This window comes from Saccostrea cucullata, unplaced genomic scaffold, assembly GCF_032062105.1.
Source record: "Saccostrea cucullata isolate Sc308-1 unplaced genomic scaffold, CSIRO_AGI_Scuc_v1 ctg1398, whole genome shotgun sequence".
Lineage (NCBI taxonomy): Eukaryota > Metazoa > Mollusca > Bivalvia > Ostreida > Ostreidae > Saccostrea > Saccostrea cuccullata.
This window is the reverse complement of record NW_026929212.1, coordinates 46260-107207: the sequence shown is the minus strand read 5'-3', so window position 1 is coordinate 107207 and position 60948 is coordinate 46260. Positions and strand designations below refer to the sequence as shown.

The window sequence follows — 60948 nt, the reverse complement described above, 5'->3', positions numbered from 1 at the left end:
TCTACCGTTGTCTTTTGGTGTTTTTTTTTTTTTTTTTTTTTTTTTTTAAATATTTTGTTGAATGAGAAATGTACAAATGTGATTTATAAATGTATTAAAAAAACAATAAAGTTCCCACTTCAATTTACAAATGGAATGAAGAGCTGTCTCTACATGGACTTAATTGTTTACTGTATAGTAATACAAGATGTGTTTAAAGTTTGTTTTAAATTTACTTTTTGATTCCTCACTACAATGACCTTCATTGAATTCTCCCTGAATGTTACTACTTAAAAAAATTAAAATCAAAACTGATAACTGTTGTAGATTTTGTTGTACTGAAAATAGAAATTATACCTCTGTGGAGGAAATTTAGCTTGCAAAAATGTACACAACAACCTCGAATATAGAGCTCGTTTTAATGTTGTATAGGCGAGATGCCATGAAATGGGGACAACAAAGAAATATCATATTATGTTGCAAACAGGATATTTTTTCACGCTAGTTACAAAGTAGAATTCCAAATTTGTGTAGACTTCAATATCATTTAAGAATGAAATATAGCATTGACAGATGTGTAGCAGTACACAATTCAAAACTGTCAAATTTTGAAACCAGTGGTCGCTTGTGAAAGGTATTTTTGAACAAAACTAGCGTTTTGTTTTCAATACTTTATTTCTTCCTTTATAACAAGAGCAGCGATCGATCGACTTTGTATTTTTACCTTCCATACACCTGTTTAATTAAAAGCTGATTACTTTATTGATGTGAGTGTGTGTACATATATGAATGGGTGGTGAAAGGAAAAACAAAACAAAAATTCGTTGTAATTAACATGTATATGCCTTAAAATTGTCTTGAAAATACAATGAAGAAATGTGAATTTAAAAAAAATCCTAGGATGCCCATGCGAACCATCAACCTTTCAACACATACATCACTTACAACCTTTGCCAATTACATCAACAACTATTATGAAAATAGATGATTTCAAAGACAACTGGAAATGCAGTTAGACATTTTAAAATTTACTTGTAGAGTTTATATTTCACTTTTTGGGTAGTGTAGAATTAAATTTGTTCAAATCATAATCCCCAAGGGTAGGGTGGGGCCACAATGGTGGATCAAAGTTTTACATAAAAAAAGGGAAAAATCCTTGTAGAGTTTATATTTCACTCCAAACGAAGGTGTATGAACAAGTCAATAAAATTTCCAAAACCAAACAAACTACTGCAATATGCGTTGCGTAAAAAAAATGTATGGAAGGAGTTACTTGTCCTTAGTTGCAACTAGATATTTAAAGAGTTAAAAGTTTTTAATGTTTATTAAAGAAACATGAAACTAGAAACGTTAACAAACAAGAATGTTAAACGTATGCTATTCTTACCTCTATAAGAGTATGAATTCATATGACACAGTTTCCTGACATATATTTTTAATGAAATACCCATACACACTTTAATTTATGCATAAGTAAAACAGATAATTACCGAGAGCGATTTATAATATCCAACGAAACACTACCTCACTATGTCTGTGATAGTTAAATCTCAGGGAACCCTCTCATGGGAGGGTATTTGAAATAAATGGAAGCCAAGAATATAAATCATGTGTTTGTAAGCAATATTATTTTGATTCAATCTCTAGTCGCTCTCACCCGCCTTCTATAACATTAACATACCCATCTATTGAACCTGTTCAACTCTTACGTATCTTTTGGTTAAAAAGAATTAAGACCTAACGTAAAACCAAATACATCTCCCGATTGATCGTACTGATGGGCTGAAAAAATGCAGCTAGCTTTCAAAAGTATTAAGCTATTTGACAAAAAAATACGATCGAGAAACATATTACATATAATACCTGAAAATCATTATGCAATGTGTGTGTGTGTGTGTGTGAGAGAGAGAGAGAGAGAGAGAGAGAGAGAGAGAGAGAGAGAGAGAGAGAGAATTATTAGCGCATGGAAGTGTAGAGTGCCTTTTAACCTCTTGATGCCCCCTACATAGGAGTATTCAAACGTTTGAGTGCCCATAGTTCAAGGTTAAAAGGTCAAAGTAACTCTTTCAGGATATACACTTTCATAAAAAGCTAAGGAAACTCAACAGCATTTCTTATTTCTAAATGACCTAAACCTTTGACCCTTTTCAGCGTGTTGAAAGGACAAAGAAGCCATCTATGAAATTATGCCTCCAAAAATTTGCCTTCCACTATACCCTCATTCAATTTTGCTTTACATACTCAAGCTTAGAACATATTCGGAAATTATTGAATCAACCCATACATTTTCCTTTCTAAGTGACGGATTTTAGTATAAGAATTTTCATAAAATATTAAACAAACTTTAACAAATAATTAGACAAAGTAATACTTAAGAAATATTAAATTTAATAGTTTGTTTACAGCGGTATATACACAAGTTGATGGCCGGGTCACCCGGCGCAGGCATTAACTTAGATGCTAGGAAATTCAAACTTCAAATTACAGAGTTGCAAGACCTAAAGAAATCACATAATACATACTCATTTTGATGTATATTGTGACAAATTTTTGTTTAAGTTTTACTCGTGTTCAAGTTGAAATACAGAGATATAATAAGAATAATTTCTTAGCCAGCGAATATGTATACAAATGGTGAGAATTTCTAAAGATATATTCAGGCCAAACAACTGCTTAAACAAACACTATACGATGGAAAGGGGCCAATAGCTTAGGTTAGTCTGGTTTTATTTAATTGATTGTTTAACTAAAAACAACGAAAGACTTCTAAGTATTATTTGATGCCAACAGCTGTAAAATATTTACAGAATGGCTGCAAGAGGCGTTGAACAGTAACTTGACTTTCGGGTGGCAATATAATGCAAAATTTATTCACAAAAATCATAAATAGAGAGTATATGTAAATGTTGGCTCCTACAATGATGACCAAAAAAAATGCAAATTAGAGAATGATTCATGTTTTCCGTTCATTTGTAAAGTGTTTATCTATTTTATCAAAGGATTGACAATACGTCTCAATTATTTCCGTACAACCCTCGTATATTGACTATGTATCCATTCAGTGTCTCTGTAAACTTACAAAAAATGGTGAAAAACACTTCTATTTTGAACACGAATTTTTGAATGAAAATGAGATACGTATGTACTTCTTACATTTTCCTTTGAGAAAAAACAAATAAAATCATATATAACTTAAAGCTGCTTGGTCCGATTTTATATCAAATTTTATGCACGCTTTTAACCCGATGGTAATGCTACGCATATGTATAATAATAGAAATTGCAGTAGTTTTCCCAGTCAATTAAGCCAAATTTCAATGAAGAAAAATACATAAAAAATTTGCTGTAGTCATGTTGTATATTTTATTTGATAAAATGAAATATATCAGAAAGGACATTACGACTTTGACATCGCTTTAAACAAAGGTCGAAATGATCAGACAAATTACAAATAAACAAGTGTACGTTTTGTTCGCTAATATTTCTGAAGTTTGCTTTCTTTTGATAAATTACATGCCTGCACAAAACTACTTGCTTAACCAATAGCATGATACTTTGAAAGAATTAAAAACATGGAATGAACAAAATAAGTATATAATCAGCATTACATTATTTACATTTTGTACCATAATTTGTATATACACTACTTCTAAACACAGCACCTTCAAATTATATCCTGAAGATCTGATGTTACCCAAGGATTTAAAGGATTTTCCTCTGTAACATAGCAAGTTTGATGAACGCCTCTATGATAGATTCTCTATCCTGGGTTTTCAAATAGTCATATGGTTTTGAAATCTTCAACGTTGGCCGATCTCCACTTCTGTGCTTCACATTACCTTCTACAATGTCATTGTATTGTTCCACACTCATTTCCAGCACAGTAAACGTCACCTACAAAGTGACCAAATATAAAAATCAGCATCATAAAGAACAATGCATGCTAAATTTGCTTTGATAAATCTCAACATATTTAAGAGTAAATTAAAATCAACCAGAAGTCTCTGTCGAGACTGTAGCTCTACTGGTTTATACTTAAAACAAAGGAAGAGAAAAGTAGCAGTTGGGACTTGAGACTTTAAATCAGCAATAAATAGAAAAATGATCCTTGCCACTCATCAAAATAAAAACCAATGCACAGAATTATGTATCTTAGTATAGTCTACTTGTGTGCCAGGTTATACTGAAATCAGACCAAAACTGCAGGAGGAGTAGCATTTTGAAAGAATTTCACAGAAATTTCTATTTTTAGTAACCATGGGCAACATTGTTCATTGAAATCAAAAACCGATGCACAGAATTATGTGTCTTAGTGTAGTCTACTTGTTTGCCAAGTTATATCAAAATCAGACCAAAACTGTAGGAGGAGTAGCATTTTGAAAGAATTTCACAGAAATTTCTATTTTTAGTAACCACGGCATTTATCGAAATCAAAATCCGATAACTTGTGTGCCAAGTAATATTGAAATTGGACCAAAACTGTAGGAGGAGTAGCATTTTGAAAGAATTTCAAAGAAATTTCTATCTTTAGTAACCACGGCAACACCGTTCATCGAAATCAAAACCCGATGCACAGAATTATGTATCTTAGTGTAGTCTACTTTTGTGCCAAGTTATATTGAAATCAGACCAAAACTGTAGGAGGAGTAGCATTTTGAAAGAATTTCACAGGAATTTCTATTTTTAGTAACCACGACAACACCGTTCATCGAAATCAAAAACCGATGCACAAAATTATGTATCTTAGTGTAGTCTACTTGTGTGCCAAGTTATATTGAAATCAGACCAAAACTGTAGGAGGAGTAGCATTTTGAAAAATTGTTTACAGACAGACAGACAGCTAGGCGGACAGACAGACAGACGGACGGACGACGGACGCATTACTATCGCATAAGCTCTTCTGGTCTCTGACCAGTAGAGCTAATAATGATCATCTCAGTAAGATATTTCTTGAGAAAAACATAGGTAATCACAGATTACAAAGCACACCGAGACAAGGCATCACCTTTATGAGGCATCACCTTTATCAAACCACCTTTATCATATTATATGAAAATCACACTTTGTGATCTTGGATATTCATGGATACTGTTTTGACACAATATCGTATATCATCTGTTAAAACATTGTATGATATTCATGTGTTCATTTGATACAGTATTATAAGATACAATTTTTATCAATACAATGATATAAAATATGATACTGCATCATATGATAAAGTAAAATACTAATTAATAATATAAATACAATATTGCATCCTATCATATCAACAATATGTATCATATAAATTAATACAATAAAATACCGCAATAAATAATAATGCAATATGATATTGTAACATGATATGACATTGTATCATGTTATACATTATTGTATTTGATCACATAATACAATATCATAATATATTATAAATGATACGATGTAGTATTATACAATATCATATCACATAAAAGATCACAATATTGTAACATACAGGGGTGTCTCTAAAAATTGAAGTAAAAGGAGGAGATGAAAAAGTAGAAGGGGGGTCTGGGGGTCTTGCTTATTGCTACATTATGTTTAAAATGCAAAAATAGCCGGGTAATTAAGGCATCATAGGCGGGGGAATTCCCTACCTCCCGGGTCTTAGAGACAACCCTGAACATTTGATATGATATTGTATAATATAGTATGATATTCTTTTGTATGATACTGTATCATGTAATATAGTAAAATATTATACAAATATTGACTGGGGTTGAGGCCAATATTGATTATATTAGCCCCAGAGGGACGAAATATTGCCTGATGCAAAGCGGAGGGCAATATATTTGTCCCAAGGGGGACACACCATCCATTCAAGTTTGGTGAAGTTAGGAACCAGTAATAACTAAGATATATTTTTTAGCATCCTTGATATTGGAGATTCTCCAAGCTCTGCATCTTAAACTACCTCTGCCATTCATTCATATTATAGTTTAAGGTGGAATAACACACCTGGACAAAGTCACACAAATAAACAGTAAATTATTTGATTATAAAAGATATAATGATAAATAAACTGTAAATATGTTAAATGATCGAAAAATTTGCAGTTTGGGGATAAAAAATGAATATCTAAACCAGAAGTCTCTGTTGAGACTGTAGCTCTACTGGTTTATACTTAAAACAAAGGAAGAGAAAAGTAGCAGTTGTGACTTGAGACTTCAAAACAGCAATCAATAGAAAAATGATCCTTGACACCCATCAAAATAAAAATGGATGCACAGAATTATGTATCTTAGTGTAGTCTACTTATGTGCCAAGTTATATTGAAATCAGACCAAAACTGTAGGAGGAGTAGCATTTTGAAAGAATTTCACAGAAATTTCTATCTTTAGTAACCATGGCAACACCGTTCATCGAAATCAAAAACAAATGCACAGAATTATGTATCTTATTGTAGTCTACTTGTCAGCCAAGTTATACTGTAATCGGACCAAAACTGTAGGAGGAGTAGCATTTTGAAAGAATTTCACAGAACTTTCTATTTTTAGTAACCATGGGCAACACCGTTCATCAAAATCAAATACCGATGCACAGAATTATGTATCTTAGTGTTGTCTACTTGTCAGCCAAGTTATACTGAAATTGGACCAAAGCTGTAGGAGGAGTAGCATTTTGAAAAAAAATCACAGAAATTTCTATTTTTAGTAACCATGACAACACTGTTCACAGAATTATGTATCTTAGTACAGACTACTTGTGTGCCAAGTTATATTGAAATCGGACCAAAACTGTAGGAGGAGTAGCATTTTGAAAAATTGTTTACAGACAGACAGACAGACAGACAGACGGACAGCTAGACAGACGGACGGACGACGGACGCATTACTATCGCATAAGCTCTTCTGGTCTCTGACCAGTAGAGCTAAAAATTCAATTCAGTAAGTAAAAACAAAAGCCCTGCGGGATTCGAACTCAGAATGTAAGGATCACAAGCCCAACACGTTATCCACTCAGCTATGGAGAAAGTTACATATTTTCGTCGTATCTTTTTATTTATTTCAAGCAGTATTACACAATTCCTAACCCTTACAGAAACCAGAAGTCTCTGTCGAGACTGTAGCTCTACTGGTTTGTACTAATCAAAAACCAATGCACAGAATTATGTATCTTAGTGTAGTCTACTTGTTTGATAAGTTATATTGAAATCAGACCAAAACTGTAGAAGGAGTAGCATTTTAAAGGAATTCCACAGAAAATTCTACTTTTAGTAACCATGGCATCACCATTCATTGAAATCAAAAACCGATGCATTATTATATGTAAATTAGTGTAGTTTACTTGTGTGCCAAGTGATAATGAAATCAGACCAAAACTGTAGAAGGAGTAGCGTTTTAAAGGAATTTCTCAGAGAATTCTATTTTTAGTAACCATTGCAACACCGCTCATCGAAATCAAAAACTGATGCACTATTTTATGTATCTTAGTGTAGTCTACTTGTGTGCCAAGTGATACTGAAATGAGACTAAAACTGTAGAAGGAGTAGCGTTCTAAAGGAATTTCACAGAACTTTCTATTTTTAGTAACCATGGCAACATCCTTCATCGAAATCAAAAACCGATGCACTGTTTTATGTATCTTACTGTAGTCTACTTGTGTGCCAAGTAATATTGAAATCAGACCAAAACTTTAGAAGGAGTAGCGTTTTAAAGAAATTTCTCAGAAAATTCTATTTTTAGTAACCATTGCAACACAGCTCATTGAAATCAAAAACCGATGCACTATTTTAGGCATCTTTGTGTAGTCTACTTGTGTGCCAAGTGATATTGAAATGAGACTAAAACTGTAGAAGGAGTAGCGTTTTAAAGGAATTTCTCAAAATTCTATTTTTAGTAACCATGGCAACATCCTTCATCGAAATCAAAAACCGATGCACTATTTCATGTATCTTAGTGTAGTCTACTTGTGTGCCAAGTGATATTTAAATGAGACTAAAACTGTAGAAGGAGTAGCGTTTTAAAGGAATTTCACAGAAATTTCTATTTTTAGTAACCATGGCAACACCGCTCATCGAAATCAAAAACCGATGCACTATTTTATGTATCTTAGTGTAGTCTACTTGTGTGCCAAGTAATATTGAAATCAGACCAAAACTGTAGAAGGAGTAGCGTTTTAAAGGAATTTCTCAGAAAATTCTATTTTTAGTAACCATGGCAACATCCTTCATCGAAATCAAAAACCGATGCACTATTTTATGTATCTTAGTGTTGTCTACTTGTGTGCCAAGTTATATTGAAATCAGACTAAAATTGTAGGAGGAGTAGCGTTTTGAAAAATTGTTTACAGACAGACGGACAGACAGACAGACAGACGGACAGACGACGGATGCATTACTATGGCATAAGCTCTTCTGGTCTCTGACCAGTAGAGCTAAAAACTAATAGAAACTTATAAGTGTTTTATAATCCACTTATTAGCAACTTATAAGTCACTTATAAATTTTGAAATTTACTAATAAGTGTACTATAAGTCAGAGTAAGTATAAGTGAGGAACAAATTTCATTAATACTTCACTTATAAGTAAAGATGAGCTACATATCAGTGAATATTTCACTTATACCTCGCTTATAAGTGAAGATCAGTATGGTATGAGCAAAGTATAAGTGTGGACTTAGAATTTTTACCCTATACTAGACTTCTCTCAAGGAGCATTATGGGTATTCAAGTTAGCCAATCAGAAAGTTTGTCTCTGCAGAGATCAGCAACAAGAATTTGAAACCAAGTTTGTGTCTGTGAAAGGATGTTGGAGATTTTAGATTTATTTTGAGTATGCCTTCACATCAGGTACAACAAGTAGGTTCTATTTACATAATCTCTCTATTTTAACTTCCTTTGCCTGAAATTTTGAATCAATTGACTCAGTTGCTTTCAGATTTCATAAATTTGAAAAGCCTCAAGGTCATTAAATCTTGTTGCCTTTTTGTTCAACATTTTTGTTTGTAAACTGAATTAATATGTTAAGTTTGCATCATCAAAGAAATGTCATATGAAAGTGATTTTTTTCCATAAAATTTTTACTTGATTATTTCGTCTTAAGTGCAGATACATGTGTATATGTAAAAAATAGCTTTGAACATATCATGCGACCCCTGCATGGTTGGAAGTTCTGTTCTAAATTAAGATATTACAGGTAGTGTTGTACTTCACTTATAAGTGACTTATAGATGACTAATACTTGATAAAGTATGAAGGGTTAATGCTTGACTTATAAGTCACTTATAGTCACTTATAAGTGACTATACTTGCATAAAGCATAAGTGACTAATACTGAATATTGAGTCAATTATAAGTCATATAAGTCAATTATAGGTCAAGCAGTTCATTTGCATATAAAATCCTAATGAGTAACATATTAGTCACTTATAAGTTAAATGTATCAGTGAAGTGTAAGTCCAGAATAAACAACTTATAAGTAAAAGAATAAATCACTTACAAGTCACTTATCAGAAATTTCTGTAAGGGAATGTTTAACACATTCATTTTAGGTTTTAAAGTTGAATTTTCACTTTAACATTTAAAGTGTTAACAAATGCTTTGTTTACATAGCAAAGAATTTCAAGCTTTGTATCTTGCTTATAATTCAACGAATTACACTCAACTTTCGGTTGCTTATTAAGAATGCCTACCTAAAGCATTGTAAATATTAAAATTGGAAAAATAATTTTTGACCAAAATCATGACCATGCCCCTTGAAACATGTGATCTGTTCCAAAAACATAACCTTATCCAGCATCCAAAACCTTTGGATCAGATTCAGCATTCAAGCCTGTCAGGTGAATCAGTATCATATAAGACTCACCATCCATGCAAGTTTGGTGAAGTTAGGACAAGTAATAATTAAGATATCATCATCAGAGGGCACCTATTTCAAAAACTTTAACCAGCTCTTAAAACCTTAACTTCATCCAGCGTCCCAAACCTTTGGCTCAGATTCAGCATTCAAGCCTGTATGGTGTATCAGTATCATAAGACGCACCATCTGTGCAAGTTTGATAAAGTTAGGACCAATAGTAACTAAGATATAGTCATCAAAGGGCACTTGCTCCAAAAACTTTAATCAGCTCTAAAACCTTTACCTCCTCCCACATCTAAAATTTAGGACCCAGATTCAGTATCCAAGCCTGACTGGTGCATCAGTATCATAAGACGCACCATCCATGCAAGTTTGGTGAAGTTAGGACCAGCAGTAACTTAAATATTGCTATCAAAGGGCACCTGCAACAAAAACTTTAACTTGCAACAAAAACTTTAACTTGCTCCAAAAACCTTAACCTCCTCCAGCATCTGAAATTTAGGACTCAGATGCAGCATCCCAGTCTTTCAAGTCCATAAGTAGGTCCAGATACATCATCCATGCAAGTTTGGTGAAGATAGGACAAGTAATAACTTAGATAACTGGACCTGCAACAAAAACTTTAACCAGGTCCGGACGCCAACGCAGAGGCCGAGGGTATAGCATAAGCTCCCCCTGACTTCGTCTCGGTGAGTTAAAAAATTCTCATAAGGAAATATATCAAATTATAAAATAAATTAGCGGCTTTCTTTGATTTTTTTTTGACCTTGTATTCATTTGATTTAATTCAAAGGTGCACAGTCACAACTTTAACTGTACATTTCCAAATCTTATTGTTTTCATTTTCAATGCTTATTATGCAAGTTTCTTTGGTAATATCACTGGTCAGCCAGAATGTTAGTTGTCAAGCTGTAAGGAAGTGTCACATTCAAATTTGTTTAAAATAGTACCCTCTAGTCAGCTAGATTCAATGTGTAAAAACCGGGGTAGGTAATCAGATTACAAATCTCACCGAGACGAGGCATCACCTTTATGAGACCACCTTTATCATTTTATATGAAAATCATAGTTAATGATCTTCAATATTCATGGATACTGTTTTGACAAAATATTGTATATCATATTATTATTTATCTTCCATTTAAAGAGGGCTTTGCCCTTCATTAAAGCCATTTAAAATTTAAGAATCCTTTGTACCAAGTCTGGTTTAATTTGGCCTAGTAGTTCTAGAGAAGAAACAAATAATGTGAGAAGTTTACAGCAAACTGACTGACGACGGACAACAGGTGATAAGAAAAGCTCACTTGAACCTTTGGCTAAGATGACCTAATGATGCCTGGAAACCAAAAGATCTATAAGTATCAGCACCAATTATGATGGAAAATGTAAATTGAATTATTTTGTATAAAAAACAACTGCAATGTAGTGCTGATATCGAGAAAAGTACCAGCTCTACATTTGCAGGCAAACGAGTGTCTTATGCTCCATGCTTTCAAATGACGCCGGTGAAACACTGATATTCAAATCACCAGCACCAAATCATACGTGATCATATAGAAATACAACACCAAGAAACTTATTTTTTAACAAGAGGCCCAGGGGCTACAACACTCACCTGAGCAACAATAGCATTAACTCTGATTAAATTAACGTTATGGTTTCAAATACAAAATTTATGGACAATTTAGAAGATTTAGTAGATCTTATTCAAACATGTTAAAAAGGATTTTAAATTTTTGTTCACCCCACATTCTAAAGTTATACATTAAGCCTCTCTCGTGATTCAGTTTTTGAAAAAAAAAAGCCAGTGGTTCTGGAGAAGAAGTCGAAAATGTAATAAGTTTTAAGATAGACAGAATGATGAACCATAAACAGAAAGTGATCAGAAAAGCTCATGTGCTCATGAGCTAATTAAAATATAAATTAATATGAATGATGAAGTCTAGTGACCTAAAATTAAAGGAAATTAATCAGACCTGTGTTTCTTGCACAACTAATCCAAATATTTTTCCTTTCTTTATTGTGTCTGAAAAATGGAAAAGAAGGTCTCCTCCATGCTGACCAATGATTTTATCATCAAGATGCAGAACAGTTTTGCGGTGTGCAGCCTCTGTATTAGTTGTTGACGAAATTTGCTCTGCTGAGTCTTCAAAATTGATTTTTATTTTTGTACGGGTTCTGCTGCTCAGTGGTGAATAACTTTGGTTTAGTTTTGGACTGTCTCTTTTGACCTAAAAAAAAAAATAGTAATTAGAAATGGCACATTGCTAACTTTATTCAGGCAGAAAGATGATAACTGGTTACAAAATCACTAATTATTAGCTAGTTGAAAAAACAATCAAAATACTGATTGTATTGTGGTTTAATGTAAATCTGAAAGTAAAATCCGGAAAGGGATAAACTGAAAGTAATCTTTTGAACGTCATAACAGAAAGTTGTCAAACATCATTTTTTTAAGGTAATATAATGCAAAAAATATAATCATTCATTATATATATATACTCATGTGGGATAGTGAAATTACACCTTGGGGCCAAGATTCACGGTCTAGGACTCGGCAAAGCCTCGTCCTAGACCGTGAATCTTGTCCCCTCGGTGGAATTTCACTATCCCACATGAGTATATACATGTAATGAATGATTCTATTGGTCTCCACACAAAAGGGAAAAAGTCAGACGAGCACTATACAATGTAAGTAAAAACAATCAGTCAATTAGGTAAGCAGCAAAGGAGAATGGGCTCTCTTATTCATTTCTATATCTACGATGGAAAGGTGAATAGACCCATATAAAAAAAGAATAACCTTCCGTATTCACTGAATCAGAAGAAACAGCCATGGCAAAGTGGCTTTGTGAAATGTCACAAAGGGGTATGGGTTTGAGTTTTTAAACTTTGTACAGTCAATTGTTAACAAAGAAAAGCGCCAGGTGCCGTTTAAAGATGGAAGACCAGGTAAATATGGTTTTATGCATTTATGAATAGAAATTCCCACATTATCAACCAAAGAGTAGATACAGCACTAGAGCCAAAGAGATCTCAGGTCACAAAAGAAAAAAATGGATGCATGGTATGACAGATTTAGAGATTTTTTGCTAAGCAATGGTCTGATTGACAAACCAAGCAAAATATGGAATGCTGATGAAACAGGTTTCAATATGGACAGGAAGAAAAGCAAAGTCATAGGGCCAACTAGACGAGACCTAGATTGCCTCAAATTTGTTTGGGAAGCAGCATCTCACTGTGATGTTTTGTGACAGTGCCTTTGGGGTAATGATGCCTTCATTTCTCATTTACCCAGGACTAAAACCAAGGGGTTTTAATCCTCTCAATGGGTCTATAGATGGAACTGATCTTGCATATACAAAGAAAGGGTGGATGAACAGAGCAACGTTTTCCAGGTTCATAGACCATTTTGATCAACATGCTGGGGTAGAGCATCCAGTTTTGCTTCTTTTTTGACAGTGTAAGTAGCCATGTTGATCATAATGTATTTATGAAAGCCAAATCAAAAGTAATTGAATTATACTGAATTCTTCCTAATGCCACTCACTTGATGCAACCTCTGGATAAAGGTGTTTTTGCACCACTTAAGTCTTAGTGGCACCTTACATCAAATCAAAGTACTGAAAGTACTGTTAGACGGTGGCGTCGTTTGAAAGTGGCAAATTACATGTAACAATGAGTGATGTATGATAATTATTGTTGTCGAAAACCGCGGCCAGTATCACATACATGTACTAATACTTAACGCTTACTCGCACAACTGGTCGTGAGTTTCCTATATGGATATTTCTGTGGAAATCGTAGCTGTGATCTCAATCCACACTTTACAAATGCTGTGTCTCTTGGCCGTCATCTTTTGGGGATTTATCACAGTAGCCTTTGTAGAGTAGAAGTTTGTATCTATATTTTGTATCTATATCTTTGTATCTATGTCAGTTGACAATAAAAACCCGTTTTCGGTTATACTATGTATTTTGATTGCCCTAGAATGACTCATTAAATATGTGGGTTGCCACCACATATTGAATGAATAAATCAAATACAAAGCGATTTAATCACAGTACGCCCAAATATTTGATTGTTTGAAGAAGGGGAATTTTGGTTTTTATACGCCCGTCTTAAGAGGGGACGTATTATGTTATAGGCTTCGTGTCCGTCCGTCTGTCCATTAGCTTTTTCGTTTCCGGCTCATAACTTTAATACTACTAGGCCTAGGATTATCAAACTTTGTCATCTGATGCATCTTGGGTAGAAGGTGTGTTGCGCACAAAAAGTAGGTCCTCTGACCTTTATTTAAGAAGTTATAGCCAAATATGGAAAAATCCTTTCCGGCCCATAACTAGAAAACCATAAGACCTACAATCATCAAACTTGGCCAGTTTATGCATCTTAGGTAGAAGGTGTGTCGCGACCTATTTCAAGGTCACTGTGACCTTTAATTTAAGTGAATTTTTTTTAAAATATGTGTCTTTTTATTATTCATTTACACATTCCAAATAATGTAAAAGTATTGCACTGTTCTTATTAAAAAAGTGTTAAATCAAGAAAATACTTATTTTTTTTTAAGCATATACTTGACAGCAATCTATAACAAATATAATGTATGTCAGAGAAATCCTGCCTCTCCCATGAGTGTAATTATCAAGCACTGGTCAAGAAGAATTTTGATAACAGAAAATTGCATGTCAAATTAGAGAGAAATTAATGGGTTTTGAGTGCGAGTAGCTAGCATTGGTGTTATCTATATCCCTTGAGTATTGGGCAAATGGGTAAGCCTGTTTGGTTAAAAATAGCTCTTGTTGACTAGCTTAAGTTTTAAAATGAATTTGATGAAAAGTAATTAAACTTAATAGACTAATCTGATATTATGTAATATTATTAATTTAAAAACTAATTTTTTGGGGTGGGTGGAATCAGCATGTCCATATGAATTACATATTAAAACCTGTCGGACATTAAAATTTCAACCCAAAAAAAAAAGTCTTTGAGTATTTTATTAAATTTATAGTAGATAGTGCAGACCCATTCATCTCTTGGTAGTAATGAGTAGACAAGCATCCAGTTAAAGATTAATTAATGAGTTCAATGTAGGAAGGCTAGCTGTCTCAGTCGCTCTGATTAAGCAGTGACCTTATCTGTACCCTTTGGGGATTAGACAGAAGAACTGCTGGTCAGTTTATAACATATGTCATTTGATGGCCAGCCTTTTCTTTTCAAAATTGATTTGGTATAGATTAAGTTGTTAAGACTAATTTGATGATGGGCATTTGATCTAACACAACCAGCACAGAAATCTATCAGTGATGTAATATTTATTAATAATTGATGCCTACATCACAGGGGATGGATAAATATTTTAAGGAATGGAAAAATCATCGAAATCTTAGAATCAAGGTTGATGTGATTTTCTTGCACCTAAACTGTTCAAGAAAATTGTAATTTTTTGACGGGCGTATCATGCTGTGGCGCGGCACTTTATTTCCCTTTTGACCTTTGGGTTGACCCAGCAAAGGGGAACAACTTTTGAAAAGTGTAGATTGGACTATTATGCTTTAAATATAGTGTAGATTTCTCAAGTAACGAGAACAAATAAAGCTTTGGTATGATAAAATACTTTTTTTACTAACTATTTGGGCATACATTTAGTATGTTAATTGTCCCTCTCGACAGCATTTTCCCTCAATTTCTTCACGGGGGAAAAGTTGCAGTCTTGTGGACCATCACACTTGCTTTTGTCCTCATAGTCAGTTAATACATTTAGGTGTAAAGAAAACGGAATGGGTTTACAAGAACCTGTTTGATAATTAAAACTGGTATTGATTTTGGAATGCACGTCATCATGAAACAGAAGAGTCAATCAATATTTTATCTTCCACTTTAGTGGATTATTTCCATTTGCTCACAACGAAAGTGAATGAAAATTTGAATAAAAATATCATACAATATTCAGTCGCGGCAGTTTCATTAATCAACATTTGAAACATTTGTTCTATTGTATTTTGCTAGCTATAGATTTATTCAAATCATTTGAATGAATTCGGGAAAGTCACATGTATATTTTATCGCTTCTCAGTACACTTTAACACGCATAAATTACTTGATACATTTAACTTTCTAGTAAACTTACAACAAATATTGAATAATTATACAAAATAAGTTTTTAAAAACACCAAAACAAACAAAATTCAAGTTGAACGCACGTTTTTCTGACCGTACAGCTGTGTATATAAAGAAGATGGGGGAATAAGATGGCGCAACTGTCCATTTGGTTTAGTCGTAAAATACAATTTCAAATTTAGCATTTTTTCAATTAAATATATTTGATATGTAGCAATACAAGTTTACAAAATGGTAATTTCTAACTAAATTCAGTTTGAAATATTTCAAAAGTACGATAAGAAAAGAATAATAAATCTTTAAGTTTTGGTGGTATCGAACCCAACCTAAAAACCCAAGTTCTATAAAGTTTCCTAATGTCTTGTGCTCTAACCACTAAACCATTTCATTCACAACAAAATGAGTTGTTTAAGTGCTATATGAGACATTAGCCACGAATTTACGTTCAATTGTTGAGCTACAAAATGACATTTTTGAACTATAGTGGGTCATCTCTCGACATTTTTGTTGAGTAAAATCGGTTTAAATGCCATTCAACCACATTTAGACTGTGACAAAAAATATGGAGCTCAGACCCACTCTATGAAAGAAAAGGCATTGAAGTTATAAAATTACACTATTTGGAGGTTTTGACATTTAAAGGTTACAACCAGATGTTACGTTAAATATACATTGTTTTTATTATTTTTTATAAAAGTATCAGATTTAATGATATTTTAATTTTGCTGTATCTAATCATTCCTCATATGGGCATTTTACACGCCTTATTTACCCACCTTCTTTGATTTTATTCTTTGCATGTACTAGACAATAGATCTAGGGTTTGCAAATCCCGGCAATATTTTCGGAAAGCTATAGGTCTGTAACTCAGCAGAATTCTACAGTCGTCTATGAAGCACATTTTTTTGCCTTCATGTTTCAATATTTATCGCAAATATAGCATGGGTGTATACGCTACGGTCGATGTAGCATTGTGTTAAGTGATGACACTTTCTAACCGGTGTGTATTTCAATTGCGAGTCGCAATAAACTGGCTTATTTATATAGGCCCACCCATTTGTAAATGCATGTTGACAACATGATGCTAACACTTGGAAACAAATGTCGAAGAAAGTTCATAATAGAGTTGTACTCACGAGTTTAAAATTATTTGAGAACAAACGGGGTGATGTTTACGTACATATGTAAATAATGTTATCTGTTAGTGAAAAAATGCCTCCAAAACCAAAGAAAAGATTCTCTAATACATTTAGCAGGGACGGTCGCATATGAATTAAAGTCACTATTTGTACTTCGCTCATCGATCGAATTGGGTTATTCAGTTCATTGTGAAAAAATTTGACAGAAACTGTTTAGGTAACAAAATTATTATATCTTAAATTACCTTTCACAATGTACCATAAATGTATATGGAATATCGCATGAGTTGAACCGATTCTTTTTTCTCACAAAAAAAGCTAGCGTTTGCTGCAAATTAGAGATACACGAGCTGACATGCCATGAAATCCATAAGACGTTTTACAGCATATGTAAAAAAAATCTGAACTGAAAATCTTTGAAACATCATAAAATGTAGTTTATATACATGTAAAATGGCGACTCGATCGCGATTTGCACTTGAATTTTGCAATCCGACGTCGATTAGCGTGTTTAAGAGAAAGTCAGCAGCAAGTAAAGCGTCAACATCAGTAGTAAATATTGTCTGATGAATATTGAGGTGCCTATAATAAAATTAATGTTTCTACAGACTGAGTGAGGTACAAAATAAGGTACATTGTAAATCACAGGTCAGTCCAAAATTAAACACATTTGTTTCGTAAATTTAAAGTTTTTTGTGTGTTTGAAAACACATGCACACTTGTAAAAGAAAGTATGCCATTGATCGGTGGAAGTTCAATAAAATGTAATTCATGTAATATTCATTGTCAGTATCTGTTGTGAATTCTTTGGAATAAGCTACAACAAAATAATATACTGCCTCAACCAAAACTTATGCGTTGAAAATGACTGAATTTATCGATGAAGCATAATTGCTGAAATATGAAATGGCAAACCAGTTTAAATAGTGTGTTTCTGACAATTTTTACATCATACATTGCATACATTATTTAAATGTATGTACAAAATAATTAGCAGCTATAATGCTTAAAATATCTGATAAGATGAAAATTAATTCTCATACTGAAATCAACACATAGATAAAACATTGCCTGTAACACTGCATACGTGTACCTAACAGAGTTATCGTTCCTTATCCGCTAGGGTCCCCGTGAGAAATACTCTTCCGGTCAGGACCGTAGCAATAGACCGTGGCTATTTATAGCCACCGTCTAAAAAGTACACCAGAGAAAATCCAGGTAAAGCGATTGGGAAAGAGATTTTCGCAGTAAAATTGTCAGAGACCCTCTTACATTTTTACAAACCATTGACTGTAATCAATGCTTTTAAATCAGCAGGTAAATATCCTGTTGACAGTACAGTCATCACTCATGAAATGCTGAAACCCTCACTGACTTATACAGATGGAGCAGCAAATGAATGTGTAGAGGTTGAGAATGAGACAATTGCAAGTACTAGTAGTCAAGAGGAATCTGAGGAACAAAAGAAAGCCAAAGGTGCACTTAAGGTTTTTCAGAGCACTCTTTTCACACCTGTCCGACAGTGCTATGCCAATCAATTAGAGGAAGGTCTTGATCTTGAAGGACAGTCTACTTGTTTTGATGTATATAAAAAGTTGCATGACAAAGCATATCCACCTGACAGAGATTTGAAAAGAAGGGGCAAACATATAAATAGTACATAAGGACTTGACTTGCTTGCTGATACAGCTCTGTTACAGTCAGACACCAAACAGCCTGAACAGTCTACTCCTCATGATCATGAGGACAGTAACAGAATCAGAGAACATTCAGATACTGGTGATGTGCTGATGTCTCCTGTGTTAAAAGAAAGTTGGTCTAAGGCCACTAACAGTTTAACAAGAGCACGACAGTCTGTTTTAGATGCATGCCCTGATCACCTGACCTCCCCAGAAAGTATTAGACAGTTTTCCTTAAAGCAACTAGAGACAGTCAAGTCTTTTGCTGAAAAAGAAAGAAAAGCTAAACTTCGGTACCTGAGAAAATCAGCAAAACATTTAGAGAAGAAAACTGTACAAAAGAAAAGAAAGAGTAAAGTATGTCACAAAATTAAGTCAAAGACTTTGAGAAAAATAACATGTGACAGTGACAGTGATGAAACTCTAGGCCTAGAACAGGATGACACAAAACCACATTGCCAAGCATGTCAGGGAACAGAGCAAGAGGATGAGGAGTTGGGGTTGGAGAGACTTTGAGTTGAATGCGATTCCTGTGACAACTGGGTGCACACAGAGTGCTTATCTTATGATGTTGATGTGAATGCAAGCTTTGTGTGTCCGAAATGCTCCAAAAATTTACTGGGTGCTTACAATTGAGTTGTTGTGTATTTTCATAATTTTACTCATACTTGTAATTAGAATCTTGGGAATTTCTGTACGTTACACTGCTTTCAACAAAAAAAAGCACTGTAATGGATAAAAATCCAATGGATTATATTAGTATTTAAAACATGTGATGTATATATCTATAAATTTCAAACAATTGAAACTCTGCTATAACATCTGAAATGTTAAAAAAAATTTTTTACAATAACACATTTTACAGTACTCTATATTACTACTTTTTCTAGATTTTTAAAATATTTTTTTTTTCGTTTTCAGTCTACAATGGATGCTGAAATCAAGAATTCAAGCAGTTCAACTTTAAGTAAAATAATTATCGACAAATGTGTTGTGAAAGGCTATAATGCCTTCAAGATCCATCCCCCATTCACATCTCCTCCAACCCGTTTACTAGTGGATAGAGAATACTCAAACATCAAAGATGTAAATGCATGCTTGGTCTGGCTCCCGCCATTGAACAAATCCCCCCTCTCCATATGCATAATAATATTACAGATGAAAAGCGCCAACTAAAATTAAGTGACATTGCTGGGCTACCCATCGGACATGTACCGAGGTGTCTTTCTTCACATGTTCAGGACAATTTGGATAATGGCGGGGAAATATATGCTGAAGTGACTGGACACCCTGTTGTCAATTTTTATTCTGAGTCAGAAGATGTTTAAACATTATATATTTTGGCCACACCCTGCATTAGGAACCCCTACCCTATACACTATATGAGTGTTTTGGTCTCGTTCTAGATTCAAACACCTACATTGGGAGACGTAAATATTTAAATTTTGATAGAAGGCTTAATTTTCTTTCTTTATATGCAATCAGTTTTTATTCAGCAAGACGATTTCTTTTAAAAACATTAAATGCATTTACACTATATGATTATTTTGGCCCTGCCCTAGAGTCAAAACCCCTGCCTCGGGGGACATGAAATTTATAATTTTGTTAGCCTAAGAGAGCTTCCTGGTCTACAAAATTATGATTTCAATTATTCTTACAGGTGTGTGGGAGTAGAGAAGATATTATTTAAACATTTTATATATGCATTAACAGACTATACATCCATTTTGGCCCTGCCCTAGAGTCAAAACCGATACTCCAGGGAACATGACATTTACAACTGTAGTAGAGGAATTCCTGGTAAACATAATCATGTTACAGATGTGTGAGAGTAGAGAAGATTTTTAAACATTATATGCATTAACATTATCATGCATAATATTACCCCCCTACAGCCTGAACCCCTGACCCAGGGGCCATGAATTTCACAATTTAGGGAAAGGAATTCGTAGACATTATAACCATGCATTCAGTATTTTCCCACATGTGTGGGAGAACAGATGATTTTCTAAAATTTCACTATAATGCTATATTGTCTCCGCCCTAGGGCCAGAGCCCCTGACCTAGGGGTCAGGAATTTACAATTTAGGTAAAGAACTTCATGGACATCATAGCCATGCAAATAGTTTTTCTCTAATATATATGGGAGTATGAAAGAAAATTTTCTAAGAGTTAATACATTTTTACTACATGGCCATATTGGCCCTACCCTAGATCCTGAACCCCTGATCCAGGGGCCATAAATTTGACAATTTTGGTAGAGGGCTTCATGGACATCATAACCATGTATTCAGATTTTTCCTCACATGTGTTTGAGTAGAGAAAAAGATTTTGAAAATCTGCTTTTTTTTCATATTTGGCCCTGCCTGTGGTGCCCCAGGGGTGGTAGAGCCAATTATATTCCTCTAACCATAGAGATACTTCACACCAAAAATGGTAACAATTAGCCTTGAAGTTTTTAAGAAGAAGTTAAAAATGTATAATGTTAACGCATGTTGCACAGCACACCAACGGACAATATGGTGACCTACCAAGAGGCCCAATGGGCCACATCGCTCACCTGAGCAACTCTGGTTTTATACGGGCATTCAAAGGATATTGTGCCATATGGCCCCTCGGTAGATTAACCAAAAATGAATTTCCGAATTTTACACTTATTTTTGCATACACTAAATCTTTGATATATTTACCTTTATGGAATACCATTTTTACCGAAAATAAGATCATATGCAATATAAATAACTAAATTTTCAGTTGGTGTTCACGGTTAAAATTATCATTAAACAACGGTCATGGGGTATTAGTCTAAACTTTTGACCCATTTACTACCGTTATTTCCGATGCATAATGTAAGGTATGTTGTTGCATCACCCGTATATATAACCCAAGATGAATTAATTTGTTTCAAGTTATTACTCACTACAGGGTTAATTCACACAGTGAAAATATTTTTAGATTAGTTTACTATCATTCTTTTGCCATTGACATTAATTTACACGGTCGTGTACTCCGAAGACAGAGCAACTTCAACTTCTCTTTCTGAGGAAATTCTGGCATAGTTACCGATCACAAACACATCTATTAGTTTAATATTCTTTGATTGATCTGGGAATTTTCTCTCTGAAAAGGGGGAATTTTTGCACCTATTCACAAAATTAAAGACATTGCACACTCCCTTCTTCAAAGGAGGATAAAAATAAAAAGCATAAAAATAAACCCCTCCCCATTGTGCCCCCACCCTACCCCCAGGGATCATGATTTGAACAGACTTGAATCTTACCTACCTGGGAATACTTCACAATAGTTACAGCTTTTCTGGCCAAATGTGTTCAGAACAAGAGGCCCATGGACCACATCGCTTACCTGAGGAACAATAGGTGTGATAAAATCAGCTTAATGGAGTCATAATACAAACTATCTGGACAATGTACAATGATACATATAGATCCTATATAAATAAAGTCCATTATTCCCCCTGGATATTCTTATGTTTATAATCATTAGTCCCTTTTCTACATGTAACAGGATGATTTTATAGTCATATCACATGCTGAGTAATGCAGTTCTCAAAAAGATCCTTAACAATTGTTTATATATGGGATATAAATCTACATCAAACTCTGAACCTTCTTGTGAGGCCGAAGAATTGTCCTGGGGCCAAAGTCTTAACAATTATAAAGAATCATGACTGATGGCTGATTAGTTTCTGAGAAGAAGATTTTTAAAGATTTACTCTACATATTCCTATGTAAAACTTTGACCCCTCCCATTGTGGCCCCACCCTACTCCCGGGGGGTGTCATTATTTTTACAACTTTGAATCTACACTACCTGAAGATACTTCCACACAAATTTCAGCTTTCCTGGCTGATTAGTGTTTGAGAAGAAGATTTTTAAAGATTTACTCAATATAGTCCTATGTAAAACTTTGATTCCCCATTGTGGCCCCACCCTACCCCCGGGGGATCACGATTTTCACAACTTTGAATCAACACTACCTGAGGATGCTCCCACACAAGTTTCAGCTTTCCTGGCTGATTAGTTTCTGAGAAGATTTTGAAAGATTTACTCTATATATTACCATGTTAAACTTCGACCCCCCCACCCAATTGTGGCCCAAACCTACCCCAAGGGGTCATGATTTTCACAACTTTGAATCTACACTACCTGAGGATGCTTCTTAACAAATTTCAGCTTTCTTGGCTGTTTAGTTTCTAAAAAGATGATTTTTAAAGATTTACTCTTTATATTCCTATGTAAAACTTTGATTCCCCACCCCCCGTTGTGGCCCTAACCTACCCCCGGGGGACAGGATTTTCACAACTTTGAATCAACACTACCTAAGGATGCTCCCACACAAGTTTCAGCTTTCCTGGCTGATTAGTTTCTGAGAAGAAGATTTTTAAAGATTTACTCTACATATTCCCATGTTAAACTTTGACCCCCCCCCCCAATTGTGGCCCCAACCTACCCCAAGGGTCATGATTTTCACAACTTTGAATCAACACTACCTGAGGATGCTTCCACACAAATTTCAGCTTTTCTTCCTCCTGAGTTTCTGATAAGAAGGTTTTTAAAGATTTACTCTATATATTCCTATCGACCCTCCATTGTGGCCCCACCCTATCTGCTGGGGATCATGATTTTCACAACTTCAATTGTACACTACCTGATGATGCTTCCACACAAGTTTCAGCTTTCCTGGCTGATTAGTTTTGGAGAAGAAGATTTTTAAAGATTTACTCTATGTATTCCCTATGCTAAGCTTCGACACCCCCAATTGTGACCTTACCCTACCCCCATGGTTCATGATTTTCCCAACTTTGAATCTACACTACCTGAGGATGCTTCCACACAAGTTTCAGCTTTTCTGGCTCATGAGTTTCTGAGAAGATTTTTAATATTTACTCTATATATTCTTATGTAAAATGTCGACCCCCCACTGTGGCCCCATCCTCCCCCTTGGGGTCATGATTTTCACAACTTTGAATCTACACTACCTGAGGATGTTTCCACACAAGTTTCAGCTTTCCTGGTGTAATGGTTATTTTTTTTTTAAATTTCTCAAAATTTTCCATTAATTTCTAATCATCTCCCCTTGAAAAAGGGCATGGCTCTAAATTTTCAAAACTTTGACAAGTTTGGTTGAAATTGGCCCAGTAGTTCTTGAGAAGATGTTGAAAATGTGAAAAGTTTACAGTCAGACGACGACAGACAAAATGTGATCAGAAAAGCTCACTTGAGCTTTCAGCTCAGATGAGCTTAAAATTCTCTATATATTCTGATGTAAAAATTTAACCCCCCCCCCCATTCAGGGCTCTACATTAACTTTTTTTCCTACTTGTCCATTCGGACAAGTGACCAAGACATTTACTTGTCCGAACTTCAACTTCACTTGTCAGAAAAATGTTCAATATTAAAGATAAAATATTGTAAACTTGAAAACTACAGTTCTGTATTACTAAAATAAAGTCATTTATTGATTATTCTTGCTATAATTAATATCCTGACTTTTTAAATGGAAATTTAAAGTGTCTTTCCTAAATGTATTTGTTCCATATAACATTAAACATGATTTGTCAAGCTGTAGCTTTGTCATGGCAAATTACAAGACATTTTAAATTTAGCATCAGGTTTAAAAATACATGTAACTGTTATATTGATTTCTCAGCAGTTTTTTAAACTTAACATGGAAAGTCATCATTGTCTATCAATGATGAATGAAACCTAATATAAATTACATTTCTTTCCATAATCCTTTATCTTTGCTACCTTCTCTTCCTTTCTTTTTCTTAACATGTGTGTTTGGTACTTTGTAAGAACTAGGATCCACACCTTTACAGTTCAATATTGAATGTTGTTTGAAATTAGTGAACTTCAATCCTGATCAAGACTCAAGAGTAACTCAATTGCAATTAGATGTCGGGATCGAAATTCAAAATAACTAATCGATAAACTTATAACTAATCAATTACGGATAAACTTATCACAAAACTTTCTTTTCTTTTTTAAATGTTGGAGACTTCTTTACATAAAAATACACATGTCCAGTCGGACAAGTGGCCAGCAATATTTACTTGTCTGTATATTTTTTCAGCTGGTACCGGACAAGCGGACAAGCGTTAATGTCCAGCCCTGCCATTGTGGCTGAATTACCATCTGGGATCATGATTTGAACAAATTTTAATCTACACTACCTGAGGATGCCTTCACACAAGTTTCAGCTTTTCTGGCCAAATGCTTTTTGAGAAGAAGATTTTTTTAAAATTAACTCTATAGATTCCTTTGTAAAACTTCAACCCCCCAAACCCCCCATTGTAGCCCACCTTATCCTCAAGACCGTGAGACCATGATTTGAACAAACTTGATTCTACACTGTCTGAGGATGCTTCCACACAAATTTCAGCTTTTCTGGCCAAATGGTTTTTGAGCATAAGATTTTTTAAAATTAACTTTATATATTTCTATGTAAAACTTCAACCCCCATTGTGGCCCCACCTTACTCCCAGGGACCATGATTAGGACAAACTTAGATTCTACACTATCTGAGGATGCTTTCACTCAAGTTTTAGCTTTTCTTGCCAAATGGTTCTGGAAAAGAAGATTTCTTTTTTTAAATGTAAACAAATTTTCAATAAATCCTAATTATCTCCCTTTGAAAGAGGGTGTGACCCTTCATTTTAACAATCTCGAATTCCCTTTACCCAATAATGCTTTGTGCCAAATTTGGTTGAAATGGCTTGGTGATTCTGGAGAAGAAATTGAAAATGTAAAAAGTTTAGATACAGAGAGATGGACAGACAAACGGACGGACGGACGCCGGACAAAATGTGATCAGAAAATGTTCACTTGAGCTTTCAGCTCAGGTGAGCTAAAAAATGGTGTTTATTAATTTTAATCCTGATATTCAATAAGCTGTCATTAGTTAATAATTCTGCAATGAATATTAAAAATATATTATAAAACCGTTTGTCTACAGTTATCTTCAAAAGTAATTAAGGTGGTATGGAATATCTATCGATACTAAAGTGGATTAAAGAACATTATAATTTAAATACTTTTCTACAATATTTAACCAGACAATAGGTTTTTGAAAAATTTGGAGAGACAAAAATTGTTAAACTCCCAGTGGGATTTGTACTCATAACTTACAGATACATAGAAAGCCCTCTCACCCACTGCACTACGCTGTTAGATAACAATATTGGAGAAACTACTTATATAATTACACTTGGTTTTATTGTTTATTTCGATAAACAATATGTCACAACATGAAAGTGTCCCATACCACCTTAAACAGATCCTCTACATAACGATAGTAAGTGGGTCAATACACAATAGTACAGAGACTGATTTTATAAACATTGTTATTAAGCTAACACAATAAAGATATATTTATCTATAAAAGGTATAAATACATAACAGATTAAATTTTACTACTAAGACAAGCTTTATTAAACTAAAAAAAATGAATTCTTTCTTTGCCTGTTGTTGACTATAAATAGAACCTTTTGGAAAATTTTAAATCTTCATTACTGATCTTATATCACACAATTTGATTATACTTATTTCTCTCATTATTACACACATGTTCCAAGATTTAAAAGTAAAAACTTTTTTCCTACCTACTTACCCAAAAAAAATTTTTTGGTCAGGGGACATGAAACAGGGATATATATTTTTTTGGGCCATGGCAAAATGTTTTGGATTTCAAATACATAAAGATAAAAATCAATCGTACCTCACAAACTGCAACAACTGAGGGATGCTGAGTTCCTTGTTTGACTTCTTTAAATGGAGAAAACATTTTGTAAGGGAAAATAATATCAGCTGTACCACTTATCTCTAGTTTCATAATCCTCTTTGTTTCTATTTCCAGACATGGTACACTACTGAAATTTAAACCAAACAGTAAATCAAAAAGGTGCAATGCATAATATTTTGTTTTAAATCATTTCTTAAAGGAACATCCTGTGTGAGATCAGTTCGTCCAGTGTGAGACAACAGTGTGAGGTTATTTTGTCTTACACTGTGTATTACCATGCCACTATGAAACATAAATTGACAATCATTTGAAAAACTTTTCATCAGTCATTAAGGTCTTCTGTCTCCAACGGAAGACCTTACTATTATTGTTTTTTCTATCTAGACGCAAACTTCGAGCTTCATATCGTGCTCATTTCTGGATGGTTTTTGCTCAAATTTTCAGGGCTAATAGACTTAAACACTACCATAATCAATTCAAAAATTTTAGAATTCCTCTTCGTTTAACGAGTTATTCCCCTTTGAAAAATTTTTAAGGCCTTTGGTTTCCAGACAAAACCTCCGAGGCTATGATAGCAAGGAATGAGAATCCAACGAATTTGAATAACAGAGACGTTGTAGTGTGTGCACATTGGTTTCTGTTTTGGGATTACGTTTTTTATTTAGAAAAAGGTAGTGCTCAATAACTCAAAAACGGTTAGGATTTCGATATGGCTGTCGTTATAAAGGTTGTTTATTGGGATCTCATAAAGATCGTTACAATGTTATTTTGTTCGTGATTTGTGTAGTATGAGTGTGAAAAGCTTTACATGTTAACATGTACCTGTTTTCATTTGGCAAGTTAACAAAGTCTTTGTGCATACAACAAGCATAAAGTTACCACAAAAGTATGCTGGTTTATACAGGAGGCTTTAATTCATAAGAAAATTTTGAATTTTTTTTTTTTTTTAAATACATGCTTTTTTTTTTAGGAGTTTAAGTCATTCTTTTTAGTTCTTATAGTGCACAATCCCAAAAAAAGAGATTCTGAAAACCAAAAAACATTCTTTTTCTTTTCTAGTAAAACACAAAATACGGATCTTAAAAAAAATCTATGTATGGCCCCATAATATTAATTTTTAGATTCTCATCCCCAACGCCCCTCTGAAAATGGGCCGCCCCGATGCTTATTTTGAAAAAAAAAAAATTGTGTAGAAAAAAATTTTCAGGAAAAAAAATCGGGCTCGGTATACAAAAAATTCAAAAACATTTTATGGCTGCCTAAACATGTGAATTCAAGTCATGTTTCTTACAAGTTTAGCTTTAAAAACAAGAGGCCCATGGGCCACATCGCTCACCTGAGGAACAATAGGTATGATAAAATCAGCTTAATGGAGTCATAATACAAACTATCTGGACAATGTACAACAATACATGTAGATCATGTATAAATAAAATCCATTTTTCCCCTGGATATTCTTATGTTTATAATCATTAGTCCCTTTTCTAACAGGATGATTTTATAGTCATATCATATGTTGAGTACTGCAGTTCTCAAAAAGATCCTTAACATTAGTTTATATATATGGGATATAAACGTACATCAAACTCTGAACCTTCTCGTGAGGCCAAAGAATTGTCCTGGGGCCAAAGTCTTAACAATTATAAAGAATCATTTGGCTGATTAGTTTCTGAGAAGAAGATTTTTAAAGATTTACCCTATATATATTCCTTTGTTAAACTTTGACCCCCATTGTGGCCCCATCCTACCCCCACGGGTCATGATTTTCACAACTTTGAATTTACACTACCTGAGGATGCTTCCAGACAAGTTTCAGCTTTGCCGGTTGATTAGTTTCTGAGAAGAAGATTTTTAAAGATTAACTCTATATATTCCTATGTTAAAATTTGACACCCCATTGTGGCCCCACACTACCCCCGGGGGTCATGATTTTCACAACTTTGAATCTACACTACCTGAGGATGCTTTCACACAACTGTCAGCTTACCTGGCTGATTAGTTTCTGAGAAGAAGATTTTTAAAGATTTACTCTATATATTCATATGTTAAACTTTGACCCCCCATTGAGGCCCCACCCTACCCCCGGGGGTCATGATTTTCACAACTTTGAATCTACACTTCCTGATGATGCTTTCACACAAGTTTCAGCTTTCCTGGCTGATTAGTTTCTGATAAGAAGAATTTTCAAGATTTACTCTATATATTCCTATGTAAAACTTTGATCCCCCATTGTGGCCCCACCCTACCCTCAGGGGTCATGATTTTCACAACTTTGAATCTACAATACCTAAGGATGCTTTCACACAAGTTTCAGCTTTCCTGGCTGATTATTTCTGAGAAGAAGATTTTTAAAGATTTACTATATATATTCATATGTTAAACTTCTACCCCCCCCCCCCTTGTAGCCCCACCCTACCCCGGGGGGTCATGATTTTCATAATTTTGTATCTACACTACCTGAGGATGCTTTCACACAAGTTTCAGTTTTCCTGGTCTTATGGTTCATGAGAAAAAGATTTTTGAAAATTTCTCGAAAATTTTCATATATTCCTAATTATCTCCCTTTGCAAAAGGGCGTGGTCCTTAATTTTCACAAGTTTGAATCCCCTTAGGCTAAGGATGCTTTGTGCCAAGTTTGGTTGAAATTGGCCCAGTGGTTCTTGAGAAGATGTTGAAAATGTGAAAAGTTTACAGATGGACAGACAGACGGACGACAGACAAAATGTGATCAGAATAGCTCACTTGAGCTTTCAGCTCAGGTGAGCTAAAAAAGCTTACTGTCCTTAGAGCAAACCTAAACAGCAATTAGTTAAATTCATTTTTTATATAAATGTCACCTTCCTCTTCATAGCATAGCGAGTGGAACATACATGTATTTATATCATTATGTGTCTTGTAAGCCTGCGTGTCTAAAATTGAAAAATGAGCACCCGAGCTCGTAAGTTGAGATCGACTATATTAGGGTAAAAGAGATCATAGACTCGTATTATTTTGATAAAATCAAAGTTTTACCACTGCATTCAGCATCTTGTTTAGCGTATATTAGTTTTACCTATCTCAGTGTGAATAACTTTACCGGTATTAGCCATACCGCATCATTTCTTTTTTTTTTTTTTTTTTTTTTTTTTACATTTTTGTATTAATATTTGAATAAACAATACCTAAAGAAAAACATATTATTTCAATAGATGTTATAGAATATTACTTTCAACTAGTTGGACCTGAAAATCAAAAGCTGAATTTCATTCATAGCAATTTGTATTGCTTTTTTCGTTTTCTCACTTTTTAAGATTTGAAATCTACGAAATTTGTTAAGTCGTACGTGAAAAAGATCATCAGGAAATTATCTCCCTTGCGCCGAACAGTATTTCAACCAATATAATAAATGTAAATTTTCACATCATGTATTTTCTACCAATCACAAAGGAGAGGAAGTGCACAACCCGTGGACTGTAAATTATTTCAACTCTTTATACCGTCTTCCAAGGAAGACGGTAATCATAAGGATACAAATGTCTTCATGCATAAACAGTTAAGTCGAAATACAAGAGGCCCACGGGCCTTATAGGTCACCTGAGCATTATGCAACAACTTTCCAGTTACAGTGTATTGAATTTGATTCATGTTTTAAGCCAGATTCTGTATGGCATTCACAATTTTGAAAGGGCACCATTGATCATCATAACAATAAACTTAGCAGTTGCTTAGCTTGGTTACTGAATACCCATACGTAGGGTAGGGGAACAAAAATGCACTCCAACTAATCAGTAATATTCATCAATAATCAGTAGTGCCCCTAACACTCTGACATAAACCCCTGACCCTAGGTTGCACAAATTTTTAAAAGGCACTCTTAAAATTGCCTATCAAAAAGTAAATAAATGTTTTATAAATACAAAGGACCAGATTTCAAACAATTAATTCATTTTCAGTATATAAGTAGAGCCCCCCCACCCCTGACCCTGGGGCCTTGAAATTCACAATTCTGCAAGATTAGGGTGCTTGCTCATCATAACTATATAGGTAGTTCATCTGCTTCATACCCAGAGACAGAGAAGAAAATTTTCAAAGATTTAATGTATTTTCACTATATAATCAATAGAGCCCCACCCTAACACCAGAACCCCAGACCCTGGGGCAATGAAATTCATAATTTTAGAAGAGGCATTCTTGCTCATCATAACTATGCACTTACTTAGTTTATTTAATACCTAGGAGCAGAGAAGAAGATTTTCAAAGAATTCATGTATTTTCACTTTATAATCAATAAAGCCCCCCCCCCCCCCAGAACCATTGATGCTGGGGCCATAAATTTCACAATGCTTGTAGAGGCACTCTTGCTCATCACAACTATGCACTTAGTTATTTTATTTAATACCTAGGAGCAGAGAAGAAGATTTTCAAAGAATTCATGTATTTTCACCATATGATCAATAGAGCCCCCCTCCAACACCAGAACCCTTGACCCTGGGGCCATAAAATTCAAAATTTTGGTTGAGGCACTCTTGCTTATCATCACTATGCACTTAGTTAATTTATTTAATACCTAGGAGCAGAGAAGAAGATTTTCAAAGAATTCATGTAATTTCACTATATAATCAATAGAGCCCCCCCCAACACCAGAACCCTTGATGATAGGGCCATTAAATTCACAATTTTGGTTGAGGCACACTTGCTCATCATAACTATGCACTTAGCTAGTTTATATAATACCTAGGAGCAAAGAAGAAGATTTTCAAGGAATTCACATATTTTCACTATATAATCAATAGAGCCCCCCCCAAACACACACCAGAACCCTTGACCCTGGGGCCATAAAATTCACAATCTTGGTTGAGGAACACTTGCTTATCATAACTATGTACTTAGTTAGTTTATTTAATACCTAGGAGCAGAGAAGAAGATTTTCAAAGAATTCATGTATTTTCACTTTATAAACAATAAAGTCCCCCCCCCACCAGAACCATTGATGCTGGGGCCATAAAATTCACAATTTTTTTTGAGGCACTGTTGCTCATCATGACTATGCACTTAGTCAGTTTATTTAATACCTAGGAGCAGAGAAGAAGATTTTCAAAGAATTCATGTAATTTCACTATATAATCAATAGAGCCCTCCCCCCCCCCAACACCAGAACCCTTGACCCTGGGGCCATAAAATTCACAATTTTGGTAGAGGCACTCTTGCTCATCATAACTATTTACTTACTTGGTTTATTTAATACCCAGGGGCAGAGAAGAAGATTTTCAAAGAAATCATGTATTTTTACTATATAATCAATAGAGCCCCACCCTAACACCAGAACCCCTGACCCTGGGGCCATAAAATTCACAATTTTGGTAGAGGCACTCTTGCTCATCATTACTATGTACTTAGTGGTTTATTTGATACCCAGGAGCAGAGAAGAAGATTTTCAAAGAAATAATGCATTTTCACTATATACTTATTTAGCCCCACCCTAGCACTAGAACCCCTGACCCCAGGGCCATGAATTTCACAATTTTGGTAGAGGACTCAATGCTGATTACAATCATGCAAATAGTTTGACTGCTTGATGTCCAGGAGTAAAGAAGAAGATTTTTAAAGATTGCATTAATTTTAGTGGTTTTGGCCCCACCCCTCAGGCCCCAGGGGGGCAGGGATCATGAAATTCACAATTTTTGTTCCCCTTCACCCATAGATGTAGATGCTTTGTGCCAAATTTGGTTGAAATTGGTTCAGTGGTTGCAGAGAAGAAGCTGAAAATGTTCAAATGTTAACACACGACACACGACGGACGACGACGGACGAAAACGGATAGCAATAGGTCACCTGAGTTTACTCAGGTGACCTAAAAATGGAATTAAAAGATTACAAGTGGGTTTGTGTACTCACATTAGCATTAACAATTTAAAAGAATAGAGCAGTTGTTATTTCTAGAACATAAACGGTGAAAAAGGTGTTTTTAAAAGAATAAAAAATAATAAATAAAATCTACCCACCTGCCCCATATTTTTTGCAAATCAGGATGAGAATCTAAATATTAATTTTATATGGCCTATTACATTTTTAAGTTATCATACTGCATGCATTTAAACTCTTCCTTGAATCAGAGATGTGTGTGTACCATTACGTAAGCTATCCCTCGCCCGCGGCCAAAAAAACCGGTCACCATGATCGCAGCTGGACTACCTAGCAGTCAGCGGTTATCTAATACATTAAAGTTTCATCTCTCATATGAGTTTATTTAGCTGCAAACTCAAGAATTGTTGTAGTTTTGATTACACAATTCATAAAAGCAATGCCATTCTCAATCTAATTCAATATCAGACTTAGATCAATTGTGGGTTTTAAGTAAAAATAAAAAAAACTACTATTTTATAAATTTTAGTCATTATACTGCAAACTTTTCAAATCTCTCTGGCTACTGAGCTTTGCATGTGTGTGTGTTATACCTTTACGTAATCTATCCTTCGTCCATGGCCGAGGAGATCAGCCAAGGCCACTACCAAGCAGTAAGCAGTTATCTAATACACAAGATTCACACACGCACACTTACATGTACAGTGGACCTTCAGATATCCGGACGCCAGATATCCGGATGCTTCAGTATCCGGTCGATTTTTCATCGGAACAGAATTTTTAAAACCTTATTTCTCTTGTTTTACTGGTAATTCAGATATCCGGATGCTTCACATATCCGGACAAATTAAATGGGAACCAAAGCGTCCGGATAAATGAGGCTCCACTGTATATAAACATGTTCAAGTTTATAAAGGCATAAATACAAGAACTGTTTTAATTTTATGTTATAAAAGTTTGTAGCTTATTTAATTAAACATTGGAGAGTACATTAAGAAGTCGTTCTGAAAATTAATAAAAGCGATATTACTCCGAATCGGAAACACTCGTCAGACATAAATTAATGGTCGGTTTGTAAGTCTAAAATGTTTTAAAAACTGTACAAATAATGTTTTAAATCAACAAAAAACACAAAACTTAAACCTTTAAATGATGATTATCCCTCGCACATGGCCAAGGAGATCCCGCGTGAGTGGACAAGTGATTCTTAGTAGGTTCATGTTGTTCTACATGTATCTTATCACGCGAAATGTAAAAATAATGTAAGCCTTGAATTAGGTGAGCATAAAAAGTAATAATACAATTATGTTTTGCAATGACACATTTGTTTTAGAAACATTTTTCAATATCGACCTAATTCAAATAAAACACAAAACAAACAAATATAAAAGGTAGGTATATTAAAACACAATATCAGATTTCTGAATGTTATTTAGTAATCAGTACGTATATCCAGATGAATAAATTAATGACAAATCAAATCATTCAAGTTGTTTTTCTTCCTACTAACTAAACTGTCTTTTTTTCAACAATGCCAAGATCACACTTGAGTGTACTCAAAGAAAACACCAATCAAACACTTACCTGAGTCCACTTTTTAATCCAAACATACAAGCAAATGCCTCAAACAATGCTTGCACATGACTTCCACGTATGCCACACCCATGTTCTCTTCTCTTAAGTATAAGATAAAGCTGGTTACTAAAATCCTGTGCCTGACAATGAAATCTACAAAGAAAACCATGGGAAAGGATGATTTTTACATAATAGTTTTACATTATTTTTAGCAATAATTATTTTAACAAGAGCAATCTTAAAGAGATTTAAATATCCCCACAGGGCTCATGTCAAATGAGGCAATGTTGAATTTTCCTAATTAAAAACATAATTATATGAGGGACTGAGATAAAAGAACATGATGGTAAGGTAGATTGAATACCGATAACTTTCTGACATGTAAAGCTGCAACATGTATATATAGTACTTATTGTTAACAGATTAAAAAAATTGAAAAATCTGCATAACAAGGAAGGACAACAGGAATAAGTCTTTCTATCTTTTTCCAACCTAGATATCATCAGAAATCACTTGGAGAAATTGGAGAACTTGTGTAAAACATAGCGTGAACCATAAATCCAAGATGGCGAGTGTCGTCTCATGTAGGCTTGTAAGTTAAGAATGAAATAAATTGATAATGAAATTCAAATATAGTTTTTTCATCTTTCTATTGAAAATTTTGGGACTGATAGAAAGAAGAAGATAGTTACTTTTAATATTTGCCCTAAAATTCAGAAGTTGTTTAAATCTCATGAAATTTCAGTTTTTATCCGTTTTTTGTTAAAATTTCGTTTTTATCGGATTTAAAAATTTATTGTGTCCTCTAAATGTAAGTCGTAAAAATGAGCGCTAGCAACTACGTTAGTCCTTTTCACTGGAATACGCATGCTCGACTCCATAGCAAGGGATTCTGGGAATACTGTATTTGAATTTCGTTTTTATCATCTTCACGTGAAATTTTGTGTTTAATCGTTAATGTCAAAAAGTAACAGTAGCTTTTTTCTTATAATGCAAAGTTATTTTCAATATCATAATAAATAACATGTAGCTAGCTTTATCTTAAATTCCGTTAGTCCTTTTCACTGGAAAAGATACGATTGCTACAAAACAGTACCAATGGTTCCTGAAAAATTTCACCTTGGAATTGAAATTACAGTAGGTACATAATGATTAAGGCACAGCCAAAGAGCTATGCCATTGCTGATGTGTAGCCCACTCTAGATTCACAATTTTAAATTGAGACTCCACTCCAGCACAATTCCAGTATACCACTGTGCCTTCCTATCATGCCTATTGTTAATTAATCGATTCAGAAATTTAAACCAATGTTTTAGAAATCTGCGTCGGTGTTTTATGATTGCTACAGCACTAGCTCACCAATCTTTTTAAAAGATAAGCTTGTTTAGATGTCATCAGTGTTGTGTAGATGTTTGTTATTTACAAATGGCAGCACATGTCGTGCCAGTTGAGCTCGAGAAATGTTCCCACCAGCCGGGGAAAAAGTTCATCAGATCAAAAAAAAAAAAAAAAAAAAAGCCTACCTACTGACCCTAATTTTTTTCAGCCTGAAAGCGGAAACAAACCTATTTTTTTGTTAGGCCTTATGAAAATTATGGGAAAATGCACTGTTTGTGATGTCACAATTACCCTTGTGAAAGTCTAAGCAGGTAACTATTTATAAATTCTTAGTTTATACTTATGGGTATTTTTGAGTAAATAAATGCTTCATTTCCATTTTTGGTGGTAATTTTAAAAATCACTCTAAAACAGGGTGAAATACGACTGAAACAGTCACTGTACCTAGTTCTTTAGACCACAGGTGCTTGAGGACAGGACCCCCCCCCCCCCCCCCCCCAATATACACCCCCGGGCCTGTTCGACTTTTCACATAAATTATATATGGATGCCACATTTGTGATAAAATCTATCCTATCAATTCAGAAAATTTGCTTAAACTAACATTTTATAAAAAATTCTACCCCACTCTCTATACATAAATTAATAACAAGGTTGCCAACTTCGTCAGCAAACCGAGAGGCACTGCCGAGAATTTGGGCTGAATCGTCTCATAAATCTGAACAAAGCCCTAAAATCAACAACTCATTTTGTAGATTGAATATTCTATTCATTAACCACCAACTCTCATGAAGGTTAGGGCACTTGAACAGTCGTTATGACCAAGTTTTGCGAAAGGATGTCAGGCTACAGTCAGCGTTTTTGCTTTGTGAACGGAAGTGACGAGGAGACGACTTTTTACCAAAATACACAGTTCTGCAGAAAGTCTGAGACACTGTTTTGAAGAAAACTTTTGGAGAAATTTGGTTGATATTATACACTTTAAAAAATGTCTTTCAAATGTATTGGCATGATTGGGAGAATAGAGTTCTAAACCGCTGATGCAATTGAAATGTCTCTTATTATTTTTCAAATACCCAATTTGCATGTGAGAGTTATGCCCTTTTAAAAATGCAATTTATAAAAATATCTTCTTTTCATTAAATATTAGTGTAAATCTACAAAATGTTTGAAAATAAAATTTTGATGAAGAATTCGTACAAAAAACAAGAAAATATCTATTGTTGATATTTTACACGTATATTTGGGTATATGGGGAACATCGGGAATTAGTCCCCTCCTTATTACTTCCGTTCAATAAGCTTTTTATGGAGTTGGCAACCTTGTTGAATTTTATCATGTTTATATAAAGAACGTAGGGTAGATTTAATAAAATGTTTGTTTTAGGTAATTTTTCGATTTGCTGGTATCGATCTTATCACAAATATGGCAATGACAGATTTTTTATGAGAAAAAAATTGAAAAAGCCCAAGGGTCTATATCGAAGGGGGGTGGGGGGGGGGGGGGGTGGGGGCCCTGTCCTCAAGCACCTGTGGTCTAGACTGAAAACTTCAGATGGTAGTCAGTCCAAATGACTGACAGCAGAAATAAGATTTCAAGAACTCTGAGTGGGTAAAATATGTTTGAGATTTACCTGTAAAACCATATCATATGGTTTTCTGGTATCCATGTTGGGATCATTGATATTTTTTCATCATCATTTGGAGCCATCTCCCATAAGCTTTCTGATGACAGCTCTGAAAAGGACGTGTACAAATGGTCAAGGGATCTTAAATGAGCCATTATAGGACTCTTTTGGACGTACTTCTTTAACTCGTTGATTTTTTCAGTCTCCTCGTTGTTCTCAGTTTCCCCGCATTGAATAAGATCAAGAGGTTTCGTATCAGGAACATGCACAATTGATATATTAAGGTTTTCGATGTGCTTTCTTTCCCATTTACTCAGTCTTAGTGGAAGGTCGAGTGAAGCAATTTTGGTTAAGCACTTTCCGTGAATTGACTGCGAATCCTCAGATTCTGTTGAAATTATGTCAGTTCCGCAGGACTTTGGAGGAGTTCCATCTTCATCTTGGTCAAAGCTCCCAGGCGTACTCTCACTGACAGAACAAAATCGTTTACGATCAGGGGACACAGAAGAGTCTGACAACCGTCGTTTTTTGTTTGCTTCATCATATACTACTTCACTGTCTGCATCGGAGACGCTAACCGTTTTGTCTGAATCGGAATCTGCCATGCTAGCGAGCGGCGTTTTGGGTTGAAGTTAAGTCTTACTATAAACGAGTCGACCTATAACGTTCGTACGTTGGTATATTACCAAAACGGAAAAAAAATAATGGTCTGTTTGTTTGGTTTGTTTAATTGTTTTGGTTTTGTTTGTTTTCTTTTTTTTTTTTTTGGCTTGGAATTCATTTTTCAGTAAAGATAGAAAACGTTATTGAATTAGATTATAATATCATTCTATAAACCAAATCAACCCAGATAGCATGAGGACATTGGCCCAACGTTGGCCCAACAATGTCGGTTATGTTGGGCCAATGTTGGCAGTTTTACGTTGGCCCAATGTCTTACTGCTCATTGGCGCGCCGTTGGCCCAACATGTTGGGCCAATGTTGGTACGATACTGTTTGTTCATTTGTCAACGTTGGTACAACGTTATTCCAACATACCAACGCCAACGCAATATTTTTTTAACGTTGGCCCAACGTTGGACCTCAGTTCAAAATATAATCATGACGTTCGTCCGACGTTGGTCCAACGTTGGTACAACGCTTTTGTTGAAATGCCAACGTTGGTACAACGCTATTCCAACGTACGGATGCTAACCAAATATTTTGTAACGTTGGCCCTACATTGGACCTCAGTTCAAAATATAGTTATTACGTTGGTTCAACGTTGATACAAAGCTGTTTCTTGAAATTTCAATGACACAATTATTCCTCAATACAAATGTCTTACAAAATTAATTAAATTCTGTAATTTTTATTTCCCAGATTATACGACACAATTAATTTCACCATGTTTGGTCAAATACTTTTTTCCTCCTAAAATGTATCACAATATATTCTTTGCCACTTTCACTTTCATTAAAGTATTCCATGGAATGTAACTGAAAGAGGGAAGAGGTAGAAAGTTCAATTTTTCTCAAGTACACTCCACATCACTATGTCCACTACTAAATATCACTTTGATATAAGAGTCTTCAAGTTCTAACTGTAGAGTTTTGAAAGGTCATATTTGCACCATTTATCACTTTTTCTGTTGTTTATCTGTTCTTAGAATCCATGTTTCCCACACATATAAATCAGTCCCTTCCATATACAGAAATGCCACATCAATAGCCTCAGAGTGAAGAGGGTTTTTCCATCCCGGCAATTCCTGCAAACGTTAAGATTGTCATCAATTAAAATAGTATTTTCAAATGTTCATCAGCATCACACATATTTTTAAAGCAATCCTTAAAATTGAATTTCACATTAGTAATTATTAATAACAAATACAAAATAGTTACTTACATTTCACTGGTTAACATTCTTGCGTTCACTTACAGATCCGGACATATCTGCTCTGTTCAAGCCGGCCAATTCCTATAAAAGTTAAGGTCGTCATCAATTACAATTGTTTAATCAGCTACCTGGTACCAATAATTTGAAAGCCTACATGCAGGCGATTACAATGTTGTGTATTTCACATTATTAATAATTTCAATAACAAAAACAAAAGCTATACTTACATTGAAAGGATTAAAATTCTTGCTTCCACTTAAACAGACACATACGCTTTGAATTGTTAAAGTGCGCGGTTAAAAAAACTGATTTAAAGATGACGGTTTCCTTGGAGACCTATGAGTCACCTGCCGAGCCAGTGAATTTCACCAGTGACCTATTTATTTTGGAGCCCAAAACTTGCAAAACACAGCACTTTAAATTTGATTCAATGATGCTAAATATAGAATCTACCAAGATATAAAATTACTATATGTATTTCACAGACTTTTAAGGATTATCTCATAATTTCCATTCAATATATAATATAGATCACATGTTTATAATGAGTTGCTTATTACATTACCATCGATTTACAATAGATAAATCTAAATTGATGAATACTTATCGCAACATTGGGCCAACGTTGGACCAGCATTTCATCTCAAACATTACAGGCTACCTGTACATGTACTAGTAATCCCAGTATTCCTACTATTGGACCAACTCAAGTTCAGTCAAGCACGCCCAACACAAAGCAATGCATCATTATATTGTCAACATTTATTAAGCTGGGCCAACGTTGGGCCAACATTGAATAACCAACAATAAGTGGCAATGTTTTGCCACTAACGTGTACTCAGTTAGACCTACGTTGGGCCAACATTTCATATTTAACACACAATGGTCTTAATCCATATCAACATTTACTCGGTTGGACCTATGTTGAGCCAACATCTTAATGTCCAACACCAAATCGCTATGTTTCTTGTCAACATGTAACTACAATGGGCCAATATTGGGCCAACATCACATGCCCAACACCGTTAGTTTAGTTTTCATGCCAACGTAAATGAACGTTGGACCAACGTTGGGCCAATATCACATGCCCAACACCGTTGGTTTAGCTTTCATGCCAACGTAAATGAACGTTGGACCAACGTTGGGCCAATATCACATGTCCAACACCGTTGGTTTAGCTTTCATGCCAACATAAATGAACGTTGGACCAACGTTGGGCCTACATCTGTTCCCCAACGCCAACACTCCACCAACCATACAACCAAAAACCAACGTTGGCCCAACGGAGTCATGCTATCTGGGAATCAACAATGGAATAGACGAATGCTCACAAAAATCTGCCGGGTTATAATGTTACAATTGTAAAAACTCTCATTTTGCCAAAACTGAATCATTTATTTATTTCTCTTCTTACACCAAAATATGAAAAAATGACTTCACTGTGTAAAGACTTATTTGAATCACCATGTATATGAAAATCAAAATGTGATAAGGTTAAAAGAGTTGTTGTATATCTCAAAACTTCTTGTCTAGGGGCTTAAAATGGTCAATATAGACATTGTGTCATGGTGCGGTACTTTTTCTTTTGATGTTGGCCATACTTTAAATCAGATAGAAAACCTTTGGCTGAATTCCAACGTACTATAACTTCTAGGGGGCGGAGCTTAGCCGTACAATAACTTCCAATTTACCGTACAATAACTTCCGACAGAATTCGATGGTTTTTAAATATTTTTTTCTTCAATTTCTGTAAGCTTATGTTATACACAATATCTAGAGGAAACATGAGAAATCCCACAGAATCAACCCCCCCCCACTTCACTCTATAAATGCATACGTGACAGGGATGGGGTAATTGAACAAAAAAGTAATTGTACTTGAATGTAATTAATTAATTACAGTTTTTGTAAAGTAATTATAAAGCAATTAATTACATGATTTATAAAGCCTGTAATTTAATTGAAGAGAAAGTCAATTTGATTTCAATTGATGAAAGTAATTGTAATTTGATTAATTACTTTTTAATGTAATCGGCCCTTTCCCTGAATTACGTGAAAACCATTTTCAAGAGAAATACTAGTACATGTAAACTCATTAGTTAACTGTTTTAAACAAAAAATGAAAACAATACACAGAATTTCACGAAAAACATGTATATTCAAATGAAAACAAGATAATTTAAATCTGACAATATTGAAAACACGCACAGTTAGACGATTTTCTTAAAAGTACCTGTTTCCTGGGTTCCTTGAGTTACATGCACACTGATACATGTTCGTATAATATACAAGTATTGCATTCAGACTTTTTCACAATGCATTCCATAATTTTGACACCTGTGGCTACCGTACTCCATTCGGATTTCCTCCGGACATGCAACCATATCCGTGGTAACAGTAATGAAGCGGATCATTTTGCGGACGGATCCAGGTTTCCAGTAACTTATGGTTTTTTGAAATACTGTATTCATACTGCTTAAATTAATCCATCAAATACAATTGCACACTCTATTAACATCGCTTGACTTTCCAATGCAACCATCTCCTTCGAACTCTCTGATTTGTTTGAACCGTCTACGATGGACCTAGGCCTGTGACGTAATGTCGCGTGCAGTTTGATGTCGAGGGAGTGACTATGCAAATGACCATGACACAAGACATTTACAGACACTTTCTTTCGTTTGTAAGGAATTTATTATACAGAGAGGCGTGGCTGTCTCGTCGCTGCGCGACTCGACTGCCACGCCTCTCTGTACAATAAATTCCATACAAACGAAAGTAAGTACTGTAAATATAACTTCTTGTTATAAAATCATTTAAGTGCCCTTGGATTAAGAAACTAACAAAATACAACAATTAGGCCATGCCTATAAATGTATTCTTAGAAATTAATGGTCGGACATTGTAAACAGTTTAAAATACTTGATTTATGGGATGCATTTATCACAGATATTTTGATACCTAAAATAATGATTTTTGGTATGATGTTTTTACCCCATGCCATGTCATGAAGAATACTGAAAATAAAATGTATGTGAAAAACAACTTCTATAATACTTCAGTATGGTTTAATTCAATATAGCAATATTTACATTCACTTTCTTTCCCTCTATTAAATTGCATTGGTTGATTTGAGTGATATTTACGCATAACACAGAAGACCCAATCACCAAATCTGGTGCGTAGGAATACATTCAGTATTCCTTCAGTATTTCTCGAAGAACGTGAACTGACTCTTCTCGCGACTTCAAACCGGATCACGGCCTAAATAATATTATACTTACGCTGATTAATACAGTCATGTATTTTATTGATGTAAATATATTTTGACCGTTAAATGAACTCATTTGATTAATTTCTTAGTGTACCAAAAGGAAATTCATTAAATCACAGAAAGAAAAATAAAATTGTGTTATTAGAATTTAAAACGCTGTCAATATTTTTGTCAGCATAATTCGGCTGTTCCAATGGCTCTTCCGCTAATTTCGCATTACTCGTTGAATAAGTCATGATCAGAGCTTTTTAAAAACAAATCGTATTTGCGGGAAGGAAAAAATGTTTAAAAACCTAAATATAAGCATTGAATCATTATTTTTTTTTAGTCTGCAGTCTCATAACTGCAGCGATGTGTGCATATAAATTTTCATAACGCGCTAGCGCGCGTTACTCAATTTGTATGCACACGCCGTTGCAATTATAAGACCACATCTTTCAAAAAAAATATTGATTCAATGCTTAATTGAATCATGATTTTTTTTAAGTATACAGTCTCATAACTGCAGCGGTGTGTGCATACAAATTGTGTAACGCGCGCTAGCGCGTTATGAAAATTTGTATGCACACATCGCTGCAGTTATGAGACTGCAGACTTAAAAAAATCATGACTTAATGCTTAATATATTTACATTTTTTAAACTTCATGCCCTGTCTGCAAATGTGATTTATACCCTAAAATTCCTATCTTATCCTAAGGGTAAGTTCATATTAATGGAAGAGCCACAGTTACAGCCACAAGCGTGAACTTCGCTTGTGACGTTGCAGTTTACAGCGTTCAACGTTTGTGACGTCATAATAAAACTCGTCAATTTGAGTACCCTGTGTGTAATACAGAATTACATGTATAACTGACGTAGCTTTCAACACACTTTACACGCGAAAAATATGTGAAATGTATGTATGTGTACAGTGTTTTTCTCTTCATACAATGGTATCAAAATGGTGTTAAATATCTTGGTGATATTTGGGAGTTGATTTTTATATAATCTCCTATGCAGTTAATCTGGCAAAACGGTTTGGATTAATTTTTAATTAAACACAAATCATCACCGCTGACAAGACATATAGTACCGGACAAAAATTGATAAATTGTAATGTATTTGGAAGCATTGTTTTCTAAGGAGATTTATTCATAAACACATTGAAAATATTCAAACGGATTAATAAAGTTTCTGTATTCGTATAAATCATAGTTTTATAAGCTGGTTCCCCGCTAAAACAATATCAATTATAGTACTGCAAATACTGGCAAGTGGTTAGCAACCCTGTTGTAATTTAAACTTTAATGAATATTTTGCATTAATATTTGATTTTGAGGTACAGAAGAGTGATTTGAAAAAAAAGACAAATTAAATATGATTTGATAAAATTCAAACCTCCACTGAACTTTTTATTAATTTTCCATCACAATCGTACAATATGATGACCTTAGTTCTATAAAATATAACGTAACAATACCTCACTGTGTCTGTAATAGTTAAATCTCAGAGAATTAAGCCTCTCATGGGAGGGTATTTGAAATAATTACATAAATGGAAACAAAGAGTACAAATCATGTGTTTGTAAGCAATATTATTTTGACTCAATCTCTAGTCGCTCTCACCCGCCTTCTATAACATTAACATACCCATCTATTGAACCTGTTCAACTCCTTTATATATTTTGGTTATAAAAAGAATGACAACCTGATGGAAAACCAGATACACGTACTAATGGATCATAATGGTAGGCTGAAAAATGCAGATTTCAATTTAAAATATTAGCTTGTTTATATAAAGGGAACTTGGGTCTGACATCATCATGATTATGTCCTGCAGAGCGGGTCGGACTTTTTTTCGGGGGGGGGGGGGTTACTGAAGGCTTTGATCTACTGATACTGATTAGAACTCGATCGTGTAGATTTTTTGTCATCTACTACTTATATAGTATTGGGTGTGCCCCTAGCTTCACTGTTAGGACCCTTGATCTTTTTGATATTGATTGTAAATGATGTCTCAAACAAAATGTTATCTTTTTGTATACTTTTTGCTGATGAAAAATTTTGTATCCAATATGCACTGCATGTTTTTACTTCAATACCAATCATGATTTATATAGTTTGGAACAGTGATTTAGTCGATGGTTATAAAAATTTAATCCTATCAAATCTAAGGCTGTCTTTTTTAACACAAATTCAAGTTAAGAATTACATGTACCAGAAATATTTTTTCAACATTGTGAATCAGAATATATCTGACACTTTGGTCTACATTTAGCAAGTGATCTTAAATTGTCAGAGCACATTAACATTATAATAAATAAAGCACTATAAAATTACGTCTTTTGAAAAAATAAAATTTTTAACCTTAGAAAAAATACTCCTTCCAAAATGTACATTACTTTTGTAAGGCCTATTCTCGAATATGCCTCATTTGTTTTGGATGGTTGTAGCCAATATGAAATTGAAAAACTAGAGAAGGTTCAGTTATATGCTGTCCACTTTGGTACAGATTTATCAACTACTGCTTCGAAAACATCACTCAATTGTGAAACAGCCTGGGAAACTTTTTTTGACAAAAGAAGAATGTCTAAACTTACTATTATGTACAAGATCCATAATAAATATTTATCTCGGATTCTTCCTAATGCTAGAAGTCACAAACTAGGAACCTTGAAAATTACAGTTTATTTAAGTTTAGAATAAAATTATTTAAGAAATAATTAAAGAAGGAATTTTGGCAAGCCAGAGTTAGGAGCATACCCATACAGAGACCAATGCTACATGTTGTAGCATAAAGGATGCGAAAAAGGTTTCTTTGTTGTACCTAAATAAATAAGCCAACATGCCAGATTTTAAAAAAACAAAACATCACCTTAAGGAATTTATGTTAAAGACTATATAAACAATCTGACAAGTTTGGTTATACTAAAAAAAAGGCCAAAAACACACTTAGGTATAGCAAAAATTAAATTCCTAGGCCTCCCTTTATCAGGGGATAACATTATCTATCTGCTGACAAATGTCAACATGAACTAAGTGTCAGTTTTGCCTAAAGAATTTCCCTATCAGCTTAACAAAAATAATAATTTTTAAGGTAAGACGAGACATTCCTCGAGAATCTTTTTTGTATCTCCTCATAATAAAGAGTTCCAATAAAAAATATTAATTTTATAATTACTTTAAAAATGATCAAAATTTACTTGACTTGGTTATATGTCTAGAACCGTGGCCGCTCACTGCCAGAAGCTTGTAGTTTCTAGAGGTCGTGAGTTCAAAGCCCCGCCCCGGCGGAGATATAGTTCTATTATAGTGAATTTCGCTGTGCTGTAGATGCATTTATTTTTATATCAGCAATTCAAGTGTATTTTCAAGAAGATTATATAGGAAATTGCATACTCTAGTATTTTGCAGAAATGCCTGGTAAGGTATCCTAATTTTTTGCAAGAAAGCTTGTCAAAGTAGTTGTAAACCATTAACAAATTCCTGGAAAAAGTTATCTAAAATTGAGGAACGTGTTGTCTGACCTTAAATGCCAATTTTATACATGTACTTAACTTAAAATACAAAGTTTTACATTTTTTTAAGGTAATTACTGATTCCTATAAATCCAATTTTTCTAATAAACATGACCATGCTGTCCGTTTGACATATTTTAATTTTAGCAATAAAAAATATGCATTATGACTACAATCCTTCCTATGCACTCTTTGGAAACTCAAATTGAGGCCTAATGTAGAAAAAAAAAAAACCAATGAAGAGTAAAGCATATAACTCGAGTCAGAAAAACATTTGAATCTAATGTAAGTAATAAATATATCTAAAAAAATGTTTCTACAAATGAGAAATAAACAAGTACACTATATCTGTATTATACAATAAAAAATGTTTATACCAATGCATACCTATAAAATATCAGCCAAAAAAAAAATTATATATCACTGGGATTACATGTATCATTATAGCATGTATCACAAGTCAGACCTAATGTCCAAAAATTGATGATCACAACTTTGCACACTGTCAAGCTTTTTCCGTAAAGTTCTGTTTTTCATTGTGTTCGGAAATTTTGAATCGGTGTTTCACGCGTAGAAAGTGGTTATTTGTCGATGTCCATAAATAAACCAAAATGCAGCATTACAATAGTGACCCTACAAAACAGAAGAATCTTAAAAAACTTATGGTGAGATAAAAGGATCATTATTAGATTGAGTCGTCACTCAAAACTAACTAGTACTTTCGGTCGAAAAGACCTATTGTTTTTGTCTTTTTAATTCTCATTATTTTCAACAAAGTTTTGTTAAGGATTTTTTGGATACGGTTAAAGATATTAAAATTTTGATTGCATAGGCTTATAGCAATTGGTACTGACACGCATAAGTAAGGTTTTAACTTCTGGTTCTGGTACTTCCGGTTTTGACAAGGAAAATACTAAAAAATTGAATGAAACGCAATATCTTGCTTACTTTTTACAATTAGATGTATCTTAACATGTTGTACAAAATTGTAAGCATAGATATTTCTCTATCTAATACCGTTTTTGAGATATAAGGTTTCAAATTTGAGAGAAGGGGGGATGATAAAACAAAAACTTCAAAAAACCTTCGGAATTTCCGAAGACTTACATTGTTTATATGGAATTAATTAACATATATTCCAAGGTTCATTGAAACTCAAAAGTATTGAGTACTTCTGGTTTTATGAGCTGATGAAAATCGTTTATGGGTGTTTTTATGTTATTAAATCAATTGAATTCATGCATGTAACATTTTCTCAAATAGTTTTATTTCATCCTTCTTGGCTCAATGGTTCTGGAAAAAGAAGATTTTTAAAAGATTTTTCCTAGTATATATTCCTATGTAAGACTTTGATCAGCCATTGTGGCCCCGCCTTACCCCTGGGGGTCATGATTTGAACAAACTTGAATTTACACTACCTAAGAATGCTTCTACATGAGTTTTATCTTTCCTGGCCCAATGATTCTTTAGAACAAAATTTTTAAAAAGATACCATTAATTTTTCATTAATTCATAACTATATCAATTGAGCCTTCGGCTCATGTGATCCCGGGCATAAAAACTACTTATAAGTAATTCAGAAATTTTCATAGTAAAAGGCAATACGTTTTTATTATTAAAGCTTACAAAATGTTGCACACGAGTGCAGCTGATGTTATTTCTCCCTGAATAGAGCGAATATCAAATGATTAATGTAAATTTCTAATAACCTAAAGGTAATCATCCTCCGTATTACGCGACACCACTTTTTTGTGCTATGAATATCATTTCTAAAAAAATAGTGCAAACGGAAAATCCATTGCAACAATGTATATCAGGAATACTCTACCGTAAACAATCATTTTTTTCCGTTACATTGAAGAAATGGCAAGTCTTCATAAAAACTTTCAAAATTTATTTTGAATTTATGTGAAAAAGACTTATTCTTATGTGTTTAGTTTTATTCATTCTTGTTAGACAGGCAATCAAACCTTCAGTTGTGAAGCCACATGCAAATTAACATTATAACATTATTAATTGGCCTCTATATGCCCCGATGACCATGGCCACTTGACTATCATAATTCTTCTCAGACTACGACCAAAACGGACGACTTTTTTAAAAATTGTTTTCTAGTGAAGATAATTTCAAATTACACTAGATTTATGTACAAAGTTTAACGAGCGTATTCCCTACGATATTTAGGGTGAAAAATCAATAGGAATTGCATGTATTATTTATCAATGAGATACACGTACAGGGTGTCCCAAAACATATGTTACACTTTCAATCATCTATAACTTTATTAAACCAAAAGCTTTTACAAAGATATTTTGTCAACATATAATGTATTAGCATACATTTTATCTGACAAACTTTCGAGCAATTCTGTGAAAGAGTCGGGCAATTATGATGTCCTAATGACGTCATCATATTTTTAATATGAACCTTTACTATCGATCTAAAATTCCTACTTTAGTAATTGGTACCATGAGAAAACAACATCCTGTAATAAAAGTGCTCAGCGAAATACTAACTTACAGATTTGTGAAAAATTTTGAAATCAAAGGCACCATAAATGACTCTTGACTTAATTCTGATATTACATTAGAAGATCAACAAAAGTCCAAACCAAAGGGATCATTAATACCATTGATAGAACTATTAATGAAACTTTACAAAAATCCCTTAGACTGGTCCTGTATGAACAAGATAGCAACTTTGGTAAATCTAGTGTTCAAAAATTACCCAAATTTGATTTCAAAATCGATTCCTTACAAGATACATTATGTAAGTGTAATGCAGCAAATGAAAGAGACAGAAATCAGAAGTCGTTTGACTTTGCACATTGGATTTTAATTAGACTCTACTCTGAAAATTTATCAGATGCATGGTTTTCTACTATTATAATAGAGTGAAAAAATAATATTGGAAGACTACTTCCATATTAACGATATTGTTCAAGAGAATCTTAAATTCTATTGTTTGATGAAACCCTATTTCAAACTTCTGAACTGTTAGAATGTTACATTTAAAGCCTGGCAAATAAAAACTTCAGGAATCATATTCAAACAGTCATGTTTTTTTTCCCTCAAAAAGACGTCATTTGGAACTTGTTGTAAGATGACATGTGTGTTATTCTAAAGAAAGAAACGTTGATGATGTGACAAATGTATGCTTTACAAAAAATGCATAACAATTTCATCATATATTTTAAATTTCATTACTGTATCTCGAGGCATAAACTTTTTATAACGGTTTAAAAGTGTAACATATGTTTTGGGACATCATGTATTCCATTTGAAAAATAATTATTGCTGGTGTCTTTATAAATGTTTATAACTCAAAAATATTCGTCCATGGTGACCATGAATTTTTTAAAGTTGTTAGATTCATTTTGAAATTAATTGATATGCATTTTTAATTTCGTTAATTTTCCATCTTTAGTCATGTTAGTCCAGTCTTGCTTCATGGGACTTAGAAACACGAATGAAAAGTTCTTTCTGACGTATTTCATTTTATCAAATAAAATCATAAATACATTTTGCAGATTTTATTTGATAAAATGAAATATTTCAGAAAGAACAATATTATACATGTAGCTATAATTACAACAGCAACTGGCCTAGAAAAAAAATCTTTAAGCATGATAAGGTCCACTGAATATTACTATGTTAACACTTACAAAGCAAAACTGTTGGGCTTTTAAACTAAAAGGACACGAATTATATTTTGCATGTTTTTTTAAATCATAATTATGAAAATAGTTTGCGCTCTGGATGTACATTAAAAGACAAGATTTTTGAAGATGTATTTCTGCTCTTCTTAATAGCTAATTTTATAAAAAAAAAAAAAAAAAAAAAAAAAAAAATAGAAAATACGTCGTGCATAGTATTGGGGCTTGAAATTGCGTAATATATAACTCTGTAAACGATGGGCCTGAGTATTTTTTGGTCATTTTATCTTTTTGGCTACATAGATTTTTCAGGAAATTTGTACCAAGCTTCTATAACTTCCTGTGATACTGTTACACAAAATTTATTAATTAATTTCAAAGAACTATATGCGGTATATTGCATATGTTTGCCCCCACAAAAGTCAAATTTTGAAAACTTCCTGATATGTGCTGAATTCAATAAATTGTACGAGAAATATAAGTTAACAGAAAATATTATAGTTCCAGAGCAGTGTATTCACAATTTCTGTTTTTATGACGTCACAAACTAGTCCGATTTTATATCCTTTTTCAGAAAGAGGACAAAATGGACAAAATTTCAACAATTTAAGCTTTAAAATTTATAGAGCGCATGTGTGTTCAGGAACAATATTGACATATTTCATTGATATTATCATTCTACACATTATATCAAAATATTTATCCTGAACACACATGCGCTCGGTGACTTTTATTTTAAATATCGACGAAATATGTACATTTTCTGCAAAATTCATAAAAAACTGAAATTTACGTCATATTTGTGACGTCATTACGTACATATGACGTCATTACTTATGAAATTATTCAGTGCTTTGAAGTCAGCATATACTTCCCTGTTTAAGGACTTAATTAAATATTACTCCATCAAAGTTTGATTTTGGGGGGCAAATGTTGGTTAATACCGCATATAGTTCTTTAATAAACTGACCGATTCCGACGGTTCGTAATATTGGAAGCATTCCGTAATATGCCATAATTTTGACGAGTAACACAAACAGATGGAATGTTTGGTAAACATGGTTTACTATTTAACAGATTATTTTCATAAAACTAAGTTGATAAATGAAATATGCAAATCAAGAAGTAGTCAAAAATTTCAAAAAAAATTATTAGCAAGAAGTAAGAGAGATTAATAGAGCGATTTTGATGTCTAGTCGTTTTTTTTTTACTACGATATAAGGTATTTAACCGGGCGTATAACACCAATATGAGCTGTAGTCTCTATTTATTGGGAAAACTTGTAACAGATAAAATCTTATTTTTTAAAATGTGCATATGAATAAAATTTTGTATTTAAAGAAACACTAAAAATAAGACATTTCTAAGAAAACAGGAGCAAAAATTAGATGTCTTGTCTAATTTGTTAAGCCTTAAATTTTTGACGTTTTTTCGCTTAAACGGCAATAACTCAAAAAAGCATATTTTGATGTTACAAAATCAGTCCCAATTCTGTGCGCGGCGTCAAAAGTTTACTTTTAAATACCGTAGATTTGCTTTCATCGCAGAGAACTTTTTGTTGGCAAAAGCCAAATTCTCCTAATTTATCTACATGACATTGGATATCTTCTAATTTCAGGGGGAAACTTACATGTATCTGCTTTTGTTTGCATTACTGTCGTTGGCTGAAGCCCAGACTCCGAAAATACCAAAAACGCAGTTCGACCTTCCAGGTTTGCCTATAAGCGTTGGTGCAGGGATCGATGATAAAATTCCAAAAGGTATAATTAAATTCCAGAAGCCAGATTTAACCGCTTGGGGAGCTACAAATTTTCGTGGAAAGTGGGAAGGTGGACTAGGAGTCAGGACAGGGAATTGGGATCTTGGGGGCCAGGGATCAATCAATAGTGGTGGGCGTTGGGGTGCTACTGTGGGTGCATCCAGAGGGAACTGGGATTTCTCAGCTTTCGGCAGAAACGCTGGGAGAGGTGTCGAAGTCGGTGCTGGGGTAAAATTTAGGTTTGGCGGATCAAGCAGAAGAAGAGGAGGCGGAGGGGGAGGAGGGAGGCACAGACTTGAGAAACTAACTCTTCAGGTAATTGAAGAAATTTAATTTTGATCATACCAAAAAATGTAACCCTTGCCGACCTACAAGTTAAAGAAGGCTCGACTTAATCTCAATGAAAAGTTTTTTAATGACATACTTAATAATAAATATAGGATTTTTGCTTATGTGTGATGCGCCTGACGTCTGTCAGTCAGAAAGATTTTTTAGCAAGTTAGAGTGAATTGCATATTCTAAAATTAAGTAAAATGGTAATCATCAAAAGTTGTTTTATATTTTATAATGACATCAACAAACATATATCAAACAACCTTTAAGTAATATCTTATAAGTAATACATTGATATTAACAGTTAACAATTATAATAATAAGTAATATGCAGAAGTTAGATTAGACTACACAGTACACGCACGTGTAATATATGATATGTTCTGCATGAAACATATGTTACACGGACGTGGTATGTACAATAGCCAACCTGAATCCAAATACTAACTTGATGAATCAAATAAATATTGGCTAAAGTTAGTAGTACGCCAAATATTCTCGTTTTACAGTAATAACATTGTATATTCAAACTTTTTTTTTACAGGAAGTGTCGAGATCTGATCGCATGCAATAATTTTCAAGAACAGGTTTTACATCTGCGCAAAGAACGCTATGTGATATCTTTAAGGCATCACTGCTGCGAAAATAGATATATAAAGAAAAAATTGAAATACTTCAAAGCATTGTTTGCTGATTTGTTATCTTTTCATTTGTATATGTAGGTCAACAATGGAAGTTTTGTTATTTTGATTCCATTTAAACATACAGATTGTAAATTAAAATTCTAATAAAAAACTTTAAACAAGAAAGTCTTTATTTTGATCCTTTGTCTTATCAAAAAAAAAAAAATAATTAAGTAACCATCTTAAAAGCCTTAAGCTATGCTCACTGCTCAGGGTAAATGTTTAAAAAATTAAAACTGTTTTTTTAAGACTAATATTTTACAATAAAAGCAAACACATATTTAAAGGCATCAAAATAACCTTATTAGCAAGTAACCTATCACTGGGTTGTATTTTGTCTGATTTGTTTTAATATTACACAAATTGCTACATTTTTCTTTTTGTACTAAATTTTTTCCATGGAATGTGCTCTTTACTTATTGAATCTTACAACTTACGGCGGGTGTAACCGGTCATCAGGGGATGTTTACTTCTCCTAAGTACCCGAGTCTACTTCTGGAATCTATAGGGGACCATGTGTATGCCCTGCTTACAGATTTGCTTCCTTTGAAAAGTTTTGCCACAACAACATACAGAATAGTGTGATTCAAAGACAAATCGAGATTATGACTTCAATGTGCTGATCGGCGGGCAAGGTACTTCATGCAGACATCAAACTGAGCTTCATCTTTCAAATAACATAAATAGTGATGATACATTTGGTAAGGGAGAGTGTAACATGGAACAGTGTACCTAACAAGACGTCCATTTATTAAAAAAACCCTATCACTTATACAGTATTTAATGATACTGATTCCAAAGAGAAAAAACAAAATTTTATCAAGAAAAATTGCCTAGCAAGGACTCATTTTGAACATGACTGTTAAAACCAATGTTACATCTGTCAGTAGTGTGGTTCCCTTTAAATTGATCATACACGGATCTTGCCCGTGCGGACAGAATATCTAGGGACATAAATAGGTAACGTGTGTTGGTGATTGAGTGTAACTGTCTTTTTGCCTTGCAGTATCACTCAATGCATGTTATCAATGTGTATATAATGATTAAGTTTTATTTACGTGCCATTGTGCATTTTGTCTCGTATCCCTCACTCTGTACTAAACCGATTGACATACAGTAAAACACACTGAGGCTTACAGGGAAGCGATATGTATTCCCCATGATTTTGAAATATATTGTAAACTTAAAGGATATAACAAATTACACTTATAACGAAACAATACCACACATCCCTTGTACATTGTTATAAGCGTATTTTAATATATACAGTGTATATTGTTTTCATCAATCCGTCCATCTTTCTGTTTGATTATTAAATTTTGGTGGCAAAGAGTCTTTTCATTGGATAAAAAATAGTCTTAATCGTATTACTTGTATTGTCTACGTAACATTTACATTTTGCTTAATTTGAAGGCATTCCCAAAAGATAACTTAAAGATAAGATGACCTAATTTCAATACTTTATAATGGAAAATGAAATTGTAAGAAATGAATTGAATAGCTAACCAAGTTATAATGGAATTACTTTTGATAGGAGAAGTTTTCTCTCTTTTATTAACCGCTTTATATAGCGTAAACTGCCCCAGATCCAAATTTTACAGTATACACTTGTGTAGGATATTGAGATAACGAACAGTATTTAATCTCAAAGTCCATAAAGCAATACAAAATAAGAGCAGAGCAAACACCGACATCCGAAACATCAGAGGTGGGATCAGGTACCATGTAGGAGTGAGCATCCCCCGCCGACCGGTCACACCCGCCGTGTGCTCTTTGTCATGATCGTGAAATAACGGAAAAATCCGTCGTCAATTCAGTGTATAGATAATGGACTAACAATTAGTATGAAAAACGTCAGTCAACAATTGACTCAAGGATAAATTGCATTTGCTGACAAGGTCATTGTATCGACCATAGAACTTACCAAATGATGGCTTTAAACGAAACGGCTGATATTCTTGTTTCTTCAACTTGCTTGTCAATAATAAACCTCGTTTTAGAAATTGTTCAGGCTTTTGCGTATCGAATCAACTGATATATATACATTTCGTATGCAGGTGATGAAGGTATATTGCTGCATAAGTAAGGGAAGTTGACGATAAAAAAGTTAAAGTCATCATGTTTATCATATAGCTTGGTTGTTCGATTTCCATTACCGTCTTTTTCAAGTAAAATATCAAAGTATGAAACAGATGTGCATATTACCATTGTTAATTGACAATACATCTTCGATATATCTAAATGTTGAGTTGAAGGTCACAACAATTGTTTTCTTCTTTTCACGCATAAGACTTTGCAGAAATTATACTTCATATGAATTTAAAAATAAGTCTGCTAATAACGGAGCGCAATTGTTGTAGTTATTAAATTCTTTCCTTAAATAAATGGTGGCATTTATACTTTGTGCTTATCCAATTTGTCTGCCTTCTTCTCACCAAATCTAGAGGACAAGAGCCATGTATTTCCTGATTCTATTTGCATGTTTTCTTCACATCAAAAGGTACATCCTCTCTCCATCTATCCTTTTTTTCTCCCGAAAAAGCTGTAAGACATGTATCAAGCCCATTTGTCCGGATGTGTCCATAAAAGGATTAAGTACATGTAGATAAATCAAGGCCAACTATCCATCTCCCTCACTGCAAAAAACAAAAACAAACAAAAACACAAAAAAAAGAAAACAAAACTGTAGGACATATTTATTAAATATGACCATCTATAAGTGTCTCTCTCAAAACGAGGTTGGAAGGAACAACCAATGATTCCTTCCATCTATCTGTTTTATGCCATGTGTTACCAGTCAGCAGGGGATACTCACTCCTACATAGCAACTGATCCCATCTCTGATGATTAAGAGGTCTGGGTTTGCTCTGCTCTTGATTTGTATTGTTTAATTGACGTTTGAACTTGAATTCGGTTCGTTATCTACATTTATTTCTTACTTGAACACATATCACAAGAAAATAATAATTGACCCATGATATTTGTCATAACAAGAGGTCAGTCTTTTAGTGAAGATTTCTTTTCCGGGTCTTATTTTTGAACGGAAGGTTTTATATGACTCTGTAACAAAATCATTTGTATAAAATCACAACTTTCAATAGAAAACAGCTAAAGGGAGTTTTGTCCGAGTTATTGCTATATGCTGCTCATTGTTAAACTAAAAGAATTCAAATTTGACAAAGAATTTCTTTAGAATGAAAGAATAAGTGATGTTCGTACATATGTAGAGGAGGCATAAAGGTCTGTTTTTATTTAAAGTTCAAAAATATATATCAATATTTTTATGATTGAAAGATTACATAGTTTACAATGTTTTGGTGTCAAACACTGCTTACAGGTAATTTCTGTCACGTAACATGAAATATCATTATATGATTGATGTGTATATTACACAATCCCAAGGTGACGAAACTCGATCATGTAACACACATATTTTCGAAAAAACAAATTGTGTTTTTTTTTATTTAAAAAAGTGGAAAATCCATTGAATTACTTCATATATAAAGAGCAAAACTTTACTATATGTTGTTTATTTTAACTAGTAACGTTGAGAAATGATAAGTCTTTTTGGAATTAAAAAAAAATATATATCATCTTATTATCTTGTTGAATATTGATGAAAGGAGTGTAATATATAAAGCACATGCATGATAATTTCATTGGATTTTCATTAAATTTGATAACTTTACAAGAAGTCGGTAGCTGAATTTAGAATTAATGTTTAATTCTATTAATGCAGAAAAATAGCTTTGACGCCGATTTTTTTTTCTATTTTCATGTTCTTTTAAAAAACCACAACAAATAACTGCATTTAATAGCTTATGAAAATATCACATACAAAATTAATGTCTTTTCTCTTTTACTCCTTACCGCCCTTATCAATTCATAGTTATTGAAACATCTTTTCTTTGTCAACTACATAAAATATTTTAATGTTTCACTTTACCTTTATAACTTTTTGTAAAATCGAACTTGTCGTCAAATAATAAGACACGTGTCACGTGTATCTTATCTTATTGAAATAGGATACATTTTACATTAAGTTCAAACCATATTTTATTTGAACATGACAAGCAGAGAATACAGGCAAGAAGTACAAAGATAAAAAAATGATTCGGAAACAAGTTTTAAAAAACTTATGCTTATCCGTTTCCATATCATTTATGATAAAGATGACAGACCCTTATTAGATAGTTACAACACACGGTTTCAAGCTGGTTAAAACAATATTTGAGATTGACATACATATTGAATTATAAATCATGCTGATTTTCACAAATGAATGACGTTCTAATTATACAGAAGAAATCTAATGGGTGTACAATATGTACAGCAAAACTCACTTATAACGAAGTCGCTGGGACCTATAAAATTTCTTTGTTATATCCATAGTTCATTATAACGGTATCAGAAAGTCATTAAATTTATATAGCTGGGGATCGAAGATGACTTCGCTATATTCGTAAATTCGCAATATCTGTGCTCATACTAAACGAGTTTTACTGTATTTGAAGAAAAGGAAACAGTAGAAAATGATTAAATTACCAGAGAAAATAATTAAAGAATAAATACATAAATATACATAGTAACAAATATTAATACAAATTTGAGTCAAAATTTGCTTTGATTGACACTTGTTTAATTTCAAGTGTATAATCATTAGTGAGGAATAAATTACTGGACCGCTGTGAAATATCTCGGTCCGTGGGTATACTCTAGTAAAGTGTAATTAAATTAAACGAGTTTATTATCGCTAATTAATGACCAAAAAGAAGTAAATCGAACACTGTCTTATTCACTAAAGAACCTAATTACACATGATTAAATGAAATCAAAGGAATATGATATAGAATGGAAACTTTTAAATATGAATTTGAATCTCTCATAAATTTGGAAAAGTTAATAGACCATTTATTAGATCAAAGATATAATAAACAAAAATGTACGCAATAAATATTTGTGTTAACTGTTCCAGAATTGATAATGCGAGTTATATCTTTAAAGTTTACACTAAATGGAGAAAATGATCCTGTTTCTTAATATCAGGATTAAGAACTAGCTCATCCTGGGGAAGTCATCTAGATTTTTTAATATCATAAGGGCGGAATATTTTCAGTCTTTGTATGCAAACCTCTTTTTCTTGAAGGTTTGCCCATCTTGGATTATGATCAATAACCACAACTGTCATAGCATATCATAATCCTTTACTTAAATATCATTTTTTTGATTATTTTAAAATCAATAAGAGCTCGCTTCTCCAATACACTTTTCTGTAATTTCTGGATCACCTTACATTTGATGTTGCATTTGCTTGTTTTGCTAACATTAGTGGAATCACAATTTATGAAGAAAACAAAATCTCACTTCAACATACCAGAGTTTCCTAAAATACCCAAAACTCAGATAAACCTTCCATTCATACCGGTTAGTATAGGTGTAGGAATCAAAGACAAACAACCAACAGGAATAATAAAATTCAAAAACAAAAATCCAGATTTAACAGTGTGGACTGCTTCAAATCTAAAAGATAATGTGGAAGTTGGCACAGCCGTCAAATCACCAAAATGGGATTTTATAACCAAAGGATAAATTGATACTGGTGGAAAATTCGATGCCAGTGTTGGAGTAAGGACAAGAAAGATGGAGGTATCACTTTTCGGTACAAATAATGCCAAGAATCCTTTATCGAATACCGGCAACGGTATTGCAGTTGGAGCCAGGGCTAAAATTATGATTGGAAGAAGGTCCAGGTCAAACAAAGGGGGAGAAGACAAGGATTTTGGGGGAGACGGAGAGGTGGACGCGGGCAAGAACTTGGGGGAGTTGGACCAGCAGGAGGAAGTGGGGGCGGAGGCGGAGTAGAAAGGGAACGGAGACTTTTCAGGTAAAGAGTTTATTTCAAAATTCATTTCCCTCTCTAAAAAAAAGTACATTAAAATATTTTGATAAGATTGCGATGAAATGAAATCCATAAAACATACATGTACATGCATGTATATTTTTAGTTTATTCTCTTAAAAACTATATAAATGTAATTATTACATTTAATTAAATATTCATGAGAAAAAATGGACAAACTAAGATATCATTTGTAAAAAAGTCATCAGAGCCGTACACATTGTATAAGATTATAGATTGCAGATATGATGAAATATCATTATTATTGTATGATATACTACTTTCTAGGAAGTAGTTATTTTTTCCATATTAGCTCAAGCTAATTATTCTTTATTCACACAATCAAATTCATAAAAAATGTTTTAATAATGATTAAGAGATATTGTAAAAGTAGAATGCGATGTCTTATCTAAAAACATCTTTATTTCATCTTAATCCATAATGTTTACATAACATCGGTAACAAAGTAAAGACACACTCACAGAAATGTGTTTGTTTTGAATACAATATTTATATATATTTTCATTTTTGTGTTTTTTCAGAAAGCTATAGACAAAATGGTTCAATAAGAGGAGTGACGATCACTATGTAAAATAATTTAATATAATGCATCACTATGTAAAAAAAAGTTAAATTGTTATTTAAACCCATTCAGAATAAAATAGAAAAAATGCTTTAACGTAAACTCTCTAAAAATGTTCATAATTTAAGTTTATAAATATAATTTTCAAATACGATATATATACGAGGCCCCATAAAAATTATTTACTACTGCATGGGAACTCTAGTCGAGTCGTTGTAAAAGTGCAAGTTGTTTGGGCGGTCGTCCCCGCGACCTTAACTGGCGGCCGGGGATTATCCGCTCTGAAGACCAATTTTCCAAATTATTTTATTTGTTATTTTAGAAGCTTCAGTAGTTTCCACGTAGATGAGGAACACTGGTAAATAGAATTTGGTATTAAGATATATTTTAGAAAATATAGTCGTTTTTTAGGTTCCTGTTTAATGAATAAGAATAAGTATACATGTATATATTTTATACATGTATGTTCATATTTTGCATGACATGAAACAGAATTATAAGTTACACGTATGTTTATAAATGAAATACAAGGAGATAACAAACAGAAGGAAAAGTAAGATAGTAAGAAAATCTTTAAATATTCTTGTTGCATTATGCAACACACTTTTTAGAATTATATGTTCGAACTTTTGAATAAAACATATGTGTGTTTTGCTGTAAGTCTATATCTATAAGAAGTTTATATAATTCTAATTTAAAAAGAAACAGAAGAGGGCCCTTCAAAACGTACGCAGATTTGTTTCACAGAAAAAAAGGATTTCTCGTTTGATAGTAAAAAAAAGGACCATTACGTGTAATGAAATATCACTAATTTGAGAATTTTTTTTACGCACAGTCTGTACTTGCATACCACTCCATGTTATTCAGATTGAAATTTATGTTTTGTTATATTGTTTGCTTTAACATCTGTTACAAGTGAAAATAAATCATTGCATGAAATTGAATAACAATAAACTGAGTCGTACATGGAAGTTGAAACTAGGTGCAGGCTCAAACAATCTATATCTAAAAATGGTATCATTTTAAACATATCGTGTATAAGAATTTTAAAGAAGTTTTTGGTTCATTATTTGTGATATTTTAAAATTCACAATCTTTACTGGTCTTAGGAACCACATTATTTGAAACTTGAATACAATAGGAAGTTTTATAGGTGAACAAGATAAACTTATTTAGACTTTTATAAAAATGAGATGATATCATATAAAAAGAATTCAGTAGTATGTGTGTAAATAGCACAATAATTATCATATTTTTTGAAAAATACTAATGAAACAGTGCTCGAAAAAAGTATATATATATCTCTTGATAAAATCAGAATAAAAACAAATTAATATTTTCATGTGTTCAAGTGTGTATGTTTGAGAATGTTGACTATCCTGAATACACCTTGTACGATAATGTATTTTCAAAATACACATGTAAAGAAACATATGGAGAAGGATATGGAGATAACGAACACTAGGAACAGGGCAAACGGACCTCCAAAACACAGACTTGGGATCAGGTGCCATGTAGGAGTAAGCATCCCCTGCCGACCGGTCAAACTCACCGTGTGCTCTTTGTCATGATCGGGAAAGAACGGTAAAATTCGTCGTCAATTCAGTGTATGAATAATGGACTAACAATTAGTATGAAAAATAAATATAACATGCACTTAAGCAATGAATCATTATTTTTTGAAAGATATAATCTCATAACTGCAACGGTGTGTGCAAACAAATTGAGTAAAGCGCGTTAGTGCGTTATGATAATTTGTTTACACACTGTTGCGGTTATTTAAGGTCAAGATCTAATAAATAAAAGGTGCCTACAGAAATATCAAATTTAAGAAAAATATTCCTTTAATGATGCTTTATAACTTTAGCTTGGTCAAATAAGATCTTTCCGGGCATAAATTGTAGGTAAACAAGATGAAAAATAACATTTTAAACTGACATTTTCAATGAAAAATTAAGAAAATCAGTCATAAATATGAGAGTTTTTTCCATATCAGACAAAGAAAATGTATCCAGGTTACCTACAGTCTTTCAAAAACAGCAATTTGTATGTTCTTGTCCTGTTCTTTAAAATAATGTCAAATTTAATATAGGTATCGGGACTACTTTTCATGCGGATTCAAATTGAATTCCATGAAAATACTTTATTTTCTACATAATTCTATTAGAGCTGAAAGTACGGGAAAAAGAAAGTTGAAAGTGATTATGACGTCATAATGGATTTAGCAGCCAGGAAGTTAGTCCAAAGGCATTTACTAGATCGGTGAACATGGCGTTGTGAATAGCAATTGCTCTGCTGGCTAGCGCGAATCATGGAAAATATGCCAGCAGAGCTATTGCTATTCATAATGCCATGTTCACTGAATAATCGTTGTTTATTTAATTCTAACAGTGAAATACTGTAATTTATTCATTAAATAAAAATGATATTTTGTCACAGTGTGAAGGCATATCAAAATGATATCCTTTCACACTGTGACAGATATCAGAAGTGCGGGAAAACTCTCGATTTC

At 33.5% G+C, this 60948-nt stretch overlaps 2 protein-coding genes and 1 long non-coding RNA gene across 3 annotated transcripts; 1 reads left to right on the top strand and 2 right to left on the bottom strand.

Moving 5' to 3' along the window:
• Positions 1 to 3317: 3317 nt before the first annotated feature.
• LOC134280086 (uncharacterized) lies at positions 3318 to 37485 on the bottom strand. Its single transcript, XM_062762518.1, has 5 exons — positions 36887 to 37485; positions 33925 to 34068; positions 26476 to 26626; positions 11774 to 12028; positions 3318 to 3872 (listed from the first exon to the last, which is right to left on the bottom strand). The coding sequence occupies exons 1-5, from the start codon at positions 37483 to 37485 to the stop codon at positions 3681 to 3683; spliced, it is 1341 nt and encodes a 446-aa protein (XP_062618502.1). The 3' UTR covers positions 3318 to 3680.
• A 525-nt stretch (positions 37486 to 38010) lies between these two features.
• On the bottom strand, positions 38011 to 39618 carry LOC134280085 (uncharacterized). The gene is made up of 3 exons (XR_009994837.1): positions 38983 to 39618; positions 38765 to 38836; positions 38011 to 38627 (listed from the first exon to the last, which is right to left on the bottom strand). It is a non-coding gene; the product is annotated as an uncharacterized LOC134280085 (long non-coding RNA).
• Positions 39619 to 50803: 11185 nt separating this feature from the next.
• On the top strand, positions 50804 to 52019 carry LOC134280084 (uncharacterized). The gene is made up of 2 exons (XM_062762517.1): positions 50804 to 51254; positions 51817 to 52019. Exons 1-2 carry the CDS (start codon positions 50811 to 50813, stop codon positions 51844 to 51846), a joined length of 474 nt encoding a protein of 157 aa, XP_062618501.1. The 5' UTR covers positions 50804 to 50810; the 3' UTR covers positions 51847 to 52019.
• Positions 52020 to 60948: the final 8929 nt, after the last annotated feature.

Coding starts and splice junctions, on each gene's coding strand:
- LOC134280086 (XM_062762518.1), bottom strand. CDS start 37,485: ATGGCAGATTCCGATTCAGACAAAACGGTTAGCGTCTCCGATGCAGAC. Junction 34,069..36,886: donor CATATGATATGGTTTTACAG/GTAAATCTCAAA, acceptor TTTTCTTTGTAG/ATTTCATTGTCAGGCACAGG. Junction 12,029..26,475: donor CAGTTGTTGCAGTTTGTGAG/GTACGATTGATT, acceptor TTTTTTTTTTAG/GTCAAAAGAGACAGTCCAAA.
- LOC134280084 (XM_062762517.1), top strand. CDS start 50,811: ATGTATCTGCTTTTGTTTGCATTACTGTCGTTGGCTGAAGCCCAGACT. Junction 51,255..51,816: donor TTGAGAAACTAACTCTTCAG/GTAATTGAAGAA, acceptor TTTTTTTTACAG/GAAGTGTCGAGATCTGATCG.